The 60,948-nt window shown below is 42.1% G+C and overlaps 2 protein-coding genes and 1 non-coding gene across 5 annotated transcripts in view; 1 reads left to right on the top strand and 2 right to left on the bottom strand.

Annotated features, from left to right (window-relative positions):
• Positions 1-255: 255 nt before the first annotated feature.
• Positions 256-42,525, bottom strand: AASDH (aminoadipate-semialdehyde dehydrogenase). Of its 3 annotated transcripts, XM_032224595.1 has the most exons (16): positions 42,222-42,525; positions 40,347-40,394; positions 37,359-37,602; positions 31,655-31,775; positions 28,771-29,078; positions 27,119-27,311; positions 25,363-25,604; positions 22,403-22,509; positions 19,670-19,842; positions 16,497-16,686; positions 11,671-11,786; positions 9,750-10,506; positions 7,919-8,082; positions 4,650-4,775; positions 3,591-3,722; positions 257-716 (listed from the first exon to the last, which is right to left on the bottom strand). In XM_032224595.1, the coding sequence occupies exons 3-16, from the start codon at positions 37,586-37,588 to the stop codon at positions 315-317; spliced, it is 3,261 nt and encodes a 1,086-aa protein (XP_032080486.1). In that variant the 5' UTR covers positions 37,589-37,602; positions 40,347-40,394; positions 42,222-42,525; the 3' UTR covers positions 257-314. The 3 variants fall into 3 exon arrangements, with proteins under 3 accessions (XP_032080487.1, XP_032080486.1, XP_032080485.1); XM_032224594.1 differs by lacking the exon at positions 40,347-40,394; XM_032224596.1 differs by lacking the exons at positions 3,591-3,722; positions 4,650-4,775; positions 40,347-40,394 and having other exon boundaries at positions 256-716.
• Positions 13,362-13,464, top strand: LOC116513600. The gene has a single exon (XR_004256011.1). It is a non-coding gene; the product is annotated as a U6 spliceosomal RNA (small nuclear RNA).
• A 9,249-nt stretch (positions 42,526-51,774) lies between the features above and the next one.
• Positions 51,775-60,948, bottom strand: part of PPAT (phosphoribosyl pyrophosphate amidotransferase) — a 61,326-nt gene continuing 52,152 nt past the window's right edge. Inside the window, exons 4-11 of the mRNA XM_032224600.1 lie at positions 60,500-60,612; positions 60,221-60,366; positions 59,355-59,427; positions 58,181-58,332; positions 56,124-56,251; positions 55,559-55,780; positions 55,192-55,312; positions 51,775-52,970 (exon numbers count right to left, since the gene is read on the bottom strand). Of these exons, the coding sequence (XP_032080491.1) occupies positions 52,795-52,970; positions 55,192-55,312; positions 55,559-55,780; positions 56,124-56,251; positions 58,181-58,332; positions 59,355-59,427; positions 60,221-60,366; positions 60,500-60,612 (1,131 nt within the window). The 3' untranslated portion in view covers positions 51,775-52,794. The remainder of the gene's footprint in view (positions 52,971-55,191; positions 55,313-55,558; positions 55,781-56,123; positions 56,252-58,180; positions 58,333-59,354; positions 59,428-60,220; positions 60,367-60,499; positions 60,613-60,948) is intronic.

Here is a 60,948-nt window from a genome sequence, read left to right as displayed (position 1 = left end):
CATATTGAATCAAGACAGTTCACACCAAGCAATAGCACCTCTTCTTATATACTGCTTCATAGTGCTTTTTACAGCCCTTTCTAAGCGGTTTACAGAGTCAGCCTATTGCCCCTAACAATCTGGGTCCTCATTTTACCCACGTTGGAAGGATGGAAAGCCGAGTCAACCTTGAGCCGGTGAGATTTGAACTGCCGAACTGCAGCTAGCAGTCAACTGAAGTAGCCTGCAGTACTGCACTCTAACCACTGCGCCACCTCGTATCCAAGGCAAACATTTAGCTCTCAAGTAGAAAATTAAAAGCTCCAAAAAGCTCATCATTTCAGAATTTTATTAGCTTTAGATAAACACAGATCTAAACAATAAAGGTAGTTGTTTCTACATCCTACAACAATTGTCGATCCCCAGGCTACAGGAGAAGAGAAGACCTCTCCTGGAAGTTCTCCTCTACCTTCTGCCACACCAGTTTCAGCATTCAGGATCCATATTCTGCCATCGGTGGAGGTCGCCACCAGAAATGTTTTACTGTCCAACTTAGGACTGCGGGAAACAAATGGAGTTGCATAAACTCTGGATGTAGTTTCAAACTTCCATAATACATTTCCTTCCCTGTTGCAGCAATAAATAAAGCAGTCATGGGACCCAAAGAATATATCTCTGGAAAATGGTGAAACACAGGGTGATGAAAAGATTGGTCCACTGCTGGAAAACGCCCAAACCTGTAGGACAGTAATAAAATATTAAACTGGTTATTGAAAATTCAGTGAATGTGATAGAATCATTGTATACATTGTTATGAGTTTATGATGCATATACAAACATTCACCTTTATAGCCATGTTTACAAAATATCTAAGAAAAGGACTAATTATTCCAATTAATTAAAATATATATCGTAGTCAGGCAAATGCATTGCACTTTTGTACATTTTTTTGCTTATTGAGAGGACCTGCTGAACATACAGTTTAGCAAATTGTTTTAGTTAAGAGCCAGGCATGATCCTATTGGGCATGCCAAATAGACTAGAATGTTTTAAAAGGATATTTATTAATATCGCTTAAAGACGCTTGCTCCTGGGGAGGAAAACTATGGCAAATCTAGACAGCATACTAAAAAGCAGAGACATCACCCTGCCAACAAAAGTGTGTACAGTCAAGGCTATGGTTTTCCTAATTGTAATGAATGGCTGTGAAAGTTGGATCATAAGAAAGTCTGAGCACCAAAGAATTGAAGCCTTTGGACTATGGTGCTGGAGAAGACTCCTGCGAGTCCCTTGGATTGCAAGGCGATCAAACCGGTCAGTCCTAGAGGAGATCAACCCTTTAGAAGGCCAGATCCTGAAGATGAAACTCAAATACTTTGGACACTAATTAGAAGGAAGGACTCACTGGAGAAGAGCCTAATGCTAGGAAAGATTGACGGCAAAAGAAGAAGAGGACGACAGAGAATGAGGTGGCTGGCTGGAGTCACTGAAGCAGTAGGCATGAGCTTAAATGGGGCTCCAGAGAATGGTACAGGAAGGCCTGGAGGAACGTTGTCCATGGGGTTGCGATGGGTTGGACACGACTTCGCAACTGGAGTCACCGAAGCAGTAGGCATGAGCTTAAATTGGACTCCAGAGAATGGTACAGGAAGGCCTGGAGGAACGTTGTCCATGGGGTTGCGATGGGTTGGACACGACTTCACAGCTAACAACAATAATATATTAATGACCCACAAGTAATTTAGTAGGAGAATTTTACCATTGTTCCCTGGAGAAAATACCACCCGCTCTATCATCTCCTATATTTCCTTCTGGCTCAGCTGATTTCTCACGGCACAGCTGTTTTCCGTGCCTCCACTGTTCTAGTTATCAGGGCTGCCTTATAAGGTAAGTGGCTGAGCTTCAAATTGCTATATTGTGAATGTTGCGCGCAAGTGCATTAGGCACCTGCAATCACTGAACCAGTTGTTAAACTGGTTGCAGCCCACCCCTGGTGACATTCTACACTCAATCGCTGTGGTGTCACTATTTATTGTACCAGTAGGCATTCTCTATCAGTAGAGCCCAAGATGCGGATGGGAGAGTTGCATACGAAGTTATTAAGAGGCAAAATGTTTAAACCCACAGGAAGATGACACGCAAGAATGCATTCTTTGCAATTATTTACATGGTTGGAAAAAACCAGAAGCGAACGATAACAAACAATTGGCAGGGAGAACAAACGAGCAAGAAAGAAGAATTTTGAAAGAGCAATTCGAAAATGCCTTTAAGGCAAATCAACAGAGCAGAAGACACTGTGAGAAGAAATGAAGAGGAGAGGAAGAAAGGAATGGAGATGGAAGGAGCTAAATGAAGTATAATCACGAGAGACCAGGAATGATACAAGCATTAATCAGTTGGTTCTTTGCATCAGATTGCTCAACAGGAAAGTGTGACAGCAGCAACAATGACTAGGTGTCAATTCCTCACAATCTCAGAACCCACCCAGTCACAACATTCAGTATTGTTTGATGAAGAAGCTATCAACATTGGATCCAATTTTCCCTTCTCGCACCAAGAGTTTCTATATCAGATGTCAACGGATTAGAAAAATAAGCCAGGAAAGCACCATTTTGCTTGCATTGATAGTGTCTTGTGCTTTTCGGTATTCTGGAGCAGCAAATCAAAAGCAGGATTCTCACTCTATTCTTTTCTCAAGTGAGTTTCATACCCATCCTGAATTGCCCCACTCTATGATTGGCACAAGTTCCATGTTGTATGAGAGCCCAGTTCTGGTTACTAGCCTATGATTCTTATATATTGTGATGTGTTGTGGCCCGGCAGGAGCCATTGGAGCTGCCGCCAGACTCCAACAGTGAGGGGTCTTATGAGTTGGCCCTAGAGGAGGTGGAGACCCTGGACAGGGTTCAACTCCGAGCAGGGTGAGAAGAGACTGGTTGGCCACCAGGTGGTGCCAGAGCCTTGGATCAGTGGGGAGGAGACAAGAGGGAGTGATCCAGAAAACACCTGTGAGTTGTTCCGGGATGCACGCCGCCGAAGGGCTACTCGGCGGCAAGAACAACTGCGTAATTATAGGAGATGATTACGCTCAGCTGATGCTCATTGAGATCCTCTCCTGACTATAAAAGAGACTGCTTGTGCCACGCCCTTTTGCAGAAGTCAACGTTAAGGACTAACAAGGAACAAACTTGGCAGGCTGGATTGCTGCCAGAGTTTGTTTGCATTGCTGCCAAGCTTTGTAGGACTTGCTGCCAGAGTGCTTATCTCTTTGTTTATATGGCTTGCAGCCAATGAGAGTCTGGACTGATTAAAAGAAACCTTCTCATTTACGTTGGTTTTGGCTTTCGTTCCTGGACGGAGGAGGGGGGGGTCAGAACAGTGATGTATGCTGCATTTGACCAGTTTGGAAGAATACTGTGGCTTCCTGGGCTATTTTGGGTCTCTTCACAGGCATTTAATAAACTACTGTGAGAAGCAAAATGGCAGATATTTTTTTTAAAAAGCTTCTATGGTCAACACAAAAACCAAATCTAAAGTTAATAGTAAAAACAACCCAGGTTGATCTAGTTATTTTAGAGGTTTCAACTATTAAATAGTACAATAATGTTAACCTGATCTCCAAAGTGACTAAAGCAGTATAGATTTCCATCCACGCAGCCAACGTATACATAATCTTTGTCGCAATGTGGTGAGGAGAAGATAGGTTTCCCACAAATGGTTCTCCAAACAGTTTTCCCCATAACCTGCAAAAGCAAATAATCAACACCAGTTGCCTTAAGATGCTCCAAATGTTAAACTAATGAGGAATTAAGGCATTCAAACAAAGACTGGAAACAAAGCAATTAACTAAAAAGCAACATGTTCCTACAAGTTCAGATTCTCAGAAACGCCTATATGTCAATCTTACAAGGTAGATCATAATAGAAACCGATGCCATATAGGACAGGATTACTTATATTGTAAGAGCTACAGTTACAGAACCTTGCAAGTCTGAATGTGCTTCCCCCTCCCTTACGTCATCTTCATATGAGCTAGGGAAGGGGCTGTTTTCTCTAATTACTTTGCTACTCTGGGCTCAAGCCCTGTTTATCTAACCATTGCCTTGGTAACAGCTCTTTTTCCTATCCTTCAAGGTCATTCCCTATGCCTTCTTACGTAGGAAGAGACAGTTTGTTATAGTTACCTAATTTAATCAGATAACAAAGGAGCAGCTACCGTTTCTGCTTTCCTATATTTCAAATATTTTAAAGAAAAGACATCTATTGTTGAAGTAAGGCAACATGAAATCATATTAAATAATGAAGAGTGCTTATTCCCTCCTGCAGTAATACCTATGCAGAATCGTTCACTAATTTTTACTTGTGTACACATCTCTGTAAATACGATACCATTTTGCATAGATGGTTACAATTCCAAAAGAATTAAATTACAAGGATCTGATAAATAAAACAATTAGCTTCTGAGCCCTTAACATGTGTCCTTTCTATAATTACTTTGAATTAATATATGCTAATGTAGCTTGAAATCCTTGCATGGGAAAAGAACATGTATGTTCAGTAACTGTAATGTTATTATCAAAAGTCATCTTCTCTGCAGCCCCTTTATTCAGAGTTTTCAAAGCCTGTAGTGAATCTAAAACTTCATGCATGCAGAACTAGGAAGTTACGTACAGGATTAACAGCAAGTAGTTGTCCTCCCAGAGTACCAACGTACAGGTGATGTGGGAACAGGTGTAGATGAGGAGAAGAAAATATACCTCCAGATTGACTGTGTAACCTCCAAACACATTCCTTCTTCTGTCAGAGTAACAAAATATACATTTCACAATGTGACACATCTTAATTTAAGGTTAACATAGAGAGCCTCATTGTAGAGCAGGGATGGGGAAACAATGGCCCTTTTATGGCTTATGGATTTTAACTCCCAGAATTCCTGAGCCGGGCAAAATATAGAAGAAGGATGTACCTTAAATATTGTGTTAAAAAATAATGCTGCAGCATATATCATGCAAGCATAATAAAAGTAGCATGACAAGCACCAAGCTCTCGCTTGCTGAAGGCGAGGGAGGAAATAATGAATTAAGAACCACAGGCTGCAAACCTGTATGATCTCTTGTGGGTTTTATTTTTCTGAGCAGAAGCGAAAAAATAATAATGGTGTGGTTAAATAATTAAAATGGCTAGAGTGGTCAGTACTGTATTTTGGGACATTTAAAATAAGAAGTGGAACCGAAATATTTTTAATCTATCAATAAAAACCAAAGCAAGGCCAGTAGCTACAGTTCCTGTTGACAATATATTCTGGAACTGGAATTCGATTTTAAACATCAACATCTAAGGCTGCAGTTCTTAGTGCCCTGACGGGGCGTTCATTCCACTGAAATCCATACGGCTTGATTTGATAGGAAATGAATACTAGGTTGGAAAACATTCCCATTAATAACAACAGTCCTAGTTTTTATTATTATTATTATTATTATACAATTGTATCACAGCGGCCAGTTGTTTCGCCGGATTTGGCATTGGTTACTAGTCGGGCCCCACCCAGGGGCCTAGGACGTCGTAACGTATTTTCGTAATATGCGTGCAGATCCAAGCAGTGCGGCTTTTTGCATTTGACTGATGGCGATTTTGTCAATTTTTAACTCTTTTAAATGTAATTCCAGTGCTTTTGGAATAGCACCCAGTGTGCCAATTACCACTGGAATTATCACTGCTGGTTTGTGCCATAGTCGTTGAATTTCAATTTTTAAGTCCTGGTATTTTGCGATTTTTTCATGTTCCTTCTCAGCTACCCTGCTATCACCTGGTATTGCAATATCTATGATTGTAACCTTGTTTTTCTCAACCAGTGTGATGTCTGGTGTATTATGCGCCAGTATTTTGTCTGTTTGTATGCGAAAATCCCACAAGATCTTGACCATCTGATTTTCGGTGACTTTTTCAGGCTGATGTTCGTTTGTTGCTGTTTTAATATTATAATTTTTGCACAAATTCCAATGGATCATTTGTGCTACTGAATTGTGCCGCAATTTATAATCAGTCTGCGTGATTTTTTTACAGCAGCTGAGTATGTGATCAACAGTTTCATCAACTTCTTTGCAAAGTCTGCATTTGGCATCATCAGAGGATTTTTCGATTTTGGCCTTAATGGCATTTGTGCGGATAGCTTGTTCTTGCGCAGCCAGGATAAGTGACTGTTTCTTTCTTTAATGTACCTGTTGTTAACCATAACCAAGTTTGTTCACTGTCCACTTTATCTTTTATTTTTTCCAGAAATTGGCCATGCAGTGCTTTGTTCTGCCAACTCTCCATTCTTGATTTTATCACATCTTTTCTGTATTCTTGTTTCATCTGTTGGGCCTTCAGTAGATTTTTGTTCTTTACTTCGATTAATAGATGTTCTTGACTTTCTTTTAAATAATCAGCCAGTGCATGTTTTTCTTCTTCAACTGTTTGCTTCACTTGTAATAATCCTCTGCCACCTGATTTTCGGGGCAGATATAGTCTATCAGTATCACCACGTGGATGTAAACTGTAGTGCATTGTCATTAGTTTCCTGGTTTTTTGGTCCAAAAGGTCCAAATCAGCTTGTGTCCAGTTAACTATACTAGCTGTGTATCTTATAACTGGTATTGCCCAGGTATTTATGGCCTTGATTGTATTTCCACCATTCAATTTAGATTTCAAAATTTTCCTAACTCTGTTGGTGTAGTTTTTATTATTATTGTTGTTGTTGTTGTTGTTGTTGTTGTTATTATTATTATTATTATTATTATTATTATTATTATTCCTTTGAGTCAGTCTTTGTTCCTGATGATTACCTGGACAGGTGTACACACAGTTTTCTCAGTAACAGTTTCAAAGATCTTTTTCTTAGGACTGAGACAGAGGGATGACTGACCTGAAATAAACTGAGCTGGATTCAGACCTAAGAAAGGCCTAGAACTTATAGCCTCTTAATTTCTAGCTCAGTGCTCTTAATAGCAATAGCACTTGAGATTTATATACCATGTCACAGTGCTTTTACAGCCCTCTCTAAGCAGGTTTACAGAGTCAGTAATTTGGGTTCTCAACAATTTGGGTTTTCGTTTTACCCACCTCGGAAGGATGAATCAACCTTGAGCCTGGTGGGATTTGAACTGCCAAACTGCTGGCAGCCTGTGATCAACAGAAGTAGCCTACAGTACTGTGGTTCCCAACCATTTTGGCTTTGTGGACCAGTAGTAGCAGAGGGGGAGGGGAAGGGGGGATATTTCCACAAGCACACACACGCAGCTCAATTTGCAAATGGTGGGCGCACACCAGAGGTGGGTTCCTCCCAGTTCGCACCTATTCGGTAGAACCGGTTCGTCAAATCTACTGAACCGGTTAGAAGAGGTTCCACCAGTGGACCCAGAAAGCAGGCCACACCTACAGAAGAGGTTCCAAAAATTTTTGAAACCCACCACTGGTCCTTGGATATGATTATTCTACACTATCATGCTCATATTTATAAAACTCAGTGCCTCTGTGAAAGATAAGGATGACTACTGCGTTTGTGGTGCAATCAGAACATTGTGTGTGTTGAAGTTGTTTTAACGCTTTGAAAGATGCCTTTCAAAAAACAAGTTTACATCATATTCTTATGCATGCCAGTGCTGTGTGTGAGGTAATTTAAGGTGGTTCTGACAAGTGTCGTCGGCATCTTCATATCCGGTCACATGGGCGGCAAGCCATTCCCATCCGGTCACATGGGCGGCAAGCAACTCCCACAAAGGAGGCCACACCCACAGAATAGTTTTGAACAATTTTTGAAACCCACCACTGGTGCACACACTGCTTGTGTAGCCTAGTTCCCAAAGGGCTGTAGTCTGGTACTGGGCCTTGGCCCGCGGGTTGTGGATCCCTGCCTTAACCAAACTGGATGAAGCTCGCTCTCGACATTTGCATTGACTTACATAGATATCCAAAGCATAGATATGTTGGTCATGAGATCCAATAAAGACTAATCCCGTGGAAGGATCCAGAGCTGGAGAACTTTTCACAGCATCTTCCGTGGGAAATGCCCAGTGGACATCCCCATTGCTGTTCTGGAGGACATACACCATTCCGTTATAACAACCTGCATAAAAACACAGCCACAGAAAACAGGTGCACATCTTCTAACCGGAGATGTGAACATGTTTTCAAATTCAAAACAGACAGTTCTTCTGATCACAAGAAATGCCTGTAGGCCTTGTAGGGAAAACAGGCATATACCAAAGGACCAGAGTTTGGATTGCAACCAGCGGTTGGTTTCATATTTACCACTGGTTTGCCCCGTGCGTGCCCGCTAGTTTCACGCGCATATGCCCCTTCCACACCGGCGCCCGCCTTCTGCGCATGCGCCCGGCCTCAAAAACGTGCCTAAATAGGGAGGCCTAGAGTCGGGAGGGGGCAGCTGCCCCCCCACGATTTCCGCTACCAGTTGTGGCGAATCGGTCCGAACTGGTACGAATACCTCTGATTGCAACATTATGCAATCCACCATCTTTCCAATGCTGGTCTTTCTCTGGAGCCCCCCCCCTTCCCGGTACTGATGCTTTTCTGACTCTGCAGGAGATGGTCTAATCTCAAAATATTTTTCCCAGACCTGCATATACTTATTTCATTTGCAGCAGACAAAATGAATCGCTGTAGCCACCGATCCAGTTTTCAAACCTTCAAACAATTAAGGTGAATTCATAAAATCATTACTGTTGAATCTACAATACTGTTCATTCACAAATGAATATGTGTTCCAGGATAACGTTGCAGGATCCAATTTGGGTCAGTCACTGGGACCAGAGTTTTAATCTTCCAAGCTTTTGGACGCGTGCTGGAGCCCATCCTCCTAAGGGCTTGGAAATAACAGCCAACAACTAATAGCCAGCCATCAACACCCCAATCAACAGCTAAAAAGCTACACACAATATATAAATACCACACACAGAATAGCCCAAAGCACATATTTAGCAATAGCAATAGCAGTTAGACTTATATACCGCTTCATAGGGCTTTCAGCCCTCTCTAAGCGGTTTACAGAGTCAGCATATCACCCCCACAGTCTGGGTCCTCATTTCACCCACCTCGGAAGGATGGAAGGCTGAGTCAACCTTGAGCCGGTGAGATTAGAACCGCTGAACTGCAGATAACAGTCAGCTGAAGTGGCCTGCAGTACTGCACCCTAACCACTGCGCCACCTCGGCTCATATTTCCTGAGGATGGGCTCCAGAACATGACCGGAAGCTCTGAAGACTAAATCTCTAGTCCTGGTGACCAACCCATATTCGATCCTGCAACACTGTTCATTGCATTTTATGTTACAAATATATATTATTGTTTGATGGTATTTTCCACTGATTACTATCAAGGATTCTGAACAGGGGTGGGCTTCAAAAATTTTAGCAGCGGGTTCTCTGCCCTGTTGCTGAGTGGGTGTGGCCATGGTGGGCATGGCCTAGTTAGCTTCCTGCAACCCAGCAGGGAGGCCCATTTTTTGCTCTCCCTGAGGCTTCTTTGGGCCCATTTCTGGCCTTCCGGCGCCTCTGGGAGCCGCCCTTTTCGCCCTTCCTGAGCCTCCGTGCAGGCCATGCACTTACCTGGCATCCAAAATGGGCTGCGTGGAGACCTGGGAGGGGAGGGGATGGTGGGCGGGGCCAGGCAGAAGTGGGATTTGGGAGTTCCGCCACACCGCGCAGAATCTTTGCTAGAGGATCACCTGAACCCAGGCGAACCCGGAGCAGCTCATCCCTGATTCTGAATACTTACCAACAACAATGAAGTTTCCACACTTAGATACACACGCGGAGGACTCGATGCGGTCTGCAAGCCTTCTTGTCCACTTCACTTTGCCTGAATATAAGCCAATCGCTTGAATCGTATGAGAATGAGATCCGATATAAACAAGAGCAGATGATTTGTCAGGAACCGGGATTACAACTAGCGGAGAGGCATCCACACACTTCCCAAGGTCCGAGGTCCATCTTACACGCAGTGTCAGCTTTTGGGTAATTTCGCCAAGATTTGCTTCACCCAAATTTCCTTCCGCAGAATAATCTTCTGCTATATTTACATTTGTGTCCCGATTTGGCAACCCTTCACTCTTTTCTGCTTGTTCCGCTTCAATCTGGCTCTTCAAAGGCCCATCGAGAGACACCAGGTGGTTTCCTCGACTTATGGCAATAAAACCTATGGTGGCCACGTCAGTTTTCAGCGGATTTTCCGGGGAGAGCTCCACACACTTATTGGTCGGTTCTTCACCGAGAGGGTCACTCAGTTTCCTTTTTACAACACTGTGGCTGCTTATAGCTAGGCTGTCCCTTGGAAAAGCTGATTTGAGGACATGTTTGTAGATCTCGCGAATGGACTGATTGAGAATAATTTCTACTAAGCCAGGAACAGGCCTACCTACGATACGTTCAATTTCATCATGAAGCTGTAGCAATTTTAAAGAATCCCCACCACTAGGCAGGAACTGTGACTCTTCCAAAATACAACTGGAGTCATCTGGAAGATTAAGAATAGACTGGGGGAGGGAGAGAGAGAAAGGAAGAAGAAAAGCGTTATTGTGTATAGATTAGCTTCCATCACAATTACACACCTAGTTGCAAAGCAAGTGAGTAATTTGCAAAGCAGTAAGAACCAAGCCCTGATTTCAGCAACAATTAAATTAGTTACAAATGTTGTCCCTGTGTACCCAGAAGCATCAAGGAAAGTGATATCTTATTGATCATGGCCATACATTTGTCATCAAAATAATCAAATAATCAAAGCCTTGTTGAAAAGGTCCGGACCAGTGGTGGGTTGCTTATCCCATTCCAACCGGTTCGGTTGAAATGGGGCCAGCGGCGTCCTCGTGCACGCGCGCAGTTCACGCATGCATCTTAGCGCCTGCGTGATGCTCCAGCTGCTCGCGGAGAATCGCGCAGGGGCTGTATGTGCCATGCGCCTGTGTGGAAGTGCAGAAGCCTTCAAAGACCGGTAAGAAGTGCGGGCGGGTGGGTGGGCCCTTCGCCATTCTCGGAAGTTACTTACTTCCAGGTTCACCGACCAACCAGTTCGCGGGGACCGCCGCGAACCGGTTGAAACCCACCCCTGGTCCGGACCATGCATAATATCTAATGTTGGATTTTCCCCCTTACCAGAGGGAGCCCCCCTAAATCCACCTGCATATGGATTCTAATAAAATTAGAATAAAATTCATAAAAATTAGAAGCTCACTGTTGAATTTAATTTAATCCTGTCCTGGTGCTTGCTGATTAGATAAGGCAATTAATCTCCGACATGTCTTTTCACTTATAATAAATCAGAAACAGGTGCAGCAAATAAAACAGATATTTTGAATATCTGCTATCCAACCTATGCAGAAATGCTGGATCTGTTTGACTATTTTGGTCATGCTTTTATTAAAAAAATAAGTCGTGCTTCAACTTATCCCAGAGAGGCAAGCATTCATGGTTCATTGGACACAGCACTATTCATTAAAACTGCCTACCATTATCCGAGTCCTGAGTTTTTCGAGAAATATTAATGATTCCTCTAACGCCATTGCAAAGAATCCAAGTCAATGATCCAATGTGAAGACCCAAGAGTATTCATTCCTGTTCCTCTCCCTCTTGTTCAAATGACTGAGTTATGGATGCTTAAGAGAATTCTTACGATATGGGAATAATGAAGTTTAATGGACTACCTGCCAGAGACTCTGCAAGCCTTCCCAGAGTTCTTGTTCGTTTAGCTTGCTGTCACTTTTTTGAGAATTCAGGTGGCTGCTGTAAATCTCGTTCAGCTGGAACACATCAATTTTGCCTTTGCCCAAAGCAAAAAAAATAAAACAAGTGTTTATTATAATAAAACAAAGCATTCCTATGTCTTTATTGTAACTTAACATTCCACTGCAGGAGTCTATCCAATCTACATGTATGTTTGAGTCAGAGGTGGGTTCCTACCAGTTCGCACCTATTCGGTAGAACCGCTTCGTCAAATCTACCGAACTGGTTAGAAGAGGTTCCACCAGTAGACCCGGAAAGCAGGCCACACCTACAGAAGAGGTTCCAAAATTTTTTGAAACCCACCACTGGTCCTTGGATATGATTATTCTACACTATCACGCTCATATTTATAAAACTCAGTGCCTCTGTGAAAGGTAAGGATGACTACTGCGTTTGTGGTGCAATCAGAACATTGCGTGTGTTGAAGTTGTTTTAACGCAAACCAAAGATGCCTTTTAAAAAACAAGTTTACATCATATTCTTATGCATGCCAGTGCTGTGTGTGAGGTAATTTAAGGTGGTTCTGACAAGTGTCATCCGATTGGAATGGATTGGATTTATTTGACTTGTATGCCGCCTTATTCCCGAAGGGACTCAGGGCGGCTGAACAAAAGCCAAGGGGAGGGGAACAAATACAAAAAAGACAAAAAACAAGACAACAATACAACAATTTAGCAATAGCAGTAGCAATAGCAGTAGACTTATATACCGCTTCATAGGGCTTTCAGCCCTCTCTAAGCGGTTTACAGAGAGTCAACATATTGCCCCCAACAATCTGGGTCCTCATTTTACCCACCTCGGAAGAATGGAAGGCTGAGTCAACCCTGAGCCGGTGAGATTTGAACCGCTGAACTGCTGATCTAGCAGTAGCCTGCAGTGCTGCATTTAACCACTGCGCCACCTTGGCTTGTTGTGATTTAAAATCACAACAAGCACAACCAATTCGAGTAGGGGTGGGAACTCAACAGCTCCATCTTCATATCCGGTCACATGGGCGGCAAGCCACTCCCATCCGGTCACATGGGCGGCAAGCCACTCCCACAAAGGAGGCCACTCCCACAGAGTAGGTTCGAACAATTTTTGAAACCCACCACTGGTTTGAGTCCACAAATGACTTTAGTGAAAGTAAAACTACAAACAGGTTACACACACACACACACACAATATAATCATCTTTTAACGACCCCATAATCCCTTGTGGAGTCTGGGCAACTGAATGGAGCTTAATGTTTATTGGCTGGATGCCCTTCCTGTCACCAATGCGGAGCCCCCCCCTCCCCAGTAGATATATTCTTAGAGACAGAAATATCTGTCTCTACCGAGGATTGAACTCACAGCCTCCTGATTGTGAGGTGAGAGCTCTACCTCTAGGCCACTGCACCACTCTCATGTGTACTATATACCGGTCTATACTATTCCAAATCACACATTCAGACACTTAGATATAGTGCAGATATAGATATATCTGAATAAGAGAAATAAGAACATCATCATAGCATGCAGAGTGTCTGAATGCTGAGATTCTGGTTAGAACACAAATCAGCGGTACACAGATTAGCCATCAATTTAGGTTAGCCGGACTTCGTACATACTATCAAAATAATGCTTAGGATCGCTTCGGCAGCACATATACTAAAATTGGAACGATACAGAGAAGATTAGCATGGCCCCTGCGCAAGGATGACACGCAAATTCGTGAAGCGTTCCATATTTTTCTGAATTAAATAATTATTGCTAAAAAAAAAAAAAATAATGCTTAGGATCATCCAACACAGATTGGAGCCCTAAATGGGACAGAAATGCCAGATGTTCCAAGATGGCTTTAGAATAAGTCACAGAACAAGCAACACGATTGCTAGTGTATCCTGGAAAATTGAGAAAACCAAAGGATAACAAAAAGAAGACAGTATGTTATTTATTCATCTTGGACTGTGCCAGCCATGTGAAGTTATGGAGCGTGCCTAGAAATATGGGAATCTCAGAACATCTCATGGAATATGAGATGCAACAACTATAACATTGTGGCCTGCCAGCAGCCAGCGGAGCTGGCAGCAGAGTCAGACAGTGAGGAGGTTGGGGAGGAACATGGGCCAGTCCTGGAGTCTGGGGAAGGCTCTGATGATGGCTTTGTGTCAGAGGCATAGCGGGGGCCAGAGCTTTATGCCAGTTGTCAGCTGCCTTCAGAGTCAGACATCAGTGAGGCAGACGAACAGCTGGAGCCTGTTCCCAGTGTGCGCATGCGCAGAGTTGCCAGACGAAGGGAACAGCTAAAGAACAGGGGCTGACTTGGGAGTAAGGCCAGACGATGAATGGCCTCTCCCAGAGGAGATAAAAGAGGAGCAAAAGGGGAGTGGAGTTTGCAGGAGACAATTAGTTTGCTTAATTGGTTCGTGACTCTCCGAGATTCCTTGCCAAGTTTTGCAGATATCAACCTGGCAGCTCTCCAAACCAGATAAGGTCTGTGACTGTAAATCCTCCTTTGAAAGACTTTGCTGGCTGTGAAGTTTTGCCGGGACAAGGAGTTCGCTTCATGCTCTTGGGAAGCCTCGGTCAGAACATATATACAATTCAGGAAGCCCCACTCTGGATCAAACATAGAGAAATAGACTGGCTCCAGGTCATCAAGGGAATGAGATATGACTATGTACTTTCGTAGAATATGCAAATGGTGGATAGCTTCCGTCTTATGCCATTTATTTTCACAGCAAAGCAACCAGCAATCAAGAAATATGCCACGAACTAAAACTTGGTGCATTATTAATCAAGAAGCCCTTGGAAAATATATTCAGATGCTGAGATATATGTATAGGCTGACTTATCACCACAATTTAGCCCAAAATTTCTGTGGCTAAGTGAAACATTTGTTAAGTAAGTTTTGCTCCATTTTACAACCTTTCTTGACACAGTTGCTAAGTGAATTCTTGCAGTTGTTAAGGAAGTAACATGGTTGTTAAGTGAATCTGGCTTCCCGATTGACTTTGCTTGTGAGAAGGTCACAAAAGGGGGTTGCCTACCCCAGGGCATGGCAACCGTCATAAAGATGAACCAGTTGCCAAGCATCCGAATTTTGATCCCGTGACCAAGGAGATGCTGTAACGCAGTGTTTCTCAACCTTGGCAACTTGAAGATGTCCGGACTTCATTCGCTGGCTGGGGAATTCTGGGAGTTGAAGTCCGGACATCTTCAAGTTGCCAAGGTTGAGAAACACTGCTGTAACGGTTGTAAGAGTGAAAAATGGTCATAAATCACTTTTTTCAGTGCCGTGTCACTTTGAATGGTCACTAAATGTAAGTTGAGGAGTATATCTACAAATATCAGAATAGTGCAAGGAATAATTTTCCGTGTGACACTCTATGGAAGTGAAATCTGGACAAGGAAGAGTAGAAAAAGTATTGATGCTTTTGAACTCTGGAGTTGGAGAAATCTCCTGAGAATACCATGGATAGCCAAAAAATGTCCCAAAAGTGCTTTTTTCAAAAGGCAACTGGATTTTCTTGTTTTTTCTTTGAAGATATTTTGCTATTCATCCAAGCTTTTTCAGCTGTGATTGGATGGTGGGGAATAGCAATAGCAATCGCACTAGCAGTTAGACTTATATACCGCTTCATAGGGCTTTCAGCCCTCTCTAAGCGGTTTACAGAGTCAGCATATCGCCTCCACAGTCTGGGTCCTCATTTCACCCACCTCGGAAGGATGGAAGGCTGAGCCAACCTTGAGCTGGTGAGATTTGAACAGCCAAACTGCAGTCAGCTGAAGTAGCCTGCAGTGCTGCATTTAACCACTGCGCCACCTCGGCTCTCTAGAATAGAAGGATTTACACTCCTTGCAGCCAGCCAGTCATTTGCATGCTTTTAGTGAGTCATTAAGGCCACCTGGAGGTTTATCTGTGTCCTCAGAGTCACCTGAGTGATGCGAACTGAAGCAGATAAATCTCCAAGCCGCCTCGCCAACTCACTAAAAAGAATGCAAATGACCAACTGTTTGCAAGGAGTAGAAATCCTTCTGTTCTGCATCTTCCAGCCAGAGCAGAAGAAGCTTCTTGGATGAGAAGCAAAACATCTTCAAAGAAAAATCAGAAAGTCCAGTTGCCTCTTGAAACAGCACCTTTGGGACAACCATGACCTGGATGACTGAGAATCCCCACAGATAGCCTCCTAGAACAGCTCAATCCACAGTTCTCACTTGAGTGAAAAAATAACCAGAACAAAGGATCAGACTTTAGACATATTCTCAACTCCCTTGAGGAGTCCATAATGCTGGGAAAGGTGGAAAGAAAAAGAGGATGGCCAGAAGATAAGTGAATGGACAGAGTATCAAAGTATCACAGTGGTTGCGAGTACACTTTAAGATATGCAGGACGACACACAAACAGGTCATCCTGGAGAAAATTTCTGCCTGTGATCCGTATAAGAACTGACATTGACTTGATGGCACATAATCAGACTGACTTGGCTTCTCCCAGGTTTCCCCATGCCCTAAAAAGCAAGCTATTTTCGTAACAAGATGTTCCAATAAAATGCTATTTACATCTGGAAGCCGAGGAAAAACACCCAATCGGTCTCTGAATTAATGAGCGAGAATGGCAGATGGTTCCCTTGTGCAATGTTGGATCTGGTGGAACTGGTGTTCTATCAGTACGCTTGTTCTCGCCTGGTTTTGTGTCATTCTGTCTTAATTAGGGCTTATAAAATTTAAGAAATAAATATAATCAAATACACATACAGTAGGCATAGATATGCATATTTACCGTGGGATGTGAATGGCAAAGTATCAATTGGCAAAACCTCATCTGGAATTGCATAGCTGGGAAGACATTCCTGGAGCTTTTTTAAAAGGTGCCCCTTTGAAACAGCTTTGGGGGCAACGAACAGAATTAATTTTTCTTCTCGGTGCCATATCAAGGCACAGGTTCCCCCTGTGCAGAGGCTCTCTGCAACCTGCAAAATAAAATCACGGATGATTCGGGCAAAACTGCAGAAAGCCATGAAGATGATTTTTCTTCCCCTTGTAATTCAAGTAACTTTTCAGTCCCGTCCCCATGAAAGCACAGACCAGGGGGTGTCAAACTCGATTTCATTGAGGGCCGCCTCTGGGTTGTGTTTGACCTTGGGGTGGGTGGGGTGGGTGCAGCCAGGGTGGGTGTGGTCAACTTGACGTCACTTGTGTCAGGGACGCCTCTGGGTGGCCTGAGTGCTTTGCCTGCCAGCGAAAACTGGCTCCCAATCTCCGTTTTCGGCTGGGATGGCCTCCTGCAACCCTCTGCCAGCGAAAATGGAGCTCAGGAGGGCCACTTCCCGAGCTCTGTTTTTCCTGCCGCTTGGATCCTAGGAATGAAGCCGACTTCATTTGTGCTAGCCTAGCTTTGATATGGAGCAGATAGTCAAATGTTTATTACTCTTCGATCAATGCATTTGCTATGGGACATTCTAGAATTTAGGCCCCTGATAATTGTAACACCATCCATAAAGGAAGAATTCTTGTTCTTCCTTTATGTTCTTCCCAACAATGGGAACACTGTACCACTAATTTTAGTCCCTATTTTTCTACGCGCCTCAATGAACTCACCTTGATTCAGTGGAGGGTTACGACTGGTACGCCCTGGTACAGGCGTACCGGTGCCTGCTGGGAGCACCAGATACCGTTACGGTACGGTGCTCCGGAGGGCCCGCCCGCCCGCGCTCCTTACTGGTATTTGAGGTTTTCGGGGCTTCCGCGCACAGAGCGTACGGCGTCTGCACGATGCTCCGCCCAGCAGCTGGAGCATTGCAGAGGCATCGCAGGCGGTAAGTATGCATGTGTGCGCTCATGCAGTGGACATCCGGCCCCGTCGCACCGTAGCGGTTGCAACGGGATCTGGAACGCACCACTGCCTTGATGCAATTATTTTTGAGATTGTCCTTCTTTGACTCCTTAGTATCATGGTGGGACACAATTTTATTGCAAGTAATAAATATCACTTGCACTGTTTATGAACTCAGCAATTGTCTTCACTTTGAATCATTGTCCCACCATGAACCATCATAATTGTTTGAAACCAAAACCAGTTCTATGTTAATATACAAATTATAGGCACATTAATTGGATGGGGTAATAAAGGAAGGATTAATTCATGTGTTAGCTATTCAAGGTCCTTTTAGCTAGTTTAAATATTTAACGGTATGCTTAAATCATTAAAAGGATGAACACATACATAGAATGTTCCACTGAATTAAATTGGCTTCATTTAAAAGAAAAAGAAAAAGTGGACTTCCTTGTGTTTGGATTGGGCTTGCCCATTTTCTTAGCATGGCTACACTATAGAACTGGTTTGTCTTTGTTTCCTTTCAGCAATATGTTTTAAATATCCCAGTCTATCCTACAAACTTGGGATTTCCTAGTGGTCTCCTATTCATCTGCTCTGTCCCGTGTAGATTTTTATTTGGGGTGGGGAGTGGAGAAAGTCCAGCTGGTTGACTAGATGCTGTCATCTGTTGTGGCTGAACTGAGATTCTTTTTCCTTCTTTCTTGTTTAACTCTGGATGTGCATCAGTGGGGAAATTCAATTTTTTTTTTACTACCGGTTCTGTGGGCGTGGCTTGGTGGGTGTGACAGGGGAAGGATACTGCAAAATCTCCATTCCCATCCCACTCCAGGGGAAGAATACTGCAAAATCCCCACTTCTGGGAGAAGGGTATTGCAAAATCTCCATTCCCACTCCACTCTGGGACCAGCCAGAGGTGGTATTTGCTGGTTATCCGAACTACTCAAAATTTCCGTTACCGGTTCTCCGGAACTTGTCAGAACCTGCTGAATTTCACCCCTGATATGCATGATTATTTTGCAATGGGATGGGAATGGGATAAGAGGTGGCAGATAATGTCAGCAAGAGGCTTCCCGGGGAGGAGGAGGAGTCAGCACTTTCCATAGAGAAGCCCAAGCTAGGACTTCACGGTCCTGAATGGATGGGGGAGGAAGGAAAGGCTTCACAGTAGCCCAATCTCCCAGGTGACAACTGTTAGGTTATAGCTTTAGTTTGGTGAGACTCTTGACTATTGGATGTAAACAGATAAAGAACTGGACTCAACTGGACCACCCTGTGTCATCTTTGGGTTTAGGCCTTTTTCTTCAATGTACAAAAACACCCCGCCCTCTGCTTTGGGCCTTCAGGCCTGTCACATTTATTGTTGTGGGAAACAGGGAGGAGAGATTGTATGGAGTGGGGTAGATATAAATGACATTCTTTTCTCTGCAAGTCAAGGACATCTTGCCCGGCACCTGGAGTGGGGTGACTGGGAGGCATCTCTCGTTGGTACAGGCTTGATTGGGCCATGTGATGGGCATGTGGGTGCTGGGCAACTTTGTTTTGGGTGGGGAAAACCTGGACATTTTCAGGTTTGGATTTTCCCAGATGTGCTAATATGATTTGTCTCATAAAATGGAGCTTTGAGGAAACTCAAGCATCCGAGTCTTCTTTCGTTCCGGGCGTTACTTGGAACCGTGACAACTGCCTCCTTCGTCATAGGACCAAGCATTGCTCACAGTGTAGCAAGTTTCAGTTTCAGTTTAATAAAATTTGTATGCCACCCACTCCCGTGGGACTCTGGGCAGCTTACAGGCAGATAAAAACATTTAAAACATTTAAAATAAAAAATACAATTATTAAGATTGCACCATCCATTCAGTCTAAGTGGGGCTGGATATTAATCAACAGCCCCAGGCCTGCCGGAACAGCCAGGTCTTGGTGGCTTTACGGAAAGCTGGGAGAGTGGTAAGGGTCCGGATCTCTACAGGAAGATCGTTCCACAGGGCCAGCGCCGCTACAGAGAAGGCCCTACCCCGAGGGGCCACCAGCCAGCATTGTCCAGTTGATGGCACCCGGAGGAGGCCCAACCTGTGCAATCTTTAAAAAAACTTTTCATAAATAGTTACCTATTACCTCACCTGCTGTACATACTCGGTGTTGAGACGCTTGCCGTGACGCTTAATTTGATTGTCCTTCCGCCCCAAGAAAAACATTTCAGCCTTCTTCACTTTTACGAAATCTCCGGTGGCTCTCATAGTGTCCACAGGTAATGTGGTTTCGCCGTCAATGAAGCAGACGCGTCCGTTTCCTCCTACGCAGAGCAATTCTAAGCGGTAAGTCAGGCTTCCCCTTATCAAGGCATACAATGCAGGCTAAAAAGATCTTAAAAGGATGAGATTTATCAGCCTTGTGAGATAGTTCGGATACAAAGCATATCCAGATGAGCTGAATTCTACTTTATTGTAAGGTTACTTCATCAGAATCTTGCAAGTCTGAAAGTATATTTCTCCCCATTGTTTTTATCATCCATATTAGGGCAAGTCCTTTCTGAGATATTTGCTACACCTCAAGTTCAGCTGCTCCTTATCTAACTGTTATCTACTGTATGGCTCTTCCTCCTGTCTACCAAAGTCATTCCCACATACCATTCACTCGATACAGAAAAATAACACACAGAGTCTTTCAAACTTGAGCAACTAACTTGCCCATATAATAGCTACCGTATTTTTCGGACTATAAGGCACACCTAGATTTAGAGGATGAAAACAAGAAAAAAAGCTTTGGGCCTCTGCGCGTCCCATTTTCGGCCTCCCCCCCCCCTCCCAGAAGCACTGTGCAGGCAAGCCTTCCATGTATCCCCGTTTGGCAAAAACGGGCCCATTTTTGGCTTACAGAGTGCTTCTGGAGGCCGGGAAGGGCAAAAACGGGATACAAGGAGGGTTCGGAAGGCCAAAAAAGGGGCCGTTTTTGGTAAAAACGGGGCCTGTGGAGGGTTCGGGAGGCAAAAAAGGGCCCCATTCAGTCTATAAGACGCACAGGCATTTCCACCCACTTTTTTGGAGGGGAAAAAATGTTTCTTATAGTCCAAAAAATACGGTAAGTTTTATCACAGCGTGAGAAAGAGTTCAGTCTCACACGTTGCCACTGTCCTATCTGGTCAGGTGACCATGAAGAATGCGGAAGGCTCTACTTTTATTTTTGTTGAACATAGCTTCTTGGGCTTAAACATTAACTGTGATTATTTTTCATAAGCCTATTTCGCTTCTCATGGTTTGATATTGGTTTATTTTGATGCGAGATAAGAGAAAATGCAGAAACATTAGAACCTTGCGCGTATTATAATTATTTAGCATGATAGCCGACAGCCACTTCTGACTGTGATGCAAAGTAATTATAGCACCTTCCACCGCTAGGTTAAAACTTCCATTCATAGTTACTCTTTGTGTTAGCTGAAATCGATGGGAATTGGGGATGCATTATTATTCCGAAAATCCAGATTCATAAGTGCGTAGCATTACAGAAAGTGTAGTGCTCAAAATAAAGTGTTGTTTAAAACGCACTACAGATAGCTCAAAATTTCTGTTGCTAAGTGAGACATTTGTTAAATAAATTTTGCCCCATTTTACAACCTTCCTTGCCAAAGTTGTTAAGAGAATCTGGCTTCCCCATTGACTTTGCTTGTCAAAAGGTCAGATAAGGTGATCACATGACCTGGGACACCTAAATTGGAGTCAATTGCTAAACGTCTGAATTTCGATCATGTGACCACGGAGCTGCTGCAACCCTTGTAAGTGTGAAAAACAGTTGTAAGTCACTTTTTTCAGTGCCGTTGTAACCTCAAATAGTCACTAAACAGGACTACCTGAACTCCAATTAACCATAGACCTTGTGTTGTGGCCCAGCAGGAGCCGTTGGAGCTGCCACCAGACTCCGACAGCGAGGGGCCCTATGAGTCGGCTCTGGAGGACCCTGGACAGAGTTCCGACTCCGAGCAGGGCACAGAGAGGCTGGTTGGTCACCAGGAGGCGCCTGAGCCTTGGACCAGTAGGGAGGAGACAAGGGAGAGTGATCCAGATGCCAGTAGTGAGTTGTTCCTGGATGCCCGGCACCGAAGAGCTAATAGGCGTCAGGAACAGTTGTGCAAGTACAGGAGGTAATTGCACTCAGCTGGTGGTCATTAGGCTCCTCTCCAGACTATAAAAAGACTGTTTGTGCACACGCCCCTCTTGCAGAAGTCAACGCATTGACTAAAAGTTGGAGAACTTTTGTCACTAGCTTGGCAGGCTGGATTGCTGCCAAGGCTTGTCTGAGTTGCTGCCAAGGTCCTTATCTGTTTGTTATACTTGGCTTTCAGCCACCAAGGTTTTGGTTTCTTGCTAATAAAGTACATTCCAGTTAAGCTTGCCTCGGCATTCGTTACTGGATGGAGGAGGGGGTCAGAACACCTTGCCTTACTGATGAGGTTGAGAACAAACATCTTGTCAAATTATTGAAACCTGATGCCAGTTTTTAAAACCTTTTGATTGCATTTTTATTTTATAATGTTCAGAAATCAAAATATTTAAATCCCAGTTTTTTTTTTAAAAAAAGCTTATCTTGGGGAAATCTTTTAAGCTCATTCAAAGTCCGCAATCTAATAACTGGACTGTTCCCAATTATTCCGATTACTAACTATAGGTAAGAAAAACCTTGCTATTTTAATACTCTCGCCAATCTAATTCCCGCACTACCTAATTAGGAATCTCTAGAAGTTTGAAGTAAAATGTTAGCACCCTGAAAATAGCTTCCTTATTCACGGGAATGCAATGGCTACTAGAGTCATCTCCAAGTAATGATTAATTTAATTAAAAATGACAAAAAAATAAAATTACCTATAAATACTTGGCCTTCACCTTCCTGCACAAGGAAGCCTTCAGCATCTCTGACTTCAACTGCTGTTCCAGATAATGGTGTTCCCAGTGGTACAGCAGCATCAAATCTGAAAAAAGGATGGGGTGAGCAGGCAGAAGGAAGAGAGATGTAAAACAAGGACTGATAATAAGTATAGAACTGATCAAAGTCAAATGCACATAAAAAGGCTAGATAATATATTGATAGAAATAGATTCTGAAACAGAACTAGTTAAAGACTGCATGATAAAGCAGGCACAAAATTTTGAAGAACCAATAATGATGGAAACATGGGAAAAGATATGGGTAAGAAACGTAAAATTTACGCAAGCCCAAAACCTGAGAGAGAACTTCTACAAGATGTTTTATAGATGGCATTTAGATCCAAAAAAATTAGCTTGTATGTACCCGAACTTGCGGTTCCACCACAAAACCGCATTCGACTAAAGCGCGCTCAACGAAACCGCGTAGCTGACGTCATCACAGTGTGATGAAAAAAGCACGCTGTAAACGCTAAAGCTAAAATTAACCCCTAAACCTAAACCTAACCCCCCTAAACCTAATCCTAAACCTAACCCTAAACCTAACCCTTAACCTAACCCTAAACCTAACCCTTAACCTAACGCTAAACCTAATCCTAACCCTTAACCTAACTCTAACCCTAACCCTTAACCTAACCCTAAACCTAACCCTAATCCTTAACCTAACCCTAAACCTAACCCTTACCTTAACTTGAATCGGCTTGCTTTCAAAGCGCTATTTAAAGCGCCCTTTTTTCTCCGTGGTTGCTGTTGTCGCCCTGCTGATGACGTCAGCAACGCGGTTTAATCGGGCGCGCTTTAGTGGAGCGCGGTTTTGTCGTGCCACGGAACTTGCAACCTAAATGCTGGAGATGTGATTGTGCTGATGCTACGTATTATCATATATATGGTGGACTTGTAAAAAGGTCAAAGCATTTTGGATAAAAATATGGTGGATTATCCAAAATATTTTTAAAAAGAGGATAAAGTTTACTCCTCAGTTATTCTTGTTAGGTATAATTACAGACTGTAGAGTTATAGAGACCAATTTGATTGTGAATTTAACAACGGCAGCAAGTCTGTTGGTGGCGCAGTACTGGAAGAAGGAAGAATTGCCTACTATTCATGAATGGACATTAAAAGTAACAAACTTAGCAGAGATGGCTAAAATATCAGCATATCTTAAGGACCATTCAGATGAGAAATACAAGCTGGAATGGAGAAGATGGATTGATTACATTCAAAACAAATATGGGACTAAGAAATTTCAGTTAGCTTATGAATGAATGAATGAACAAGAAATGTTATAACTTATCTAAAGTTAGCTTTACAAAAGGAGAGTTAAAGTACAAGCGAGGGATGATGCTAAAGTTAGTTAGTTTATTTTAGTATATGGTTGTTAAATCTTTATACCCTGTATTTGCTCTGAGAGGTTGGGGTGGGGGTGGGGATGTGGGCTTGTGGGAGGAAGGTATATATTTGCAAAACTTTTTAAAACTTTCAATTAAAAAAATAAGTATAGAACTAATTTCTTCATTCAGACCATCAGAAAAAGAATCAAGCCACTATCCAAATTATTAACAATTATTAAATTAAAAAAAAAGAAAGTGAAATCACTGCCAACAGTTACATGTTTTATCCACAAGTCAAATTTACAGAACCTGGATCAGTCACTTGTAATGTGGACTTTAAGTGCATAAAACATGTTGACTTTAAAAGACTGATTTGAGTTCAAGTATTCTGAGTTTGGAATGAATTATCTGGCTCATGCCCCCATTAGAGCTAGAACTAGAGTTGACAGCGATCAAGGGGGTGGCTTCATTGGCTTCGGAGGAAAATGGGGAAGAGCAGACCCAGTCAGGCCAGGCCTTTTCAGGATTGGGATGGCTTGTAGGCAAGGAGGAAGGGGAACAGGATGACCAAGAGAGGCTAAGCAGTGAAACTGAGCTCAGGTGATGAGCAAGGACCACCCGCTCCTGATCCTTGAGCAAGGAGTGTGGAGAGAAGGCGAGAACAGCGCAGACTTAGCCGCCTAATTGGGAGAAGAGTGCCATGCCCCACTTCACAAGGCACACCTGTTGACTGAGGCTTAAGGAGATGCTGTGGGGAGGGGTATTTGTTGGAAACTAATGCTGAATTCTTGGAGTGTTGAGTGCCAATGTTTAAACTTTCCTGGATTCCTTTGTTCTGGGACTTGCCAGAACTGGTTTGGGGAAATTTGGAGCAATAAAGGGGCAGTTTGAACTGTCAGTTGCCTGTGTTATCTCTGTGCTGTGCCCCGGGTCATCACAAACTCCGAACTCAAAATGTTTCTGGAATGGATAAAACAACCCCTTTCACATTTGAAACACTCCCAACTCAAAATCCCCACAGCACTGAGCCTTATCATTTATGCACTGAAGTCAGAGGTGGGTTCCTACCAGTTCGCACCTATTCGGTAGAACCGGTTCATCAAATCTACCAAACTGGTTAGAAGAGGTTCCACCAGTGGACCCGGAAAGCAGGCCACACCTACAGAAGAGGTTCCAGTTTTTTTGGAAACCCACCACTGGTCCTTGGATATGATTATTCTACACTATCATGCTCATATTTATAAAACTCAGGGCCTCTGTGAAAGGTAAGGATGACTACTGCGTTTGTGGTGCAATCAGAACATTGCGTGTGTTGAAGTTGTTTTAACGCAAACCAAAGATGCCTTTTAAAAAACAAGTTTACATCATATTCTTATGCATGCCAGTGCTGTGTGTGAGGTAATTTAAGGTGGTTCTGACAAGTGTCGTCGGCATCTTCATATCCGGTCACATGGGCGGCAAGCCACTCCCACAAAGGAGGCCACACCCACAGAGTAGGTTCGAACAATTTTTGAAACCCACCACTGACTGAAGTGCACAAAAGGGCAGCAAAAATTGAACTTTTTCCTACCGATGATCCATGTCAAAAGCCTCCTCAGGAATCCTGTAACATGTGGCCCAACATGAAACTTCTGTAATGCCGTAAATATTAAAGAGTTGAGTTTTGTTTCCGTTTACTTTCCAGCTTCTCAACACGCTAAGCGCAGGGCAGGCTTCTCCACCAAGAGCTAAGATTCTCAAGGAGGTATCCACAGTCAACACGGTTGATCTAATATGTTCAACTCCAAATCTTTTCAAAAGGGTTGGTGTAGCCTGAAGAAAGCAATATTCCAGGTTATGAGAAGTAGCCCTCGACTTTACAACAGTTTGTATACGCTCAGAATTACACCAGCACTGAAAAAAGAGACTTACAACCATTTTTCACACTCACAAAACCATTGCAGCATTCCCAATGCAATCCTCGGCTGCAATAATAGAGGGATAGAATCAAAATCATGTGAAGCATTGATATCGCTTTAGAAAGTTTTATTAAGACCCCGCTTAGAACACTGCATCCAGTTTTGGTCACCACAATGTAAAGAAAAAAGATGTTGAGATTCTTAAAAGAGTGCAGAGAAGAGAGACAAAGATGATTAGGGGTCTGGAGACTGAACCATTGAAGAAGGATTGAAAGAATTGGGTATGTTTAGTCTACTCAAAAGTAGGACTAGGCAAGACATGATAGCAGTGTTTCAATACGAAGGAGAAATTTCCTAACTGTGAGAAGAGTTAATCACTGGAATGGCTGGCCTTCAGAAGTTGTATGTACTCCATCACTGCAGATTTTTAAGAAGAGACTGGACAGCAAATTGTCTGAAATAGTACAGGGTCTCTTGCTCTAGCAGGGGGTTGGACTAGAAGACCTCCTTCCAAATCTGTTATTCTATGAAATAGTTTTCAACTGAGACACTCCTGAGCAGAAACTCTGAAACTAGCCATTGCTTATCTCCCGTCATTTGAGTCAATACTAAAAGGGGCTTATTCAATAACTCGGTTATGTTAGTAAGAACTTTCTTGGAGAAAAGACCGTCATTTGAGGCTTAACCACATCTCTTCCAGAAATGTTCCAAATCTGAAAAAAGTTCCCCAAGGAACTTTTTATCTTATATACTATATTAATATGGTTGAAACAGCACTGAAGCACTTCTGATGAAGTTGGAAGAAGACTGATCTGGGAACAAGATGCTACATATATTGACACATTTTTTTAATTCCTACAGACTGCACGTGAAAGCCTTGGGCTATCTATCTATCTATCTATCTATCTATCTATCTATCTATCTATCATCCATCCATCCATCCATCCATCCATCCATCCGACTGTGTGTGTATATATGTTCCAGTATAACTCTGGAATGTCTCAAGCAATTTCAACCAAACTTGGTACACAGATAACTTATTCTCTGGAAACAAATACTGTGAGGATAAGACACCCCTAACACCTCTCAGGGTGTGTGTTCTGCTAAGATACAGCCTGTTGTGCCTTAAAATAGATTCTACTGTACTGCTTAAAATGGCTTCTACTGTACAGCGCAGTAGAGTTGCCATGGTAACAGCTTCACAGTACTCCACAAGGGGCTCCCTCTGGTAAGTGGGAAAATCCAACATTAGAAATTAGATTTGGTCCGGGATTATTTTTGAGGACAAATGTATGGATTAGGATGAATAAATAACCGGGCAACGCCAGGTTATCAGCTATCTGCAATATAAATAGCCTTGGTAAGATTTCTCCTTACTCAAGCAAACAAAACAAGTGAATAGTTTAATTAACTCTCCAAGTTTCTTACCTGTAATACGGTCACTCTGTGCTGCTGGAAGAGAGCCCTGGATAACCGCTGTGGCATCATTTTAATCACTGTGGGTAGTATAAGCAAACATGCGCCACTCGCCAGACTAATGAAGAGGTCAATGACTGATGGATCAAAACTCAAAGGAGAAGCCATAAACACCACGTCATCTGGGGTAATTTCAAAAATCTCTCTAAAATAAGGGAAAAAAACCACACATATCTAAGAAATTAGATTTAGATGAAATTTCAAGCAGTTTTGCATTTCTTGCAACACTGATCACACATATGCCAAATTAATCAGTCAAGACTCTTTCTCCAGCTAATACAAGTTATAAGCGCTCCAATTCCACCTCTAATTCAGGTCAGCATTACATAAACTGTATGCCCTGAATGTCTTGGGGGGAGGGGGGGGCAGTCTAAGCAGCCCTTCCAAAATTTGGAGAAGCATAATGTGGTCAACCCAGAATGAGATTCATTTCCAACAAACATTATAGCTTTCCACATTTCTTTTTTAATCTAAGGGCGAAATACTTGCAAACCAAGATCTATGAGCTTATGTCAGATCCATTCCAATTATACTGAAAGCAAAGAACTGGAAATCCAACATAACTTATGCTATTGTTGTTCTTTTGATTAACCCTTCCTTCTTATCAAAATATATCATCATCATCTTCATTTAATGACCCCACGATCCCTTGCAGGGTGGAGTCTGGGCAATGGAGCTAGCAGAGCGTTTTAATGGCCAGATGCCCTTCCTGTCACTAATGCAGAGTTTTGTTCAGTATTTTTCGGAGTATAAGACGCACCTTTTTCCCTCAAAAAAGAGGCTGAAAATCTGGGTGCGTCTTATACACTGAATACAACATTTTTTGCCTACTGAAACTCTGCCCCCTTCACCAAATAGCCATGCATAGCTTGTAGGCGTCTTTCAGAAAGCTCCTGGGGGCTGGGGAGGGCAGAAACGAGCAAAAAACGGGCCCCCAGGAGCATTCTATAAGCTTCCTAATGCCCCTTTTTTTGACAAAAACCGGGCCCGTTTTTGTGAAAAACGGGCCATTTTTTGCTCATTTTTGCTCCCACCAGAACACTCTATAAGCCTCCTAAAGGCTATTCATGCCCTTTTTTGGAAAACAAATGGGTCCGTTTTCGCAAAAAAACGGGCCATTTTTGGGAGGTTTGCAATGTGCAAAAACTTTTTTTTTAAAAAATTGCCTCTTCAAAACCTTGGTTGCGCCTTATAGCAATAGCAATAACAGTTAGACTTATATACCGCTTCATAGGGCTTTCAGTCCTCTCTAAGCGGTTTACAGAGTCAGCATATCGCCCCCACAGTCTGGGTCCTCATTTTGCCCACCTTGGAAGGATGGAAGGCTGAGTCAACCTTGAGCCGGTGAGATTTGAACCGCTGAACTGCAGCTAGCAGTCAGCTGAAGTGGCCTGCAGTACTGCACTCTAACCACTGAGCCACCTTGGCTCAGTAATACTCCAAAAAATACGGTAAATTCTCATGGTGCCCAGAAAGAGAAATATCTGCTTCCACCTAGGATTGAACTCATACCCTCCCAATTGTGAGACAAGAACTCCACCTCTAGGCCATGGCACCACTCCTCTTATCAAAATATATGACTAAGCGTATATGGAAAAACTTACCTAAGGTGAAGGATATTTGGTACGATGCATTTATGAGGCACCCTCACAATTTTGGGGAGCCCCGTTGTTCCAGATGTGTGTAAAATATATGCCAGGGAATGTTTCTCTCTGACATTCAACAAATCTTTGGGTGGTGTAACATCACGTTGCTGTTCTTGACGGACACTTTCGACCACAGAACTTTCACTCTCTGCATTTCCATATTTGGTCAATGGAACACCACTCTGCCTTTGGAAAAGAATTAAACCAATTCTCTGCCTTTGAAGAGAATTCTGGCTGTACAAGTGTCCATAGGTAGTTGTGAATTTCTGGAAAGAAAAGGGAAAGTTATTCTAATAGAACTTTCGTATGTTTACTTCTCTGTGTCTAAAGTCACCCCAAATAAACTCAATCAAAATAAATTTAGAGCAGCTAATCAAATCAGATGCCTTTCAAGGGAATATGGCTTTAAAAAAAAAAAAAAACCAAAATGACATTGCAGCAAAGGCAAAAACTAGCAACCTACAGTGGTTATTTTGATAGGGCTGCAAGATTTGTGTTGCAAAAATCCAAATGGCAATTAATGAAGAATGCAAAACATGGAACGACTAAAGGGCCTAAAACAGCACACCAAGACTGTAGACGTGTCAGCATTTAATCGAACTCATGTGCCCAATATTTCACGAGAAATGCTGGACAAGAATTAGAATTGAAATTAATATTCTGGGAGAAACATTAACAATCTCAGTCTTGGTGGGATTCATAATTTAACTGCCCTAATGACCATCTGGGTAGGTGGCGCTCGGTGGTCATGTGACTGGGTGGGCGTGGCCAACTCAAGGTCACTCAAGTCAATGGGCGCTTCGCCTTAGCTGTTACAATGTAATAAGGGTTAACCGGAGAGGCAGTTTCTGTAAGCAGGGCAATAAAGATTAGGCTAGAAACAACACCAGAATGTTTCCTTCCTGCCTTCCTTACAGGATTAGCCCTGTAAAGTGGAAAAAAAACAAAAGAGATTTCTTCCAGCGATTGGTTGGAAGTTACCAATGGGTTCTCCCGAATAGATGCGAACTGGCTGAATCCCACCACTGGTCTTCTGCTCCATATTAAAAAATAAAACCTCTATCAACTAATGCAAATACTGGCCAAAGAAAATGAAACAATCACAGACATTATCTTTTTAGGCTCAACGTTCACCGAGATCTTTCTATTTGAGAGAAGGACTATGATATATCAAGATATTAACATTAAATATACCGATGTTATATATGTCAAATTGGGGACAGAGCACCCTGAAGAAAATCTCATTTCTGTGTCGTGGATGCCTTTGAATTGCAGAGCTGGATTAAAGATATGAGTAAACTCTGAGCTGTAAGAACAATTGAGTATTAGATGAAATAAAAACAGACTGCTCAGTATTTCAAAGCAGTTGGTTTAAGATAGAGAAAGAATTGGGACGAGGTTGCATTCTCTCCTCTTTCTTATTCAACCTGTATGGAGTTAATTATTTATAAAAGCTTTCTTTAAAATTTTCAATTAAAAAAAAAAAGCAAGTACTGGAGCATTGAATTTGTATTGTTTTCTATTGGATGCGGTGCTAAAATGCTGAGCTTGTCAATCAGAAAGATCAGCAGTTCGGCGGTTCAAATCCCTAGCACCGCATAAAGGAGTGAACTCCCGTTACTTGTCTTTGCTTCTGCCAACCTAACAATTCGAAAGCATGTAAAAATGCAAGTAGAAAATAGGGACCGACGTTGGTGGGAAGATAACAGCATTCCGTGCGCCTTCGGCATTTAGTCATGCCGGCCACATGACCACAGAGACGTCTTCGGACAGTGCTGGCTCTTGGGTTTAGAAACGGAGATAAGCACCGTCCCCTCGAGTAGGTAACAACTAGCACATATATGTGAGGGGAGCCTTTACCTTTATTGGAGCACATAACACCAAAGAGGTTAAAGCTAGAAAGCAAAATTACCAAACTGAGTCTCACTTACTTTGGCCATGTCATGCGGGGGAATTCACTGGAGAAAGCAATTAAGTTTGGAAGAATTAGAGGTAAAAGGAGCAGTAATATAAGTCATAAGGTTGTAATTCAAGGACTACCGTACCTAGTAGTACCTTGGTACTCAATGTTTAGTGGTTCTGGGATGTGCAATGAGTACCAAAAATGATGAATACCAACCAATTTTTCCTCCATAAGCAATAATGTTATAAGCCACAAGGCAGCCAACACTGACAGATCCTAGCTTGTGCAATGAATACCATACCAAACAAACAATGGTACTGGGACAGAATTATTCCATCAAAATGAATTCAGTACCAAATTCGATGAGTTTCAAAGCAATTGAGTACCAAGGAACCACTGGATATAATTACTTAAAATTCTATGGGTTTTGTTGTTGTTAGTTGCGAAGTCATGTCCGGCCCATCGTGACCCCATGGACAATGTTCCACCAGGTCTTCCTGTCCTCTACCATCCTCTGGAGTCCATTTAAGTTCAGGCCTACTACTTGAGTGACGCCATCCAGCCACTTCATTCTCTGCCGACCCCTTCTTCTTTTGCCCTCAATCTTTCCCAGCATTAGGGTAGTCTCCAATGAGTCCTTCCTTCTCGGCCAAAGTATTTGAGTTTCATCTTCAGGATCTGGCCTTCTAAAGAGCAGTCTGGGTTGATCTCCTCTAGGACTGACCGGTTTGATCACCTTGCAGTCCAAGGGACTCGCATGAGTTTTCTCCCGCAATGTAGTTCAAAGGCCTCAATTCTTTGGCGCTCAGCCTTTCTTATGGTCCAACTTTCACACCCATGGGTTTACTTCATTGTAAACATAAAACTAATCTAGGTTTGCATAATTGTTTACATTTTAAATATGCCAATTAAAATAAAAATGGGAAACGTTGCACTTACATCAACTTTATCTTCTTCAACAAGAACATATTGGAAACCACATGTCTTCATGAAGGAAGTATAGAGGCTGGACAAGGCATCTGGATCGATGGGAGAATACGCAGCAGGTACCTGCAGAAGTCTAGCAGAATGAAGCAAGCTATTCTTAACAATTCACAGAGGGTCTTTACCAACCATAGAGAAGGCTCTCTATGGTTTTCCATGTACTTTTATATTTCACAGCCGGTGTGGGGAACTATGGCTGCTTGATAGTGTGGACCTCAACTCCCAGAACTCCTGGGAACTTTCGTGCTGGGCTCAGGAATTTTGGGGGTTGAATCCATAAGTCAAAAAAGGACCATAGTTCTCCATCTCTGTTTTACAGGATATTGGATACAATTAATGTATGAGTGCAGCCTAACTACATAAATTCCTATAGTGAAATGCCAAGGTTTTAAAAATAAAAGGGATTTATTTCTATATGTCTTACTCCATCTAGTGGCTTAAGTTGTTGAAGCAAAAAAGTTAGATTCTACACATATTTATGCCAGCATCTTGCATCCTATTAAAAATTAAGACATCATTACCATGTATCCCTGAAAACAAGGCAGGGTCTTATTTTTTTACCCCCAGAAGGACTTGGCCCAGTGGTGGGCTCGGCTTCCACCATATGAATGCATGCAGCACATGCGTGCAGCGTGCGCATGCATCCTTACCTCTTGCGACGTCTCCATGACGTTCTAACTGTGTTGCGCATGCACCAGGCACTCCATGCACATGCGCCAAAAAGCTGAAATACAGGTAAGGAGCTCGGGCGGGCGGGCCCTCCAGAGCTCCGTACCGGAATGGTACCCGGTGTTCCGGGCAGGCACCGGTACGCCCGTACTGGTGCGTACTGTCTGCAACCCACCGCTGGCTTGGCCTTATTATCGCAGGGGCTTATTATTTTGGGAGTACAGGAGGCGGCGAGCATGGGACTGGATGTCCCATTGCCACCGTCGCATCCCCTCCCTGTTCTTCATGCCGGCCGAACGGCTGGCCAGCACTGTCCTGATGTGTCCTGCCGCCGTTGCCTCATGGAGCAGAACTCTGCGAGGCTTCTTGTGCTATTGCACACACAAACTGTAACACTGTCGCAAGCTTCACTGTACCGGCGCAGCTGGCATGCAGCTACTCGCACCAGTATGTCAAACCTCGCGGCAGTGCTGCCGTTCATGCATGTAACGATACAAGAAGCCTTGCAGAGTCCTACTCCACAAGGCGGCAGCACAACAAGTCTTACAAAGACTCATTTTTGGAATTTATGGCAGGTGGCCAGACGAGAAGCGCATCTTACCTTTCCAACTCCATCGCGTTCCTTGCCGTTGTGTCCAGGGAAACACATTGTAAAAAAACTTCTCGCGAGTTCAAACCTCTTGAACTCGCGAGGTTTTTTACATGTTTCCCTGGACACAACAGCGATGAATGCGACAGAGCTCCCAGTGTCCAGTAAGATGCGTGTCTCGCACTGGGGCACAATTTGGGGGGTGGCAGGCGGGGTGGGGGATGGGGTGGGCCGCAAGACACGCGTCTTACCAGACATTGACAGTTCCGTTGTGTCTCTCGGCTGGTCTGTGCAGGAAACACCTTGCATGGGAAAGAAAGAACTTCTCGTGAGTTCGAGTAGTTGTTAATTACTCGCATTTGCAATAAGTTTTTCTTTCCCAGGCAAGGTGTTTCCCTGCACAGACCAGCCGAGAGACAAGACGGAACTGTCAATGTCTGGTAAGACGCATGTCTTGCGGCCCACCCCACCCTATCCCCCACTCCGCCTGCCACCCCCTAAATTGCGCCCCAGTGCGAGACACACATCTTACTGGATACTGGGAGCTCTGTCACATTCATCGCCGTTGTCCAGAGACGCAAGGGAGCTGCGAGTGTCTGATAAGACGTGTGTCTCGTGCCGGGCGCAATTTGGGGGTGGGGTGGAGCGGGGCATGGGGTGGGGCGGGCCAGGCCGCTAGACACACGGGAAGTCCTGCCATGCCTGGTGAGGGGGGAGAAGAAATGGCAAGCGGAGCAGTATCTCCACCTGTCACCCACTCTCAAAAGATGCCAGAAATGAGTCTTTGTGAGACTCGAAACAAATGAGAGAAAGAATGGGGAGAGAGAAAGGAAAGAAAGAAAAAGAAAGCAAGGGAAAGTGAGAGGAAAAAGAGAGAGAAACAGAAATGAGAGGGAGGGAAAGAGAGATCCATTTCCCCCCACACAGGGAAACCACAATTGGAAACCCTGCACCCACAGGCAGGGAAACCACAATGCCAAATCCAAACCACCATACGCCCAGGGTTTTGGATTAATGTATTTAATGATCTAAAATGACTTTTATTTTGATCCCCAGACAAGAGGGGAGAATGGGGCAAGAGAAAGGAAAGGAAAGGGAGGGAGAGAGAAAGAGAGAGAGGGAGGGAGGAAGGAAGGGAGAGGAAAAAGAGAAACAGAAATGAGAGGGAGGGAAAGAGGGACCCATTTGCCACACACAGGGAAATCACAATTGTAAACCTTGAACCACACACAGGCAAACCACAACACTCATGTATGGTACAACAATCAATTTATTCAAACTCAATAATATTTTCAAACGCAACAATGTTTTCAAACGCAACAATTTATTCCAATATGGTAGTCATGTCATCTTCTTCTATAACATCATCCAAACTGTCCACAACCTGAATTGCATTCTGTGATTCTCGCGAGTCCAATTTGTTCAACACCATGCGTCCCAATCGCTCATGCTTAGCAATAGCGGTCTCCTTAAAGGAGTACCTCCTGTCCATGTACCCTGCTCTTATTGCATTCGCGACACAATCGTCACTGATTTTGTCCCACGCATTTTTAACCCAATTCGCGAGGTCTGTCAGGCCGGGCTTCACAAAATCCCCTCGTTGGTTTCTTATCATTTGGTGTTCAATGTATTGATTTATTTGGACGTGGAGATGTTCCCTAAAAGCCTTATTAATACCGATATCCAATGTCTGCAGGTAGCCAGTCATTCCTGCGGGAATCATTATTTGATCGATCCTGCGTTGGGCAAGAAACCTTTTCATATCCTTGGCACGGTGAGTGCTGGCTGAATCCCACACCACCATGCCTCTTTGACCAGCTCTCCCAACAAGCGGGAGCATTAGCTCCACCCACTTCCTGATGGCTGCTTGGCTGCACCAGGCCTTTTCGGTTTCAAGGGTGTAAATCCCTGAAACCATTTCGATTTTGTTCTTCTTTCCCTTGTTTATCAATAGCGGTGTGACTTTGGTTCCGTCCATCCGAATGGCCAATATGCACGTCAGACGTGCACTTTCATATCCCGTGGAGGGAATAGGGACGGATGTGGCACCGCTCTGGTCCACGGGGGTTTGAGACCCTTGGCCCATGAAGACGGCTGTTTCATCCATGGCGATAATGTTCGATAGCTGGTACTTGGCAAAGTCAATCCCATCAACGGACGACTTGAACGCAAGGGCCCGTTTGACAAGTTCGCCATCTTCCAGCTTGAACAGTGAGGTGGATCTCCTCAGAGACAGTTCGTGTCGCTGAAGGAAGCTATCCAGCCAGTGCGTAGAGGCTTTGAATTGTTCCTGGGGAATTTGTAACTGTGGTGCCATTTCAAGGGCAAATGCTTGAATATCGGCCCTGCGCACAACCAAAGCCTTTGCTCTCCTGTCAGCGATCCATTCAGAGACGCCGTCTTCAAGTTCAGGGAATAACGGTTGCCGACCTGATCCACACTTGCGCTTGTTGCCATTTCCCTCCTGCACCTGTTGGCGGAGGTTGTCGTACTCTACTCTCCATTTTCGGACCATACGGAGATCCAACATCTTCTCTTTGCAGAAGGCTGCCAGATTCTTGCCCCGAGAATCCTCCACGATTCCTTTCTTGAATTCCACGGAGTAGCTCTTTCTTTTTGAACTCATCTTGTCTGGGGGGGTCAAAATAAAAGCCGTTTTAGATAATTAAATCCAGTACCCCATAACCCTGGGGGTATGGTGGTTGGGTTTTGGCATTGTGGTTTCGCTGTGTGGGGGTTCAGGGTTTGCGATTGTGGTTTCCCTGTGTATGGCAAATGGGTCTCTCTTTGCCTCCCTCCCTCTCATTTCTGTTTCTCTCTCTTTTTCCTCTCCCTTCCTTTCTTTTTCTTTCTTTCCTTTCTCTCGCCACATTCTCCCCTCTTGTCTGGGGGTCCAAATAAAAGTCATTTTAGATCATTAAATTCATTAATCCAAAACCCTGGTGGTGTGGTGGTTGGGATTTGGCATTGTGGTTTCCCTGTGTGGGAAATGGATCTCTCTTTCCCTCCCTCTCATTTCTGTCTCTCTCTCTTTTTTCCTCACTCTCTCTTGCTTTCTTTTTCTTTCTTTCCTTTCCTCCCATTTTCCCTCTCATTTCTGTCTCTCTCTTTTCCTCTCCCTCTCCCTTGCTTTCTTTTTCTTTCTTTCCTTTCCTCCCATTCTCGCTCTCGTTTCTGTTTCTCCCCGGGGGAGGGCCTTCTCTGTTGCAGCTCTGGCCCTCTGGAACAAGCTCCCTGTTGAGATCCGGACCCTTACTACCCTCCCGGCTTTCCGCAAAGCCACCAAGTCCTGGCTGTTCCAGCAGGCTGGGGGGAGCTGAGAAGCATCTACCTCCACAGAAATTGTGAATGTTGGTTTTGTTTTTAATATGTTGTCTTTGTCTCGTTCCCCCTTTCCCTTGTCTTTTGTGAGCCGCCCGGAGTCCTCCGGGAGTGGGCGGCATACAAGACAAATAAATAAATAAATAAATAAATAAATAAATAAATAAATTTTCCTCTCTCTCTCCCTTGCCTTCTTTTTCTCTCTTTCCTTTCCTCCCATTCTCCCTCTCGTTTGTGTTTCTCTTTTCCTCTCACTTTTTCTATTTTCTTTCTTTTTTCTTTCTCCCCATTTTCTCTCTCACTTTTGCAGTGGTAGGTACCAGTAAGGGGCACGAGGTGCGGCGGGTGCTCTTTTTGCCTGACCATCAGCATTACCAGTAAGGAGGGGACGCGAAGCGCGATGGGCGCTCTTTTTGCAGTGGGCGCTCTTTTTGCAGTGGGCGCTCTTTTTGCGCGACCATCAGCATTACCGGTAAGGAGGTGGTGTGAGGAGGTTTGTAGGTGCTCTTTTTGCGGCAGGCGTTCTTTTTCCATGGCTATCAGCGTTACCGGCAAGGAGTGGGGCGCGAGGCACAGCGGATGCTATTTTTGCTGCAGCCGCTCTTTTTGTGCAGCCATCAGCGTTAGCGGTAAGGAGTGGGGCGGCGAGGTGCGGCAGGCGGTCTTTTTGTGGCAAGTGTTCTTTTTGCTGCAGCCACTATTTTCATGGCCATCAGCATTACTGTTAGGTACGGTAATGGCATGTGGGGTGCATGGGGAATGTCTCCCCCCCTTCCCCACTCTCGCCTCCTCTTGTTTGTGTGGAAAGCAATTAGAGAAAATGGCGGGGACTAGCTTGCACATGCGTTTTAGTTTGGGGGGGGGGTAATTTTCGAAAGGGGGCTTATTTTAGCGCATGCGCTGAAAAGCCCGATTGGGCTTAGTATCATGACATGTCTTATTTTCAGGGAAACATGGTAAAATTGTAGGACGTAAATTAAATAAGACATACTATACAAATAAACACTTTAAAAATGATGATAATGAGGTGATAATAGCATGTCCTGCCTTTATGTTAACCAATTTATATAAATGATTTACCCTAGAATCCAAGAAGGTAGGTTTATCCCTGGATAACAGTAGAGACCGATTTCCAAATTTTCAGTAAGGTTGCAATGTTTCCTCAGGAAGTCTGTAAGCTCTGTAGCAAGGCGCATAACTGTCTTATACTTGTAGTAAACTGGAATCTGAGAGTTGCACGCATCAAAGCACACAGCTCTTCTTTCGGGATATAATCTGGCCGCAGTCTGAACCATCTCATGCAGAGTCATTCTCAATATTTATCCTGCAAAAGGAAAAAAAAAAACACCAATCAATTAATTGAGAGCCAATTTAGTCTAGTGCAGTAGTGTCTCTCAACCTTGGCGACTTTAAGTCCTGTGGACTTCAACTCCCAGAATTCTTTATCTTAGTATATTTCATTTTATCTTACTGCACAGGTAGTCCTTGACTTATTATTATTACCATTGAGCCCAAAATTTATGTTGGTAAGTAAGACAGTTGTTAAGTAAGTTTGCCCTGTTTTACAACCTTTCTTAGCACAGTTGTTAGGTGAATCATAGCAGTTGTTAGTTGGTAAATCGGTTGTTAAGTGAAGCTGGCTTCCCCATTGACTTTGCCTTTCAGAAGATCATAAAAGGTGATCAGATGATCCTGGGACACTGCGATCATAAATATGAACCAGTTGCCAAGCATTGGAATTTGGATCATGTGGCCACAGGGGGTGTTGAAACAGTTGTAAGGGTGAAAAATGATCCTAATTCACTTTTTCCGTGCCGTTGTAACTTTGGTCACTAAACAAATGGTTGTAAGTCAAGGACTACCTGTAGTTCATTTTATCTCATTTCCCCGTACTTCTTCCCCCATATTATTGCATCTTACGTATAGCTTATGTTTCATATGGTCAACTAATCAATTTTGATCCCGTCACCATGGAGAGGGTGGAAGGGTTGTGTGAGAACAGTCATAAATCACTTTTTTCAGTGCTGTTGTAACTTTTTTCATCACCTTTGCATGCAAACTCAATGTGTTTTATAAAATGTGTTGTTCTCTGTTGGGCAATCCTGACTATAAACAAATGTTTATATATATTGGCTGCATATATTTATATAAACACACACCCACACACATATATACACACAGCCAATATATGTGTGTATGGGTGTGTGTAGATAAATATATAGATATATAGACAGACAGACAGACAGATAGATATAGATAGATAGATATAGAGCTAGATAGATATAGATATACAGACAGACAGACAGACAGACAGATAGATAGATAGAGATAGATATAGAGATAGATGAGATAGATATATAGATATATTGATAGATATATAGATGTAGAGCTAGAGATAGATAGATAGATAGATAGATAGATAGGGAGAGAGAGAGAGAGATGAGATAGATATAGATATATAGATAGATGTTAGATAGGTATAGATAGATAGATAGATAGATAGATAGATAGATAGATAGATAGATAGATAGAGATAGAGATAGATAGATAGATATAGAGATAGATAGATATAGAGATAGATAGATATAGATAGATATAGATAGATTAGATAGATATAGATAGATATAGAGATAGATAGATATATAGATATAGATAGATTAGATAGATAGATAGATTAGATAGATAGATAGATAGATAGATAGATAGATAGATAGATAGATAGATAGATAGATAGATGAGATAGATATAGATATATAGATAGATGTTAGATAGGTATAGATAGATAGATAGATAGATAGATAGATAGATAGATAGATAGATGAGATAGATATAGATATATAGATAGATGTTAGATAGGTATAGATAGATAGATAGATAGATAGATAGAGATAGATAGATAGATAGATATAGATAGATAGATAGATAGATAGATAGATAGATAGATAGATAGATAGATAGATAGATATAGAGATAGATAGATATAGAGATAGATAGATAGATAGATATAGATAGATTAGATAGATATAGATAGATAGATATAGAGATAGATAGATATATAGAGATAGATAGATTAGATAGATTAGATAGATTAGATAGATAGATAGATAGATAGATAGATAGATAGATAGATAGATAGATAGATAGATATTTGGATGTTAACTCCTACTTATGGATATCCTGTAGTTAATTATTTAATTATTTAGTCGACCAGCACAGGAACAAATTCCAGAGCCATCTGTTCTGGTTCTGATCCAGCACATTTCTCATTTTCCTATACTAAAAATTAAAAATGGTGGAAATAGCATTTCCCCACCCTTTTTATCGGTCTATGAGGAGATGCACTGGAATATTTCCCAGCCTACATTCTACAGATCCACTTGGGCATCAACTTCAGAAGGCTCTATCCAGGCCAGGACCAGGTCTAGCTTGGAAGCCATCCAGATCCAGACCCATCCAGGTCAAGATGGCTTCTTTGGGACTTGTAGACTTCAACTCCCAGAATTTCCGAGCCAGATAAATATATTTTCACTCTCGGGAAGAGAAGGCTGCTGCAGAGGAACAAGACAGCAATGTCTCCAAGTGCCTTACGGAGCAGAAAGCGAGGCAGAATCGTTGTTCCAGAAAGATGGGATAAGAAAAAGTGGGCTTTAATTACAAGGAAGTAGGGGTTTTTTTTGGGCTGGCTCAGGAATTCTGGGAATTGAAGTTCACAAGTCACAAAAGCTGGTGTGTGTGTGTGTGATTTTGTTACATTGTACTATATTAATTTATTTGATTCTTCTTGTCAGTTTTTATTGTTTTAAATGTGGCCAAACTCAATAGCAGAAAATACAGCAACAGAGTGGCCTGGAATGCATTATCTGACTCGGTAGTTTCTTCCACAACTCCCTCCTCGCAACTTTAACCTTAGACCAGTGTTTCTCAACCTTGGCTACTTGAAGATGTCTGGGAGTTGAAGTCCAGACATCTTCAAGTGGCCAAGGTTGAGAAACACTGCCTTAGACTGTCTAATGTTGACTTCACCCCATTCCTAAGAGGTCTGTAAGGGGCAGGCATAAATGCACCAACCTGTCCCTGTCCTAATGTTCCCTTTTATTTGCCTCCATTTCATGTACTCTGGAATAGAAAGAACAGAATAACAGAGTTGTAAGGGACCTTAGAGGTCTTCTAGTCCAACCCCCTGCCTAGGCAGAAAACCCTACACCACTTCAGACAAATGGCTAGCCAACATCTTCTTAAAGACTTCCAGTGTTGGAGCATTCACAACTTCTGGAGGCAAGTTGTCCCACTGATTGATTGTTCTAACTGTCGGGAAATTTCTCCTTAGTTCTAGGTTGCTTCTCTTCTTGATTAGTTTCCACCCATTGCTTCTTGTCCTACCTTCAGATGCTTTGGAGAATAGCTTGACTCTTTCTTCTTTGTGGCAACCCCTGAGATATTGTAAGACTGCTATCATATCTCCCCCGGTTCCTTCTTTTCTTTAAAATAGACATACCCAGTTCCTGCAACCATTCTTCATATGTTTTAGCCTCCAGTCCCCAAATCATCTTTGCTGCTCTTCTCTGCATTCTTTAATCTTTTTTTAACCACTCTTTAATACTCATAATCTTGCATATACTTATATCTATTATTTTACGCACACTTGATAGTGTGTGTAAGATAATAGTAGACATACCCAGTTCCTGCAACCATTCTTCATATGTTTTAGCCTCCAGTCCCCAAATCATCTTTGCTGCTCTTCTCTGCACTCTTTAATCTTTTTTTTAATCACTCTTTAATACTCATAATCTTGCATATACTTATATTATTTTACGCACACTTGACAGTGTGCGTAAGATAATAGTAGACATACCCAGTTCTTGCAACCGTTCTTCATATGTTTTAGCCTCCAGTCCCCAAATCATCTTTGCTGCTCTTCTCTGCACTCTTTAATCTTTTTTAAATCACTCTTTAATACTCATAATCTTGCATATACTTATATCTATTATTTTACGCACACTTGACAGTGTGCGTAAGATAATAGTAGACATACCCAGTTCTTGCAACCGTTCTTCATATGTTTTAGCCTCCAGTCCCCAAATCATCTTTGCTGCTCTTCTCTGCACTCTTTAATCTTTTTATTTAATCATTCTTTAATACTCATAATCTTGCATATACTTATATCTATTATTTTACGCACACTTGACAGTCTGCGTAAGATAATAGTAGACATACCCAGTTCTGGCAACCGTTCTTCATATGTTTTAGCCTCCAATCCCCAAATCATCTTTGCTGCTCTTCTCTGCACTCTTTAATCTTTTTATTTAATCATTCTTTAATACTCATAATCTTGCATATACTTATATACTTTGAGCCAAGGTGGTGCAGTGGTTAGGGTGCAGTACTGCAGGCCACTTCAGCTGACTGTTATCTGCAGTTCAGCGGTTCTAATCTCACCGGCTCAAGGTTGACTCAGCCTTCCATCCTTCCGAGGTGGGTGAAATGAGGACCCAGACTGTGGGGGCGATATGCTGACTCTGTAAACCGCTTAGAGAGGGCTGAAAGCTCTAAGAAGCGGTATATAAGTCTAACTGCTATTGCTATCTATTATTTTATGCACACTTGACAGTGTGCGTAAGATAATAGTAGACATACCCAGTTCTTGCAACCGTTCTTCATATGTTTTAGCCTCCAGTCCCCAAATCATCTTTGCTGCTCTTCTCTGCACTCTTTAATCTTTTTATTTAATCATTCTTTAATACTCATAATCTTGCATATACTTGTATCTATTATCTTGCGCACACTTGACAAAACAAGCAAATAAATAAAATAAAAAATAAATAAACAAATTAATTGAAGGGGCCACCGTTCCCCACCCCTGCATTAAAGTCCTCTTGGGAAGAGGGTGGGAGACACAACACACACACACACACACAACACAACACAACACACACACAGAGTTACCTTCTTCCGGCATGTTTTTCCAACTTCCCACCTAAGGCACGAATCAAGTCCGAGAGGCCGCTGAATTTCTGCAAGCGCAGAAAACGTCCTTGGGGAAACCGAGGCCTTAAAAAAGAGCAACTTCTGGCCCGCTTCTTGCAGCGAGAGGCCGGCGGGGGAAGCCTGCGGGGACGAGGAGCCCGCTGGAGAAAGGAACGGGGGCAGCAGGGTGCAATTTGCCCCGCGGGAGCCTCCTCCTCCTCCTTCTTTTTCCCGGCAGAAAACCTCTCCCGGCAGCCGTCGCGTCCAGCCTTTCCTTTCTACCCTACCGCGCAGGGCGGAAGAAGGGACGACGAAGCCAAAGGGGAGGAGGCGAAGGAGGAGCCGGGCTGCCCTCGGCTGGCTGGCTGGCTGCTTACCTGAATAGAGTCTGTCTCCGATCGCTTCCAAGGCAAGATTTGCCTTGCCCGCTGCATTTTGTAAGAGGACGAAGGGTAACAGAGTCGGAAGGGACCCTTGGAGGTCATCTAGCCCAACCCCCTGCTCACGCAGATGATGGGGATGCAGGATGCAATTTGCCTCTGCCTTTCCTTGCGTGGGATGAGAAGAGCAGCTCTTTCTATTGGAAGGGCTGCTGCAAAGAAGAGGTAGGGCCAGAGGGGCTGGCGGGGTGGTGGTGGTAATGGTTGTCAAATTATTTTCCAAAGCCCCGGAGGGCAGGACCAGAAAGAATGGTTGGAAACAAACCAAGGAGAGAAGCAACCTGCAAGGAAGGAGAAATTTCCTGACAAGTGAGGCCAATTAGGCAGTGGAACAGCTTGCCACCAGAAATAGCAATAGCAATAGCAGTTAGACTTATATACCGCTTCATAGGGCTTTCAGCCCTCTCTAAGCGGTTTACAGAGTCAGCATATTGCCCCCAACAACAATCCGGGTCCTCATTTTACCCACCTCGGAAGGATAGAAGGCTGAGTCAACCTTGAGCCGGTGAGATTTGAACAGTCGAACTGCAGAACTGCAGTCAGCTGAAGTAGCCTGCAGTGCTGCATTTAACCACTGCGCCACCTCGGCTCTTAGTGGGTGCTTCATCAATGGAGGTTTTTAAAAAGAGACTGGGCAGCCATTTTATCTGAAATGGTATAGAGCAGTGTTTTTCAACCTTGGCAATTTGAAGATGTCTGGACTTCAACTCCCAGAATTCCCCAGCCAGCATTCGCTGGCTGGGGAATTCTGGGAGTTGAAGTCCAGACATCTTCAAGTAGCCAAGGTTGAGAAACACTGGTATAGAGTCTCCTCCTTGAACAGAGGATTGGACTAGAAGACCTTCAAGGTCCCTTCCATATTCTATTCTATTCCTATTTTATCTACCCTATCCTAACCACTTTTTAGAGAGGCATGACTGAGAGTGTTGTAGCAAACTGCATCACTGTTTAGTTTGGTCCCAGCAGTGCCTCAGGTAGAAAGTCCATACAGAGAATGGTAAGGATAACTGAGAAGAGCATAGGAAGCTCCCTTCCCCTTATTCAGGCTACGGCTTATAAGCACTGTGTGCTTAGAACTCAAAGCATTATTAGAGACCCCGCACACCAGTGGTGGGTTTCAAAAAAGTTTCGAACCTACTCTGTGGGTGTGGCCTTTGTGGGAGTGGCTTGCTGGCCATGTGACCTGATGGGAGTGGCTTGCCAGCCATGTGTTCGTTCTCTCTCTCTCTCTCTCTCTCTCTCTCTCTCTCTCTTTCTTTCTTTCCTTTTGTCTTTCTGTCCCTTTTTTCTTTTTTTCTTTCATCTCTCTCTCACTTTTTCTTTCTTTTTTCTGTTTTCCTTTATTTCTTTCTTCATTTCTTTCTTTTTCTGTGTGTGTGTGTGTGTCTCTCTTTGTGTGTGTGTGTGTGTGTGTCAGTGGTGGGTTTCAAAAAATTTCGGAACCTCTTCTGTAGGTGTGGCCTGCTTTCCGGGTCCACTGGTGGAACCTCTTCTAACCGGTTCGGTAGATTTTATGAACCGGTTCTACCGAATAGGTGCGAACTGGCAGGAACCCACCTCTGCCGCACACCCACTTCACAGTCTGTTTCTATTGCTCCCCTCTGGGATGAGGTTTCTAATTATTTCTAGCACTACCAGATTCTGTAACAACTTTGTCCCTTATGCCATCTGGTAAACTTGCAAGATTCATTTTTCTCGCTGTGTGCATGTACACATCCAAAGTCCAGTGCTGGGTTTCAAATATTTTTAGAACCTCTTCTGTAGGTGTGGCCTGCTTTGTGGGAGTGGCTTGCTGGCCATATGACAGGGTGGGAGTGGCTTGCCAGCCATGTGACCGGGTGGGAGTGGCTTGGCAGTCATGTGACCGGGTGGACGTGGCCAAGTTGTAAAATGTGGTGAAACTCACTTAACAACGCTCTTGCTTAGCAACCAAAATGTTGGCTCAGAAACTCTGGCATTTGAAGCACGGAAGTCTTAAAGCTGTCAAGTTACAAGAGCCTTGCACCCTTTAGAAAAAAAAAACCCAGGGGTGTTCAAACTTTGCAGCTTTAAGACATGTGGACTTCAACTCCCAGAATTCCTCCTCCAGTCATGTTGGCTCAGGAACTCTGGCATTGAAGTGTGCAAGTCTTAAAACTGTCAAGTTACAAGACCCTTGCACCCCTAAACCTTTAGAAAAAAAACCCCAGGGGTGTTCAAACTTGACAGCTTTAAGACTTGTGGACTTCAACTCCCAGAATTCCTCCTCTTGCTTTTCATCTTGATGATGTGCGGACGGACGGATGGACAGGGGGAGGGAGCTGGAACAGGTTCTAAACAGCACTGTAGATTTGTGGAACCTCTTCTATAGAAGAGGTTAAAACTGGCAGGAACCCACCACTGATCCAAACTAGGCTGCATTATTTCTCTTGCGTCATATATGTAGGTATATGCATACTTTTGTATGTATTTATTTACTGTTTACGTAGTGTATATTGGAGGGGGTGACCTTTTGAGAGCTATATGCAACAAAATTTCGTTTTAATGTATGCTGATAAAGATAATCGAAGTCTAAATGACCCAAAGGGGATTTTAATTACAACTTTCCACTGTTGGTGCCTCTCTAATGGGAGGTCAGCATTCTTAAAAAAAAAAAGTTTGATCTTATGTTTTTTAAGAATTAAAATGTCACACCTCTAGAATTTTTAGAAAATATGTCAGAAATTAATACAAGGAGTCATCCATTGTGAATTAAAAAAAACCTTATTCTTTTTATTCAACATGTATTTAATTGAAGGGGGGATTTCGGGAGCAGACTGGTTCTATCCATGGAGCCCTCCATGGTAGTGGATCTGGGTACTTGAGAGACCGCCTACTGCCAATTACTTCCACACGACCTATTAGATCTCATCGATTAGGCCTCCTCCGAGTTCCATCTGCTGGTCAATGCCGACTGGCAACCACGCGGAGGAGAGCCTTCTTGGTGGTAGCTCCGACCATATGGAACGATCTCCCCGTGGAGATTCGTACCCTCACCACCCTCCAGACCTTCCGCACAGCCCTTAGAATCTGGCTATCCCGTCGGGCCTGGGGCTAAGATTGTAACCCGCCCGAATGGTATGAATGTTGTGTTTTAATTATGTATTGTCTTATATGTAAAAAGTCTGTTTTCCCCCCTTTCCTTTTGGATTGTGAGCCGCCCTGAGTCCCCCCAGGGAAAAGGGCGGCATATAAATAAACCTTCTAATCTAATCTAATCTAATCTATCATTCTCTAGGATTCCCCGTGATTCTCTTCCTTCACTCTGGACCTAGTGATGAGCCCCGGGGATGTTAAATGAATTGTGGGACAGTAAAGTTGATTGCAAAATGCAATAAAGGAAACACTGATGAACCCCTTCTACTCTAACTCCCCCCCCCCCAATGAAATCATTTGGCAAGTTTGGCTTATAGGAGATCCCTTCTCAGTGCAGGGCTCATGCATTGCTTAAGAGCGTGACCCGACAAATGCGCGCCCGTCAACAGCGCGCCGACAAAACCGCGGTGATAAAACCGTGACGTCGACAGCGCGCCCACAAAGGCGTGCCGACAAAAGAGCGCCGACAGAAGCGCGATTAGGGTTAAGGTAAGGGTTAGGGTTACCTTTAGTGTTAGGTTTAGAGCGCGCTGTTGTCGGCGCGCTTCTGTGGTCATTCGTTGGCGCAATTTCGAACTCATGTTTTTCTCCCCGCAGTTTTGTTGCGCGTGCATTTGTCGGTCAACCGCTTAAGAGTGCTGAGGTAGCGATAGGAAGGTCAAAACTTGTGGAGTGCTTGTGGAAAAACTACTATCCCATCTAAGGATGCTTGTATGTGCAGGTAGGGGATTCTAGAAGCACAGCCAAGAGCTCGAAGAAGAAAAAATAGATTCTGCAATCACTAATTTAATGTCTCAAATAAAAATCCAGGATAAGAAATTGATGATTGGAGTTTTTTTAGTTCTTATGGGAACTGTTTAGTTTATTGCCAACACAGCAAAGAAAACTCAAAAGATGAGCTGCTTTATGTTGGTTCAACAATGCTGTATGAGGCATTGCAATATCCAAACCATATTGGATGCTTGCATACTTTCTTTCTAGATCTACTTCAGGCTGCTTTTCATATCATAATCTTTTCTTTTTCCTTCCTTCCCTCCCTCAGTTAGCAATAGCAATAGCAGTTAGATTTATATACCGCTTCATAGGGCTTTCAGCCCTCTCTAAGCGGTTTACAGAGTCAGCATATCGCCCCCCCACAGTCTGGGTCCTCATTTCACCCACCTCGGAAGGATGGAAGGCTGAGTCAACCTTGAGCCGGTGAGATTAGAACCGCTGAACTGCAGATAACAGTCAGCTGAAGTGGCCTGCAGTACTGCACCCTAACCACTGCGCCACCTCGGCTCTTCACAGATATAGGACAGAAAACATAAGGCAAGTCCACAATGTTGTGTGTCAAGATGCATTTACTTGAACATGTTATTTAATATTTCTCTAGTGGTTGTTTGCTAAGAACTGATTAATGGTTTCATGTAGTCCTCCATTTGTTTGAAGTTACAACAGTGATAAAAAGTGACTTTTCACACAACAGTTGTGGCATTCCCATGGTCAGGTGATCAAAATTCAGACTTTGGCAATTGGCTCATATTTATGATGGTTACAGAGTCCTGGGGTCATATCATCATTTTTTAAAACCTTCTGACAAAGTCAATGGGGAAGCCAGATTCAATTAAAAACCATGTGAGTAACTTAACAACTGCAGTGATTAACTTAACAACTGTGACAATGGGGCAAAACTCACTTAACAACTGTCTTGCTATCAATAGAAAATTTGGGCTCAATTTTTGTCCTAAGTCAAGGAGTAACTTGCATGTAACGCAGAAAATCTAAATTGGAGAATTAGTTTCATGTCAGACTGCTAGTTATGGAATCTTGGAAGCTTAGAAATAAAATCTCTGCAGTGCTCCACAGTTCACCCTATGACTTTGTTTTATTCTTTATTAAAACTAGTTTATTAAAACTTAAGGGGAGATAGAAGCAATTCAGGTATAAGCCCTGAAAAATTAAAATCTTTTATTACATTACAAGCCCATAAAAGAATAATTTTCTCAAGTATTTGGATTTTATTTTACCCTTTCTCGAGCCATTTTACTTCTTTCTAAAAGATACAATAAACCAAACTGATCTTTAGCTGAATACTATTGGAAAGCCGGGGTAAACATGTTGCATGCTTGTTACTAATATTATATGGTTATTTGCATGAGTTAAATTTATTAATTTGGCACATTTCTTAAGAAACCACAGGCATTTTTCAGAAGGGTAAAAATGGGGGAAACTATATTGCTAATATTATATTGCTAATACTGCTTTGGTATAATCAGTACTGAGTAGGAATCACAAACGGACTTAATCCATATGGCTTAAAAGCAGGGGTGAAATTCAGCAAGTTCTGACAGGTTCTTGAGAACTGGTAGCAGAAATTTTGAGTAGTTCAGAGAACCTGCAAATACCACCTCTGGCTGGCCCCAGGAGTGGGATGGGCATGGAGATTTTGCAGTATCCTTCCCCTGCCACGCCCACCAAGCCACACCTATAGAACCGGTAATAAAAAAAATTGAATTTCACCACTGCTTAAAAGTATTTGTTAAAAGAAGAGTTATACTGAGAGGTTTTTAAAAATCCATTTATTTTTTTAAAAGATAACAAATTTGAATGGATAGCATTTCAAGTGCACTTCCCTTATCATCGGTGGCAGTCTTATAATTTAAAAGGTAGCAGTTATAGAATGTAAGATATTTTGTGCTTTGCTGCCTCTTTTCTTCATGAATACCCACATCTTTACCACTTACATAAACGTTTGAAAATCAAATAAAAGTGAAAGCAAAGCTTCCCAGCTCAAACCGTTATTGCACTAAAAACCATTCATTATAGCACATTGCGAAAAAAAAGTTGATGTCTTTTTCCTCACAATCATCTCCTCTACAGTCCTGGGAAAGAAATTAATTGCTAAAATACATCATGTATATTTGCATTTCATCATATATATATATATAGCACTGCAACATCCAATAAGTTTCTCTGTGTCCTTTTCCATATAGGAATTAGGTTTTTTTTTCCCAAAACAAAAATTAAGTCTTTCAACCATTCTTAGATCTTCTCATTTCTTTCCCTGATTCATATATTTTAAACCGTTGCATTTAAAATGAAAAAAAAAAAAAACAATTTAACAATGCCTTCCTCTGCCTTGATTTGGTGTTTCAAATCAGCTGTGGTCTATTAGGGCAGACTATTTTTATACGTAAATTCTAACAGTTTTACCAATAAGTTGTCTTAACACACACCATTCCTGATTATGCATACTGACTCTCTGTAATCAATAAAGGACCTTCTCTAGATTTTGAAGCTTTAGGTAAAGGTAAAGGTTCCCCTCGCACATATGTGCTCGTCATTCCCGACTCTAGGGGGCGGTGTTCATCTCTGTTTCAAAGCCGAAGAGCCAGCGCTGTCCGAAGACGTCTCCGTGGTCATGTGGCTGACATAACTAACACGGAACGCTGTTACCTTCCCACCAAAGGTGGTCCCTATTTTTCTACTTGCATTTTTTACGTGCTTTCGAACTGCTAGGTTGGCAGAAGCTGGGACAAATAACGGGAGCTCATTCCGTTACGTGATGCTCGGGATTTGAACTGCTGACCTTTCTGATCGACAAGCCCAGCGTCTTAGCCACTGTGCCACCGCGTCCCTAAGCTTTACTGTGAAACTTTATTGTGGTGTTTAAAAATCTGCAAGGTCGTAGACACTTATGAAGCTGTAATATTCCAGAAGCAGACAGATAGAAAGACATAGGCAGTAAAGCTTGATCTTACAATATTAGATTATACATCACATTCATCAAAATAAGTTGACAACAGAAATGGGGTTTGTTGAATGTCCCCCACTGTTTCAGAATTAACTGAATGGAATCCCCAGAGGAAAAATGTTTCAGCATATGATCATCTCTGAAAAGATTTAAAAAAAAAGGTTAGCTACCAGTATTAGGTATGGTTTTCGATTGTGTGAGCTTAAGAGTTTGCCTCTAATAATTATTCTCTATATGTAATCTGAGTAACTCTGCATGTGCAAACTAGTGTTGTCTTATGATCTTCCGTTAACCAATATCGTCTGTATTTTTATTTAATTTATATGGCTGGGAGATATTTTCAAGTTATATTATAGCAATAGCAGTTAGACTTATATACCGCTTCATAGGGCTTTCAGCCCTCTCTAAGCGGTTTACAGAGTCAGCATATTGCCCCCAACAATCCGGGTCCTCATTTTACCCACCTCGGAAGGATGGAAGGATGAGTCAATCTTGAGCCGGTGAGATTTGAACAGCCGAACTGCAGTCAGCTGAAGTAGCCTGCAGTGCTGCATTTAACCACTGCGCCACCTCGGCTCTGATATTATTGGAATGGCTTTCTATTTTTTGTCTTCCTTGCCACTAATTTTTTTGTATGTAACTACATAATGCCAAAAAGGAATTTTTGCAGTTTTTTTCCCCTTCCTTAATTTTATTTATTATTTGTGAAATTGATGCATCTCCCAAAGCAAAAAAGAAGAGTTGATACCCTTAGCTATACAGCATCAGGGTCTCAATATAATTTATTACCCTTTTTGCTTTTTTTGTGGGGGGGAGGGGGAGGAGAGAAATTCATTCACCAGTAGATTGTTGGAGCCCCACCCCTTCCAATCCAATCCGAGGAAAGATGCTTTAAAGGTAAAGTGTCCCATACAGGTGGTAACAAGAGTAGCCATCATGCTTAAATACCACAGCAGCAGGCAGAGATCAGGTACGTAGATTCAGATCCATGCACTGGATAATATTACCTTCCGAAGGTCTGTTAAGACCTGGCTGTTCGGGCAGGCCTGGGGCTGCTGATCTCTGATTGCGCTTCAGCCCCATTAACATCGAGTGTATGTTGTGTCCTTTTTTAATCCACTGTTTTGTATTTTAACTTTTTTAGTATTTGTTTTTAAACTGTTTTTATGTAAGCCGCCTGAAGTCCTTCGGGATTGGGCAGCAAAGAAATCTATTAAAACTTCAAACTTCAAACCCTGGCCAGGTAATGACATATCTGCAGAAGCAAAGCACAGGGTATACCAAGAACCCAACAAAGATTCACAAAAATTTGGGGGATTGGAGTTTTGAGACCTCCAACGTGTTACCCAATAATCTCAGCCACAATATCCTAAATCAGCAATCTGACCGGACCCGTGTGACTGTCCTCCAGAATAGTTGTTAAGTCTTTTATCCAAAAACACTTGGAGTTAGTTTTTTGTGCTGACAAACATTATCCAAAATATATGGAAATTAATAGTTGGAAATGATGCTGTTTTATTCCCATGCAGAAGACTGTTTCAGATATTAGTGACTCTAGAAGCAGGGTGATAAGAGGGAGCCCAACATTTGCTACTGGTTCTTGAATCTCGGTTATCTACCATGGATGTGGAAATGAAATACAGAAAGAACAGGAGGAAGGGTAAACATAGGCAAAGGTTCCCCTCGCACAAATGTGCTAGTTGTTCTCGACTCTAGGGGGTGGTGCTCATCTCTGTTTCAAAGCCGAAGAGCCAGCGCTGTCCGAAGACATCTCCGTGGTCATGTGACCAGCATAACTAACACGGAACGCTGTTACCTTCCCACCAAAGGTGGTCCCCATTTTTCTACTTGCATTTTTTACGTGCTTTCGAACTGCTAGGTTGGCAGAAGCTGGGACAAATAACAGGAGCTCATTCCGTTACGTGATGCTAGGGATTTGAACTGACGACCATTCTGATTGACAAGCTCAGGGTCTTAGCCACTGAGCCACCGTGTCCTGTTTATGTTTAGGTCATGTTTATGTTTTCGAGAGACTAAGCACAGCAAGAAGTATTTCATGTCATTTCTCCAGCAATCAAAAAAAAAAAAAGAACAGCAGGCTGGTATGAATTATATCTCTATAACTGGATCTTGAGAGTCAGACTGAGTTTTCTCCTAAAAAAAACTTTTGGAAAGAAACTTTATAAGTTTGGAAAGTTATCACTACCTCTGATCAGGCACCAAATCCCTTTGTTAGGTTATTTAGTGGTTAGGGCTTTGGAGTAGGAACAGACTTATTTTTGACTTGAAATCAGAGGTGTCATCTGAATTATATACATGAATTGGCTTTCATTCCAAATACACCCCCCCCCCCAAACTATTATTAAATAGAATAATAATCTGCATGAATAAAATGAACTTTTATATTTAAAATGAAATGATTAAAACTAGCAAAATATATTAATTATCCTTAAATTTGTTACGAGAATTGAAATAAAGTTGTGTGTTAATTTTTCAGTGCTTGGAGGTTGCAGCAAAAGAAGTCAACATTTAAGCACTGAATCTGAAAGAAGATATTTTTTTTCCTGGCGCACCTCCTTAATAAGCAACTTTTCTAAGGTATATTTTCCAGATTATTATTATTTTTTTTAAATTAATGCTGAAGGCATTAGATGCTATTTGTTTAGCAGTTCCCTGAGGCTCCTTGTCTCAACCAAGCACTATATAAAAATAATATTCAGTCTTTGGTAGCAGATTTATAGATCAAAGTTGCGGCTTTAAAAAAAAAAAAAAAACGCTCCGTCTATACAAAACAGGGATTCCGTATTGCCAGATAAAACCAGCGACAAGTGAAACTTGAAAGATCTGTTTGTTGATTTAAGATCAAATTCACATTTTTAAAATAATAATTGAACACTGCTTAAAATGTCAGATGGCTTAACGGCTCACAACCTCTTACAATGTCATTGTTAAGAAACCTACATTATTGTGAGGGAAAGCCTTAGGTGATCTCCATCAAAGATTCTTGGCAAAGATTAAGGCCACCTATGGAATCAAGAGTTTTTGCCAGGTCTTTTACCCATTCAAACTCCCCTCCCACCAACTATAGCAACTATTGCGTGATTGTTTTAAAATTTATTCTTTTTTTTGCTCCTTTTTTTTTTTTATCCCTCTCCAAATAAGGTTTTTAGGCAAATGTGAGTGGTTTGATTACTTGCTTAGCAGCAACACAACATTTCATCAGTTCCAAGCTTTAAGCCTTTGGTGATAACATTCACAAAATTCACCACTCCAGTTCCACTGGATATACTCCAACAAGGCAAGCTGTGCAATGGCCGATTTTCCCGCTTTTGAACTTGTTCGTTTTTAGGTTATTTTCATGGTCTTGTCTTGCTTTTATGCTTTCTTGAACAGACGAAACCAATCCTTCTACTGAGAGGTAAACAACGCTGTCAGCGCCTGGGAGAAGGAAAAATGTATCATTGAAATTGTAATATTTTTAACGGTGACTAAATTGCTTACTGTGTTTTTCAGACTATAAGACGCACTGGTATATAAGATGCACCAAGATTTCGAAGAGGTAAGTAAGAAAAAAAAAGGTTTTGTCCTCCCCAGCCCCCAGGAGCACATTGCAGGCTTCAGCAGGGCTGGGGGAAGGCAGAAATTCCCCAGTTTTTGCAAAAAACGGGCAGAAATGGGCCATTTTCTGCAAACAACGGAGGTATTTTTGCCTTCCCCCCAGCCCTGCTAAAGCCTGCATAGTGCTCCTGCGGGCTGGGGGAAGGCAAAAATGTCTCAATTTCTGCAAAAAATGCCCCGTTATTTGCAAAAATGGGATGCGGGGGGTGGGCTTCGGGAGGCCAAAAATGGCTTCATTCAGTGTATAAGACACTGAATGTTGATGTCAATATTTCTACGCTCTTTTGGGGGGGGAAGGTGCATCTTATACTCCAAAAAATACGGTAACTCAAAGATTTTCTATAGTTGGATCTTTAATAAAATACAGTAATTGGTAATTGCACCAACTACTGACTTCACATGTAGGGGAAATTTGTACAGGTAAAAAGCCTTCATTTTCCTTTACATTGTCGATTTCAAATTTTTATATTTTTGGTATCTTTTTATCTCTGCATCTTGGGTTTCTGTTAATTCAGTTACTTGATAATGCTTGTTAATCATAGTTCAATCAAAAGAATGAAACAAATGTGTTAAAATGTGTTAAAATGTGTTAAAGTATGATATTAATGTTTTATTTTCCAATGACATTCCAACTGTAAAAAAATCTTATTTTCAGGAAGAAAAATCCCAAATATTAACAAGGACATGACATTTTAATTAGCTAATTAGCATTAGCTAATCTTGATTTTTCAAATTGAAAAGTTTGTTGAACATTGTTTAGATCAGGGGTAGTCAACCTTTTATACCTACCGCGCACTTTTGTGTATCTGTTAGTAGTAAAATTTTCTAACTGCCCACAAGTTCCACAGTAATGGTGATTTATAAAGTAGGGAAGTAACTTTACTTTATAAAATTTATAAAGCAGAGTTACAGCAAACCCCTACCGCCCACCATGAAAGCTGGAACACCCACTAGTGGGCGGTAGGGACCAGGTTGACTACCACTGATTTAGATCTACCTAAGGCAAAGATTTTGGCTTTATATGTCAAAGCACCTGATATGCCCAAATATGGGAGGGAGCATATTGCTCCCTAGGAGCCTTCCAGGCAGGAAACCATGGTGCTTTAACATAACACACACACACACACACACACACACACACACCGTATTTTTCCGAGTATAAGATGCTCCGAAGTATAAGACTCATCTAACTTTTGGGGAGGCAAACAAGAAAAAAAATCTACATCTGCCTCTGCCTCCCAGCAATTTGCCTCCTTGCAACAAACAGCCTGTTTCAGTTTAGCACAGCCTGATTGTCGGGCCTCCCGACGATCAGCTGTTTCAGGCTGCAGGGATTGCCATAGCTTATTTTTGGCCTCCGCATCCTGTTTTCAGCCTCTGCATACCCCGTTTTCTGCCTGTTCTGGGCAGCAAGGATCGGAATGGGCAGAAAATGAGGCACACAGAGGCCGAAAATGGAGTGCGCAGAGGCGGCAATAGGCTATGGCTATCCCTGCAGTCTGAAACAGCTGATGGCTGGGAGGCCGATCCAACCGACAATCAGCTGCTTGTTCTAATCAGGCTGAAGCTGAAACAGGATATTTGCTGCAAGGAGGCAAATTCCTGGGAGGCAGAGGCCAAAGGGTGGGGGCCGGGGCTACATTCAGTGTACCCAAATTTTCACTTTCTTTTAGGGGGGGGAAGTGTGTCGTCTACTCCAAAAAATATGGTATAAATTATCTATTCAAAATTAAGCAATTGATTTTGATTGGCCTGTTCTAATCTCAATAAATGAGAAGAATATTGAAGTTCAATATGTCTAGAAAATTTAACCCTTCATTTCAAAAGAGAGCTAAAAAGACACAGGTGACAGGCAGAGAGCATTGCTCCACTAATTTTCAAAAAAAAATCTTCAATGCTTTACTCTAATAACCACCAACACAACTGTATTAATTATAGCTATAACGATCTCTGCTGTAATAACTCAGTTTGACTTCAAGATTAAACCTGGCTGCCCGAAGTCTGAAACTTTTGCTCGGATGAAAAATAAAAATATTTTTACCTATGTAGCCCGCTAGGTCTTTAAATTCAGGCCTGTTTGCAATAAGTTCTTCTTTTGTTGGAATGTTTATTCCCATGTAACACGGAAACTTTATTGGAGGTGAAGCCACACGGATGTGCACCTGTGAGGGAAAACGCTATTATGATACTGGCAGTGTTTTAATTATATCATAATTTGCAACGGGCGACTTGAGTCAACGTTAGATCCTACAAGGATAAGGGTAAGAACAGAAGACACTGTTGAAGAATTGACTGGGTTTGTCTTAGTAGCAAGAACAGTAGTGGTTAGAAGCAGAAGAGCATTGAAAGAGAAACAGTTAGTGATGAAATATCTCTTCTCCTTCGTCTCCCCTGATATGCACACTTACCTCCTTAGCACCAGATTCTCTCAATAGTTTAATTATAGGGGAAATAGTGTTGCCTCGCACAATCGAATCATCAATAAGGACAACTCGCTTTCCCCTGAAGTTGTCTGACAAGACTCCAAATTTTTTGGCCACTCCCAGCTGTCTTAACCTCATGTTTGGCTGAATGAAAGTTCTTCCTACATATCTGTTTTTGCAAAGCACTTCAACGTACGGTAGGCCACACTGAAAACAAGCAAGACACAAAGATCAAAGTACATTTTTTTTTTAGTGCAGCGATTAAAACCATTTCCACATGAAATACAATTGGTTTGCAATGAACTGACTTTAATTCATCCCTTCGAACTGGCACAAAGGAAAGACCAAGTGCTCAAAATCTGCATTAGTACAATTTCCCCTATTTTTTTTTGGTGACACCATTTATTCATTTGGTATTCTAATTCAGAGTAAAGGTAATAGGCATCCGAAGTATTTTTTTTTAATCATTCGTGTTTTCCCGATGTTTTGATTTCTATTGGGCTCAATTATAAACAATAATTTTTTGAAAAAAGTACAATTTAAAACATACCTTCTGTGCATAGCCGAGGGCTGCAGGAGTTGCAGATTCTGGAACTGTGCTAACCAAATCTGCTTCCACTGGGGCCTCAATAGCAAGCTGCTGACCGCATCTCCTTCTTACAGAATATACCATCTGGCCTATGTGAAGAATGAAAACGTGTGTGTTTTTGTGCTGAATTGGCCATAAGTCTCTCTTCTGATTTTAAAATTACACCTCTAATAGAGGCGCCACTTTAATTTAACTTTCTGAGAAGCGTCTTTCAACTATGAAGGTCATAAACACTTGACCTAATACATTTGGTTAATTTTAATTTACATAGCAGCTTCCATATTAGGCATCCAAGGGTCTATAATAGCAATACCGCCTAGGCTTGTACACCGCTTCACAGTGTTTTTACAGCCCTCTCTAAGCGGTTTACAGAGTCAGCCTATTGCCCCCAACAATCTGGGTCCTCATTTTACCCACCTCGGAAGGATGGACGGCTGAGTCAACCTTGAGCCTGGTGAGATTTGATCTGCCAACTGCAGGTAGCCGATAGTCAGCAGAATTAGCCTGCAGTACTGTATTCTAACCACTGCGCTATCATGGAATTGTAAGAGCAAATCCAGGAAGCCAGAACTATACTAGTCCTTGACTTACAACCATTTGTTTAATGACCACTCGAAGGTACAACGGCACTGAAAAAGTGACTTATGACTGTTTTTCACCATTGTAGCATTCCCCAAGGTCATGTGATAAAAATTTGGACACTTGGCAAATGGTTCATAGTTATGATGGTTTCAATGTCCTCTGTGTGTGTGTGTGTGTGTGTGTGTGTGTGTGTGTGTGTGTGTGTGTGTGTGTTTGTCTGTGTGTGTGATGTGATCTTCTGACAAGCAAAGTCAATAGGGAAGCCAGATTCACTTAACAAATGTGGCAATAAAGGTCATAAAATGGGGCAAAACACACATAACAAATGTCTTGCTTAGCAACATAAATTTTGCACTCAATTATGGCCATAAGTCGAGGACTGCCTCTACAGTCTTTAAGTGAGATATCTTTAAAGTTGGCATAGCAAACACGGAATCATGAAAGCTATAATATAATGGGATCTTTCCACCCTCATTTATATATTGAGTTAAATTATGCTGAGCTTCATGGCAGGGTTTGAAATGCTACTTCTAGATTTCTCCCCACCTGTGCTAAACGGCATTTTACAAGACAGTCACGGCTGATCGTTTCCAGACCAAGTGCTCAAAGCACATGCGCACGCCAATGTGCACATGCCCGAACCCCCAAAATGCAATGTGCGCATGGCCCCCGCACATGCACCCTGCCTCCCCATGAGCATGCGGCCCCCTGCACGCCTCCCACCCCCCGCACATGCAATCCCCTTGGGAGTGCCCCCTGCATGCACAGGAGAGATCTGATGACCAGCTGGCCAGAGGGACGGGCACGCACATGCACGGTGGAGCTGAACTAGGGCGATGGCTCATGTGCCCACAGAGTGGATGCTGTGTGCCACCTGTGGCCCGTGTGTGATAAGTTCGCCATCACGGTTATAAGGTAAGCTGTTAACTGACTTGCCTACTATCGCTTGTTTATGCTTGTTTTCTTCTATTTCTTTCTGAAGCCGCCTCCCAATCTCTATTCTTCACAAGACAACTTTCCACCCACCAATACTACAATTCCCCCCCCCCCTTTTATGAAAAGAAAACAAAGGAATTGACAAAGAACTGAAATGCCTTTCATGCTAAACGATGTCCTATTGTTAAATAATCCTATCTAATTCTGCACATATTACGAAAGCCTTCCTTCTTGATTCTACCACAGGGTTAACACTCATAAAGTGTGTTTCGTGACATTTCTCGAAAGTACCCGATAAAATGCTAAGATTTGTTCGGAAAAGCATCATAATTTTTGAAATCTAAAATAATTCTACGACAGGGTCAACACTGATAAAGCTTGTGTTGTGTCATTTCTCTCAAGTACCCGGTAAGATGTTAAGGTTTGTTTAGAATAACTTCATAATTTTAAAAATCTAAAATAATGTTATCTAAATCAAAGATGATTTGGGGATATTTTACCTTCAAAGATGCTATCTGGCCTTGCAAAGTACACGTATTCAAAAATGCAGAATGCTGCTGGATCTCCTTTAGGCCTCGGTACAATATCCAAAGTTTGGACATCATGTCTGGATATTTTCACAATCTCTCCAGGCATGACTTCCCGATAATATCTTTAAAATATAGTTGCATGTGTTAAATATCCCAACTGCTTTGCTTAGAAACACTGGTATTTGATTACAGAGAAATATCATTTTCAGATTGGAAAAACAACAACATGTTTTTTCTAAAGAGCAAAGGTATCTACAAAAATCTATATTTATTCTTTATTTTGTCAGATGCTTTTGATTATTATTCTGCACATATTACTTATTCAACTTATACCTCCTTATAACGGGAAGGCAGTTTGTTTTTAAATTATCTTCTCAAGTTCTAAAAGAATTTACTTCTTCCTTGAAATTGAAAAAAAATGGGACAAGTTAAAAAGAAAAAAAATCAAATTTTCTTTGAGCATGCAAATGAAGCAATTTCAAGAACAAATAAAATATTTTCTTATTCTATATGCATAAGCAAAAGCATATTTAGAGCTTGATAGTTTTTTCATGATTAGTTTTCACAGATGAATTATTTCTTTTTTTATTTTTTTTATTTTTTATTAACAAACATGTAAAATACACAGATACAAAACCTAGGCGTACACCACATTTACACAATACAATACGAACAGGAGCTTCCTGTTCTTTCTAATAGCAATTATCAATCAATACCGCTCACCTTATATTATTTCCCCTTCTATTGTATTTCATTTGGATTTCACCATTCTTAACCAGGTGAATTATTAGATTATGATGAATTATTTCATTACTTATCTTTTAAGACAGGAGTGACAAACTGGAGACCCATGGGCCAAAAGCGTCATTCACAGTTTACGTCTACCCCAGCTAAGCGAAGGCAAAAACTGTTGCAATACGTCACGTGATATGAATATGACATGGCGAGTTTGACATCTATATTTTAAGAAGTGCCCTAATCCCAACACTGCAAAACGATTCAGTGCAATATTGAATTTATTGCTTTAAAACTAAATACTGCTGTACTCCAATATGGTAGATGCAGTGCCCAGTTCTTGCTTAAACAATGAAGAAATTAGTAATCTGCTTTTAATTGCTTTTAAATAAATGAATTATGAACTTACTCTGCACCAATAGATAAAAAGCTACAGGATTCTGAAGAAACTACCCAGCCTTCAGTTTCAGCATTGTTTTTCCCTGTAATAAATTCAACAAAAATTAAAGAAATGTCTTAATAATTCTAAGAATCTTATTTCTTTCCCTTTAACTTTACACACAACATTTGCTGTGGTTGCAACTGCTGCTTTCTATAATAAAACTGAAGAGGTGAAGTAGCCTACTTAAACAGGCAATAGACACTTGCAGGATGTAATAAGTATACTTGGATTTTCCAAAATACAACAAAATGCCTGTTCACTAACAAAATACATTATCTACACTTTGCTGTGATAGCAGTATGAAAAATGTATCTGTCTATAGCAAATATACAGTGAAAGGTATGAAAAAAAAAACTAATGTCACATTAGTTAGCCTAGATGCCAAAGATTCTTTTCCAAAATTTAATTCATAAAAGTTCAAATAATTCTAAAAAATATTTAAATTAAATTTTTAAAAACATTTAAATTAAAATGTACATTGATACATTTGAATATGTTCTTATTCTCGGTCAGGAATACCAAAAATATTTATTTTCAAATATTCCAGATGTCACAGACTAATCATAAACATATCCACTGAATATGTTTTACTTTACAATTTAGTTTAATACAGCACACAAGTGTATGTTACGTTTACTGAAGAATACGTCAGAAACTTAAAGATAGGTGACCTTCCCTAAACAAAGTGCAGCAATTACATTTTTCAGGTGAAAGGATAGATGGTTCACTGATTTAAAAAAAAAAAGAATTTGAGAAAGGTAGTATTTTTTAAAAATGAACATACTTTCAACTATAGTTCTCAAAGGGATATATTACACATAGGGAAACCATACCTTTTCCACTGATATCACCTACTGGAACAAGGCGGCCGATACAAAGAGGACGGTTGCCATAGGGATCACGAACCGCATAAATAATGTCTTTATGCATCATCAGAAGTGAATATGAAGTGGGGGTTTCATTCATCAAATTTTTAATCCTGAAAATAGAAAAGCTAGTTTAATACACTCATTACAAGAATTCCAACAAGGGTGGGCTGGGAGTTTGACCTTGCATAAATGGAGGTCTGTTTTACTGATTTTAATTCTTCTCTCGTGAGCCACATGATTTACCTGGCCACCCAATCTGGTGTATCATCTTCCTCTAAAGGTGGGGTGAATGCCAACAGTTGAGTGATGAGTTCGCTATCAGAACTGGTAGACAATCCCACTCCATGACGCATTAACTGCGTAACAAAAGACAAAGGATTATTATAGATAATTATAGTGCAGTCTCTCTCTTTCCCCCTTCCCTTGGTGTGTGTGTGTGTGTGTGTGTGTGTGTAAAGTCGGCAGAGTGCCAATGGGGACAGCATAATGAATCCAGATGACCATGTAATGAATTTAGCACTCGGTGCAGATGGTAAACTTTTTACTCAGCATGCAAAAAGTGATGTTATGGTTATATTGATTGTTACCAATATAACAGACTAACAACATAGGGTAGCACTGTGTTAAGTTATAGGCTGCCTTCTAATGGGAACTGAAACATTTCTTTCTATACTAACAATAACAAACATGCT

Source organism: Thamnophis elegans, chromosome 9 (assembly GCF_009769535.1).
Source record: "Thamnophis elegans isolate rThaEle1 chromosome 9, rThaEle1.pri, whole genome shotgun sequence".
Taxonomy (NCBI): domain Eukaryota; kingdom Metazoa; phylum Chordata; class Lepidosauria; order Squamata; family Colubridae; genus Thamnophis; species Thamnophis elegans.
This window is presented reverse-complemented; position numbering and strand designations above follow the sequence as displayed.

What these genes read in the sequence shown, in the direction of transcription:
- AASDH (XM_032224595.1), bottom strand. Translation starts at nt 37,588, where the DNA reads ATGACTCTGCATGAGATGGTTCAGACTGCGGCCAGATTATATCCCGAA. An exon ending in ACAGAGTGACCGTATTACAG is followed by an intron (nt 25,605 to 27,118) that starts GTAAGAAACTTG and finishes TGCTTTCTTCAG; the next exon opens with GCTACACCAACCCTTTTGAA. An exon ending in AACTACTTGCTGTTAATCCT is followed by an intron (nt 3,723 to 4,649) that starts GTACGTAACTTC and finishes TTGCTTTTGCAG; the next exon opens with GTTATGGGGAAAACTGTTTG.